Genomic DNA, 70698 nt, shown 5'->3' with positions numbered 1-70698 from the left:
CTTCTAGTAACTCTTCCTTGCCAGTGATTCGTCACAAATTTCGGATGCTACACTATGTTTCCGCTTTCCCTAACTAAGGATCGAGTGAAAGTGGATGTGATAGTCCATTTTGGCTAGTCCAAAATAACACTTTATAGCACAATCCTTTATACTGTAGCTTCTAATTACAGTTTAATAGTCTGCTCATCATACTATTTAAAAACAATCACCAAGCAATCTTCCCTTTTGGGAATCAGGTGGGAGCCAATCTTTTGGCTCTAATCACCTACTTTGTTTTTTTGCTTTTATGTTGTAATGTGTGTTGGTTTTGAGAAGACCGTAGGGAATTCTCACCCCTATTAAATTTGTATCTTGTAACTGATAGTTTATCTATAAATATCCTATTTGATGAGGAAAAAAGAAAGAATAAGAGAAGATGTGAAAATCTAAGTAAAACTTCATTTGGATATGAGCACTTTTGGACCTCTGGTCAAGTTATTCAATAAAATAATAATAATCTGCCGAACAACCTTTATAGCATACATACACAGCAAAAAACAAAAAAAAAACAAAAAAATGGAAAAAGAAAAAAGGAAAACTCTAAAATAATCGGTCGGTTATTCGGGTAACATAAATACCCTTTATGTTGGTAAACGTGATCAGGCCGGGTCGGAAGATTATTCGGGTCGATTAACAGTGCTAATGGAACCTGTACAGTTGCAATATGCGAGATGCCGAGAACGGCAAGCTGAAGTTCATATTCATTGGCAGAGAATGACTCCTTGTGGATAAGGGAGAAACAAATGTTATAGAACTGAACATTGTACGAAGACAAAGGGACATCAAATGTATGGAGAGCATATGTTGGGAACTCTTAAAAGATACTCAAGAATTACCCTGCAATTCTTTGAAAAGGGCAGACTACAGAATGACCAAGGCATCAGAGATATTTGGGTTCAAAGAGAAGTTCGAGAGGATAGGCTACCTCTGAATCTCTTATATGCCCGTTATCCTTGTTTCTTCTTCTAAGTTCCAATATAGGAAACAATAGAAGAAAGAATTGATCTGTTTCAAAGGCTAGCATCGCACACCGACTGCACAAACTTCTATTTACTCGATGGATAATATTTAAGAATAAAAATAAATTGATTTATTCCTCGTCATATCCATATGGGCTTGCAATGAACTCATAGCTTATTGCTTACAGATTAAATAGGATCGTTGCCCCCTCGGGGGATTATACAACACCAAACTGCTGCACGCGTGCTACACTTAAAATTACAAATTGGTAAAGCTCTTGCCGACAGACTTTAGGAAGACCAGGAGCAGAAGAAGAAAAATACAGGCTAGTACAGGGTAATCGCCAATCGGTATCTGGTACAAAAATTGCACACAGCTGAGACTAAAAGCAGCTTCAGATATCAAGTCACGACTTACAAAATGCACGGAGTGTTTCATCCAGGGCCTTTCTATCATAATCACCGGTGAAAACACAATTGCCTAGAGGACCTTTTAAAAGGATCAGCCTCAGTAGCCCATCGGCTACCTTCTTATCAACCTGCCATACCAAAAGGACAGAGGCATTAAGGATGAGACAAACCAATCTCAACTGCAATTTATAATGGCGGCCTCACTATCCTACCGCCATAACAGACTTGAACATTTCCACAGTCATGGTGTTGGGAGGAGTGGTAGGCAACTTAGCCTGCTGTAGAATGTCGCGGGCTCGCTTCACAATAGAATCATCAATCCAACCAAGGCGATATGACATGTCAACAGCCATGACCTGAAAATTGGAAAATAACCTCCTTTAACATAAACGTGGGACATAGGAAGAGCAATGCCTGGTAAGGAAAGAGCACAATACCGTGCCAGCAGCAACAGCTTCTCCATGGAGCCACTGTCCATAGCCAAACCCAGTTTCTATTGCCTAGAAAGATGTGGCACGTGATGAGAAAGGATTAAAAAAAGGACCTACTTCTGACGGGAAAATACAGAATATACTGATATCCCTACAATGGCCTAATTACACATACATCTCAAATAATAATAATAATAATAATAATAATAATAATAATAATTATGATTATGATTATTATATAATTTGAGTCGTACGTTCAAACTGTAAAATGTATACGGATAAACTTTACAAGCTGGAATCCACATGTTAATATTAGTTGCACATTTGCACAGAGAGATAGGAAGCCAACAAGGCAATTCCCTAAGATAACTCCAACCAAAGCATTATAGAACATAATAACAAAAAACATAAAAATAATTATATAAAATCTCACCCATGCAAGTAGACAACATAAAATGCGGTCAATGATTAGCACAAGAAGCATCCACATCACAATCATTCAATCATAAGCTAAAATAATTCCCTCTAATACTTTTCGGATTCCATTAAAATTGATAAAGAAGACCAGAGAAATTTAACGAGTATGATGCCCCAAAATACTTATAATTAAGCCAACATCAGAGAGATCACTTTAAAAAAAAAATGTCAGTGGATTGACCATTGTTGGGCATCTACAGTTTCTACAGACATTTTTTTTTTTTGACGCAGTTCTATAACATCAGGTTGGTTAAAGATTTTGTAGCCAACAATGGTTAAATTGGATCCTGGTGAGAGTGCCTGAGGCAGAGGTGAACCAGCCCAACAAATCGCCAACAACAACAGCATGTGCATGATTGGTATCCCTCAAGTTCTACCCTATCTAAGAAACATCACCAACATCAACAGAGTACAAAAGCAAGATTAGTTTGTCTCACTTGATAAAATCCCCTGAAAAAATGCATACTACTTTGAAAAAACTTTATAGCTTTTCTCAATCCACTCCAGTGAAATGCAGTGGAGCAACTCTGCCAACTCATATTTATTAGAGTTACAGATTAGTTGAGTCAAAACAAATGCTCACATAAACTAGAATTGCTAAGCACAAAGCTTGCAGTTGTGCATGCTAGAATAAATACTATTAACCAATAACTCACATGGCCAAATGTATGTCCCAAGTTCAGGGTTGCCCTCAGTCCACTTTCCTTCTCATCTAGGGATACGACCTCAGCCTTGTTTTCACATGATCGTTTTATAGCATAAGTCAGTGCACTTGGATCCCTGCAATGAACTAATCCATTATATTCATGCATGATTGTTTACTATGGTAAAAGACATAATAATTGCACGAATGAGTAAGCATGTCTAAAAAATTAAAAATACAAAAAGTAACCTGCAATATGCAGAGAAAAGACAGCATATAGTAAAAGACATAATAATTGCACGAATGAGTAAGCATGTCTAAAAAATTAAAAATACAAAAAGTAACCTGCAATATGCAGAGAAAAGACAGCATAAGCCAAAATGCACTATAAAGCTACACTAGAACAAGATTAAAATAAAATATAAACATTCCAAAGGCCTTAAAGAACCACCAATATTCAGAATGTCTTTTTGAACAAGTTTTGCCAATGTTTCATTTCTCACGAGATGTTTTCTTTTCATGAAAATACTCAAACAGGTCATTGTCATAGGTTGGAAGTTTTTTCCCTAATTGTATTTATACCTAGCCATTAATGCCTGCATATTCTTCTCCTGCCACTCAAAAAAATCAGCATCCCTAATAAGCCCATATTTTATAACCTCAGCAAGCCCCGATGCCAGTTCCCTATCTGGCAACGTGTTCAATGTGTCTGTGTCTATAAGTACACATTGAGGTTGGTAAAAGGCTCCGATCAAGTTCTTCCCAAGGCGATGGTTTATCCCAGTTTTGCCACCAACAGAGGAATCCACCTGGAAAAAAAAAATACCATTAAAAATATACAATAATGAAGGAATTAAAAACATTAATGTGAATACTTGAGGGGCCTAAAAATAAATTAAATAATTTGACAGACCTGAGCCATAACTGTTGTAGGAATCTGAATGAAATTAACACCACGGAGAAAGGATGCAGCAGCAAAGCCACACATGTCACCAATCACGCCACCTCCAAGGGCAATAAATGTACAACGTCGGTCCAATCGTGACTCAATGGCCTTGTCAAAGATTTTCATAAGAGTATCCTATTGGATAAAATATGCAATTAATTGATTAATGGAACATCCATTACACCCAAACACAAAAGTCAATTTCAAACCTCAAAATACTAACCATGTCCTTGTATTTTTCACCATCCGGTAAAATAACACTCTCAACTGACACATTTGGGTTTCCCTTAGTTAAAGCTTCAACAACCTTATTCAGGTAGAGGGGTGCTACTGTGTCGTTAGTGACCACAAGAACTCTCTTCCCATGAACATGCCTATGACATAACAGTCAACTGATTATTGACAAATCTGCAATAAAAAATAAAAAAATAAAAAAATTTGCAAGCTTTTCTAAATATTAAAGCAATTTGGGTCCGTCAGCTGATTTTGCATTCACTGCACGAAAACTTCTAAAAATGCACTACAAAATTTCTAAAGAACTTCTAAAGAGAGCATAAGCCAAAATTCACTATAACATTTTAATATATTATTCGATGCTACCTTTTCACCAGAATAGAAGGATCTTTCGGTTCTATGAAAATCCAAATAATAATTCAAACCAAAGTAACAAATTCAAGAAGCATTAACGGGTATTCGACCTAATTCATAGTGATTCCACACATGATATTAACCAATTCGCTCAGACATAACAAGACTTCGTTTTTCTTCTTCCTTTTGTTTTGGTTTGATGCAATTGTAGCTGGAAAGCAGAACGCAGGAATGTAACACGGAGATTGAAGAAAACTATTAAATCAAGTATTTTCTCAAAATAGACATTAATCAATAGAAATAAGTATAATCAAGGAGTACATTTAGATTAACTGAAATACCTCTGTAGAAGGTGAGGTTGATCAAGAAGTCCCGATCCGATGTAAATCGGGTAGCTGCGGTCGCCCAAAGCGACGTCCACAGTTGTTGGAGCTATAGGATCCGTCTTAGCCACTGATTGGTCCATAACCTGAGCCAAACTCGCGCGTATCCTCGCCGACTGCGCTCCTCGTTTCGCACTCGTCACCGAGCCCCCTCCCTGGCTCAAACTCAACTCGATCGAACCAGGAGAAACAAAGGAGGACCGGAGGGAGATCGAGTTAAGAGGGTTCTGAACGCGAAGAAAGAAGTCGGCCGAGTCGTTGGGTTTAGGGAAAGCGGAGCCCCCGGTTGGTTTAGATGAGACGGAAACAGAGAACGGATTCACGGTTGCAGCCATGGGCTCTGTTCCGGGCTCGAGTTAGAGGTTGGTGGGAGAGAGAGAGAGAGAGAGGAGTTGAGGCTGCGCTCGTTCGTCCGGGTGTGAGGTGGGATTTTTGTGAAAAAAGGAGAGGGTAGGTGAAGCGGGCGATTGGTTAAGGACGCTCGGACGCGGACCTACTTGTCCTCTTCCAGGGGACTCACCTGTCGGCCGTCGTCTTCTTCCTCCCCCCAAGTTCCAACTTCCATCCAACCTCCCATGTATAGACTTGGAAAGTTTGATAGCATCTGCAGTTCTGCCACCAAATTTCGCTAACCAAAATGTCAGTTGTGTTACAAGTGGTACAGACGTGAGATCGAGTTGGCGCTTATCGGGCATCATCTAAAATGGTATATGACGATTTTAAGAAAAATTCTAAACATAAGCACATATATCACACACAATCTATTTTTTAAAATTTTTTTATTTTTTTATTTTATCAAATGTTTGATATATAAATAATGAATAGAAAAATTAAATTAGTTTAAAAAAAATAAATCTAAACAAAAATTTAAAAAAATTTTAAAAAATAAAAAATATGAGGTGTGTGGTGTATGAGACTTATGAGTAGCAATGCTCCGATTTTAATATCATATGAAGGATAGTGATAGCACCCATTTACTACTTAAACGTATTAGGAATTTTTTATTTTTTTATTATTATTTTTAAGTATTTATTTAACATATTTAGCCATTAAGAAAAAATTTAAAAAATATATAATTTTATTAATAATCACTTCCTTAATCATTAAATAAAATAAAAAATTTAAAAAAAAAATCAAATACAAAATAAGTAGTAAACATTAGTAAAATAGTAGTAATTCTATAATTTTCCATCATCTAAAATGGGAAAAAAAAAATCCACTATAAAAAATTTCGTAGGGTTGTAACCCATCGGTCTAGTTTTTAAAATGAGAAAACCTATTCCTCCCGTTCCTCCCTCCCGCTTGACATGGAATGTCCACCTGGTCTGATTTTTAAATAATAACAAAATAAAATTTGAATGCACAATCTTCTTCTTTCCAATTTTTTTTTTCCCTCTTTTCCAAACTCATCGTCTACTAGCCAAACCCATAGATTTTTCTTTGAATCCAATCGCCTGCAAGCCATTTAAACCCATTGATTTTTCTTTGAATCCCATCGTCTGCATGCCAAACTGCATGTATTTGTCTAAAACTTGTTATTTTCCTGAGAAATTACTATAGGAACCATTTGTTTTTTAACATGAAGCTAACTTCAAAAATTTAATTATTTTTTATTCTGTCTCTTCGCCTCTAAAGAGATTTCTTTTTTCTTTATAAATTGAAGTGTTTGCGATTGGGTGGATCTTACGGTTCATACATTCTCGTCAATACGTGTTGCGTCTCCATGTTAATTTTCTTCTAAATATATAAAGTTCTTAGTTCTTGAATTTGCTTCTTTGTCTGACTGTTGTTGCTTTGTGTTGATGTCGGATCTACGTTTGCCTTTAGTGGTACGCACATTTTGACATTTCTGCTAGTAATTCTTTCACATTCTCTTATGTGCTAAAATCCATGTTTTCTGTTTGGCTGCGAGAAAATTGAGATGTTTATATTGTTTTCTTAGAAAACCCAGGATTCTTACTTAATCTTAGAATTTAAGAGTGGAAGTGTCCTTTCTTCAAAGACAATTTATTGGATCAAGTTTTTTGTGAATTTTTGTTTCTAAATTGGGAACTTCATTTCAAGGGATATTAGAGGCCGATGTCGTTGGGAAACTTACATGAGAAAAATGCAATGAAAATTGACCTTTTTGTTGAGGTGGATCAAGGGAGAACTCCCCAAAAATGATAAATGACCACCATGCTGTCACCGTGAGACGCCTATGCAGACCACTAACCATCACGGTTAACACCACCGTGAGCCAATGCCTTTCGGTTAACACCCAAAGAAAACGACCTCTATTTTCTTACACCCAAAACAGAGCATAAATCTCCCTCCGTGATCCACTGCACTCCTCAAGTCACCACAGCCATGACACGAACCACCGTACCTGCACCATACACATGATGCCAACCATGAGAAGTCATCCCCCCTGTTTTACTCACTAAAAACAAAACAACAAAACCTCCCCCTCACGTCTCAATTTCAGTCCTGTGACACATCGGTGAAACCAACAACTTCGCTAGCCCCTTCACCTCGCCTCTATCTCCACAAAAATGGCCGCCTATGCCACTCCACGTTCATCGTCCTTCTCATGGTAAGCCACCAACACCCTCTCTGTTTCTCCCTTTCTCGGCTTACTCTCTGTCTCTTTCTTCGCTTTCTATTTCATCACTCACTCTCTCGCTCTCTCTCTCTCAGTGCCAGCCGCTCACCTTGCCGACACAACCACCGCAACCACCTAGTTTCGCCTAGTATCTGCCACAATTTCTCCTCACAGTGAGTTTAGCCCTTGTCGAAGGTCTGGGATGGTTCCCTCATTTCAGAAACTTCATATTTTTTTAAAGTGCAACTTCCCATTTACATTTTGTTCTTTCATTAATTTTTTTTTTTTATAAATATATATAATGACATGTAGCATGACACGTTAAGCAAGAAAGACGAGCGGGAGGATTGAGCGGTGACTGTAGGACTCTTTGAAAATGGAAATGGTATATAACGATTTGAAAAACGCTAAAGGTAATCGGCTTGGGGAATCATGAGGTAATCGCCACCCATGTGGCAATAACAAAACAATTACGTTTCATGCTTCTCCCAAAATATTGTTTCCCCTATCCCCAATACTGCATTTTGTTCATTTTTCTCTCCTGAAATCCGTTTCTCCCCTCTTTCTATCTTCTCCCTTCCAATTGTTCATATTCATTTTCACATATCACAAGACCCATGAGTGACTGCTCTCGAGATTTGCAAACAATTTTCCTTTTATGAGCAAAACACTTTGAAACATGCACTTCTTTGCAAGTTAATATTTTTTTCTTTGTGATTTTGTCCAAAATTGGGTATCAGAACTACCTTTCTTATTTCAAAATTGAGAAAACATAAAAGATTGGTGAAATGGCATCAATATGACTGAAATATTCAGGTATTTGTAACACTAAGACGAGCAATCTTTGGCATATTATTGTTTCTGGCCCGAAACAATCTTCTTCACAGCTCCCACTGAGACTAAAAACTGATCAAGGGATGATAAAGTTTTCATGTTGTCTGGTCGGAGTCATTTGGGTTTTTGGAGCTGCAAAGATGATGGTCATGGTGATTGGGAAGGAAGTTTTCTTTGTGGAAGAAAATAAAAGAAGCTTAGGAGAGAAGGAGAAACAAGGTGCGATGAAGTACATGGGAAAGAAAGTTTGTTCAGTTTTTTTTTTTTATAAAATCATCTGATGTGGCATAAAAACAAATTGGCGATTATACTGTGGTTTCCCACCGCAGTTGTACGTAGAAGGACTATAACGATTTTAATATCTTTAAAATGATACTTTAATTTTATCAATTTCGATCCCATTTTTTGATATTATATATATATATATATATATATATATATTATGGTATATAATAATATAATGATAGTAGATTATATTATATTATAATATATTATAATATATAGTGATGAGTAATGCTACATCCCCTGAGAACCCATCGAGAAAGGCAAAACATGTTTATTTATTTATTTTCATTCATTTTTTTTATGTTTTTAAATACGTTTTTTAAAAATAAAAAAATTCACAACATCATTAAAAAACACTTTCTTAATCACTAAGTTAAAAAAAAAAATCAGGTCACTAATTTGGGTGGGTTTAGGATTTCCGTATAGTGATATGGTATTAGTATAATTACTAATATAATAGACTATAGTGATAATATATAGTTATTTATATATGATTTTAAAATTTCATATTATATTAATTAGTAATTTATCATATAATACAAAATTATTTTATATATAATTATATATATTATATATAAAAATTATAAATAATCTTAAAATCATATAAAAAAGATTTTCTACAATATAAAAAATTAAAATATATATTTATGAACCGGTTTGGTCCGGCGTTAGAAAAATAAAAACTGGAACTGGATCGATTTTGATTGGTTTTGAGAAAAATTGAACTGAATCCGATACCGGACCAAACCCACCGATTCGGTCCGGTTCGGTTCACCAGTTTTTTTTTTTCACCCCAAAAATTTGATTTTTTTATATGGATCTCATTTTTTTAAGATCTTTTACTAAGCTTGTATATCCTAAATTATAAATTAGTTTTCTTTAATAAAATATCTCTATATAGTTTATATGCACATGTATTAATGATTAGATTCATAATAATTCAAGCACATAATATTCTCTTATATTTTTAAATACTAGCTTGGAATCACGTGTGCAATGCAAGTGCTTGATCCCCACAGGAAGAAAAATGCTCTCTACCTTATTGAGCAACATGAAAGGCAAAGTACTAGTCACCTCGGCAAGCACCGTGAAGAAGCTTGATGCTCACCACCTTTGCAGAGTGGAAAAGTGGTCATCTCCCAAGCAAGCACAATAAAAAATAGAAGTGATTTCCACCTCTACAAATTGTTTATCACCCTGATGAGCAACGCAGATAGGGAAAGTGTTTGCTCCTAGACGAGCAACATGGAGAGCAAGAAGGGAAGCAAGTGCTCGCCACCCTCGTGAGAAGGAGGCAAATCTCTATACTCCAAGCGAGCACCACCGGAAGTAAAGTTTTCACCACTTAAGAGCACCCTGTGGGGGCAAAAGTTCTCGTCACCTTGACAAGCACCTTGGATGAAGTAGGGGTGTGCAACTAAATCCATATTTAAATATCCGAACATAACTGGATCCGGATCTGGATCCAGATTCTAAAAGCCTGAGATTAATCCGGAAATAATCCGGGCGGATAACTGGATTCAATCCAGATATTTGGATTTTTTTTTTTTTAAGTTATAAATTTGGATTTCTGGATTGTAACCGAATTTAATCCAATTTAGATATTCAGATTGTAACTGGATTTAAATCGGATTTATTAAGATTTGTTTTTTTTTTTAATTGTTTAACTTTTGAAAAATATTTTTATTGCATTTTTTTTAAAAAAAAATTATGATATCATGTTTAAATCACCCAGCTTAAAAAAAAAAAAAAAATTTAACACTTTTTAATAGTTCTTTTAAAATAAAATAAATAACAATGCAAAATAAATAATATTGTTATTACATCACAATGTAAAATATTTCCTAGTACCATTATTGTCTAAACATGTTTAGTTGTTGAATTCTGATACCATATGGTGAATTGATACTATCCAAACATGCATGTTTATTTTCTTCAAATGATTATTGACTTGTCTTCACTGAATCCTAATGAATACAGAGGTCTTTTTTTTTCTTATTTTTTTTCAAATTTTATGACTTGATATCTCTATGTCCGAATTTAGATAGACTTTAGAGGGGGGAAAATGCAAAATTAATAAATTGTGTCTATATTTAAATGAAAAATAGCAAACATAGTAAAATGATTACATGTATGATATAATTTAATTTGAAAGATAAATTTTAAAATTTAAATCTTACAAGTCAAATTTTATTTTTTAAGTGACGTGAATGATGCATTCTAAGTACTGGTGTGAGAATATAATTATAACTCTATTTTAATGAGAAATGCTGCAAATAAGTCTTGTACCATTCATCTCCACCTAATTAAGTAAGCCTAAAAAAAAAGGAAAAAAAAAAGGATTTGGTTACAGATACTTGGGTCACAAAACTGGATCCGAGTTTATCTTATTTGCCTAGGTGTAATTCGAGCGAATTTATCCGTCCAGATTCGGGGTTTCAAACCGGACTGGAAAAAAATCTAGCCGGGTTCTACACACCTAAGATGAAGCACAATGCTCTTCACCTTGGCGAGTGTCATAAAGGAATATGAAGCTCACCACCTCAACTTGTGGAGAGGGAAAGTGATCACCCTTGAAGCTAGCACCATGGAGAGGAAAAGTGCTCACTATCTAGGCAAGCATCATAGGACTAAAAGTGCTCGCCAACTTGGCTAGCACCATGAAGGAACATGGAGCTCGCCACCTTGGCAAGCACTGTTAGAGGTAAAATCCTTGTCACCTAAGCAAGCATGTGTGGAACAAAAGTGCTCATACCCTAAGTGAGCACCACATGAGTTAAGGTGCTTGCCACTTAGGCATGCACTATGGGAGACGAAGCATTCACCACCTTGGTGAGCAACGTGAAAGAGGATGAAGCTCACTACCTTGGCAAGTTGTTAACACATATTTATGATTGGAGAGGAATCACTCTCTGAGCAATAACACGTGTATTCATAGTTATAGTGAGGAACAACCCTGTGAATATAACACAAGTATATAAGTATGACGAGAAATCACATTCTGAGCAAATTTCAACTATGCATATTTATCATCGAGGTGTTTAACCACCCTCTTATATAAATCCAACAAGGAATCACTCCATTGTTTGACTCAAGGAATTACTCAACCAAGCCAATGTGCAAATTGATTTGTCAATTTCAAATCATTCAACATAGGAAATCACTCCACCCGGTCACACACATCGAAACATATATGATCAACCCAAAGAATCTCTTTACCCACCAATCAAGTGAGGTCAATACTAAAGCATTCCACCCCAATAATCACGGGAACTCTCTCTTCCCTTATGTAACTCATAGCAAATTTTCGTAGAAATGGCATGAGGACTCATCTACCCATCCATTATGATTAACACATAGTAAGATTCACACACCCGAAAATGACATCACCATCAATCCTAACCATTCAAACTCAGCATCGCAAATCATAGTGTAAAGATAATTCATAAATATAATGAAGAAGATGTATATTATTTTCATGAAAAAATTACGGAATTGTAAAGCTAAATCTTACAACATACCCACAATATTTACTCTCACATTCTCAGTAGTGTCTTATAGGCTAACCTGCCTCAACAGTATTTAAAAAACTATGGTGGCCCTGACCTTGCTCCTCCCTTTGCTCCCTTTGAAGCAACTTGCTTTCTTTGAAGAATTCGACTCCAAAGAAGCTCAAACACTCATGATCTCAAAAGTAGTATTTTGTCCTTTGTCCAATCCCTTTTATGGAATAGGACCATCAGGCATCATCCTGACATACTCTTGACTCCTAGCATGCTTGAATAGGAGTCTTTTAATCTCCGACAGATTGATAGGACAAGACACACACACGTTCCTACAGCTTGCCTTAGGTCCAATCTTTAGTCCCTCCCCAAATAAGAGTCTCTCACATGACGCTGAACCATACCTTTGAGTTTAGACGATATGATATGTAAAGTCATAATCTTTCTTTTTTTAGCAGACTCACTCTAGATTTGACCTTTCAGGTGGAGTATGGGTCCCTGCATACGACACTGCGAAAGCCCTTACATCTGTATGGGTCTTGTCTTTGACTTTTGCTTACCTTATGCTCGTAACTCGCCTTTCGCCCAAGCTACCAACCTCTTCAACTCTTCATTCTAGCCTTTATAGGGTTAGCACCTTTTCTTGCTTGACTGGTTTCAGATGAGAAGTCCTTTGTTTCACCTTGTGGTGAGGTGTGTCTCCTAGGCTTTCTATGTAATGTAGCTCACCCTAGCTAGACTAAAGACACTTTGCTGGCCTCGCTGTCTCATTTTCCACCTTATCAATGAAAGTCTCTCTTCATCGCCTTTCTTTTGTCTCTAGAAGTTGGTCTATTCCCTTGTGCTGGCACAATCCTCACACTAAGGCAAGCACCATGGAGAGTAAAAACGCTCATAGCCCAGGTGAGCAATATGGGTCAGTTTAGACACATGGCGCTGCCATGGTCCATCCCTAGGCTGATTTGGACCCACACTAATGTTGTGGTCCATCCCTCATTTGATCTAGAACAAGACGATGTTGTGACCCATTTCTAAGTAGATGTGGACCTCAAATAATGTCGTGGGGCTATATGTGGGTTGATATTGACACAAGGCCCTATCATTGCCATGATTTTTGTATCGCCGAATGCTCCTTACTTGCCTATTTTTAAATAGAAACCATCACCACCTCTCACCTTTGGTATTCTCAACCATTTCTTCCCGATGCAACATTACTACTCTCAGTTGCCCTTGATTCTACTAACCATGGGCCATTGGTTCTTATGCTTAGGTGATGCTTTTAGGGAGCGAAAAGGAAGAGAAAAGAAGCAATTATTATTATTATTTTTATTTTGGAGGAAACAACAAATGATTTTTAAAATTATTGTTGCCCCCAAATTTTGGAGAAATGCTACATACAATCAAGGAGTATGCAACCGTCGTGTACTTATTTTGAAAAAGAATGAGATTCACTATTAAAAAATATTTTTTTCATGTGGATCTTGTATTTACTCACTTTTAACAAAGGAATTATGTAGTACTTATGCATTTCATGACTGCAAATATTATCATAATGAAAGTTTAGTACTTCAGGCACTGAAGAAAATTTTTTAGTGAAATCTAGCAGCCTGGCTCGTAACCAAGGATCTTAATACAAAATATTTTTACTAGGATCTTAATACAAAATATTTTTACTTATCGACCATCATCCATCAACGGTGTAATTCCATTGAATTTCTAAAATCCACATACGAGGATTGGTTGAATTGAAGTGGACTTAGAGTATTGCTGAGTCCAAAGTTTAGCTAGAATCTTACCTTTTAGCCATAGTATCAACTTTTAGCTAGAGGAGTCCACATTAGATTAGTCATTTTAAAGTCCAGATAATAATATAATATTATGTATTTTAATAATATTTGATAATTTTTTTAATATTTTACAAATATACTTCATATATTAATTAATAATTTTTTTAAAAAATAAAATTATTATCTTTCAACTATTTTTTCTCTTAACCTAATTGTTCAACAAATTTATTTTGTCAACTATTAACTCAACAATCACATATACAAACATGCCAACATTTCTTCTACCCAATATTTACATTTAGAGTTTAGTTGAAGCCAACAAACACATAATGCCAACAAACACATAGAGCAAAATGACATGTATATATCATCTGGTTTACAGCTAATCTAACTTGCAAGGAGCTAGAAAAAATAATAATAATCACCAAAATCACATATATCATCTGCTTTACAACCAATCTGTAATAGGAGCATGTGATGTTTTGAGATATTAGTGGCTATTCTTTTATCAGCTTTTTTTTTTTTTTTTTTTTTTTTTTTTTTTTTTTTATCAATCTGAGCTCCACTTTCAAATCCACAATTTTCAGTAACTACTTTACTAAGATCTGCCTGCAAAAGGTAGTTTATAACAAAAAGCAAAAATATGATCAAAAGGCCAACATAATGCACTCTAACGTTAAACAAGACATACTCATTTGGTTTAGTACTCCTCTTTTCATTAGATCAGACAGACACATAATCATGGCTAAACATCCAGCATTGGTTTTCTTAAACAATTAAATGCATAACTCAATATAGCAACTCATACTAATGAAATCACATTGTCAAATTTAACTTATGAATTGTAACCTCGTTAAAATGTAACATTAAGAAACATTCAATAGAATTTTCTTGAGTGGACGACGTATAATGAGGGCAAAACAATACACTTCCTCATAATCATGTTCCACGAATGATAATCATCAATAGAAGAAACAAAACTTCCCAACAAAACATATAGGAAAACTATGATTTGAAGTTAAACAAATAAATACATAGATAGAAAGAAGCATATAAATGCATCTAAACCAAGTTTACCTTAATTGATGTTGCCAAGACAGGAAGAAGATGATTCTGTGTATTGGCCTTGAATCTATCATTGACGTCCCTGTTAACAAAACATAATAGATTGTTTGATAGAAATAAGGAGAAAAAAATCATATAGAAAACTCATAACTTTAAAATTATAACTCAAGAATTTACCAAAATCGCACAATAGTAGTGCTAGATTTGTTTCCACTAGAAAATACTGCCGTATAGGGTATTTTCAAGGTGATTCATTTAGGAAATCACACAACCTTCTGAACGATATTTCACTAGTAAGGAAATGGATTCAACAAATCAATGGTCATTGTAAGGAGTTACACATGGTGATTTAATTGCTTAATAAAGAGAAAAGGAGAATCGAAAAAAATAGAAAGAGAAGAGGGAGAGGAGAGACTTAGAGAAAATGCACAGAGAAGAGCAAGGAAGAGAAACTTACCAACACAGGCCTAGAATATGACGGTGAAGAAGATGACTGACGCAAAAAAGGGGGTGAACGAGGAAGCTTATGGGTGAAGAAGAGAGAGGCAACATAGCGTTGGGAAGCTTTCTGGTTGAAGAGAGAAAAGAACGAGGGAAAGAGAGGGGGGGAGGTTGATGAAAACAATAAAACAGTTTGATGGAGGGTGAACAATGACTCACCAATAATGGAGAGCATTCAAGAATTACTGTAGCTCATATGTTGCGCTTTGGACCATTGGCTAGTCTATTGTAGAAGCTTTTTGACAAATATAGCTAAATTATGGACTTGGCATTGACATTTGGCTAGGCCATTGACAATGCTCTTATCCATGCCAAACTCTTCAAAGAATAAGATAACATTTTTCAAGGCAAGAGAATTGACATGATAAAAAGAAGAAAGTATACAGGTGCAAAGGCTTTCAGCAGAGCTAAAAAAACACCAGAGAGAAGAAGTAAGCTACCAACAGAGTCAATTTTATATAATAGGTAGAAAAAGTAGACTGGCATTTGAGCATGCCCACGAGTTGAACAAAACCAGTGTTAGCAACAAGTGCAGTTTTCGATCCAGGTTAGTAAGCATCATATCAGATATAGAAATTGACGATAATGTCCAACGAATAAATTCTTTTTACATAATAAGAAAGCTCTATACAAATTTGTAAAAAGAGGCAATTTCTTTATTTCGTTAGCATGCCTAAGTCCAAATGGGTCGCTGAACTCCTCTGCCGCTCCTTGATATTCAAGCCCTATCCAAGAATGGTAAACCACATCCAAGCTAGCTCTGCCATGCGCAAGCGCAGATGCCTTTTTTGAGACCGTATATAAGTCCAGATGGATCTTAATTCTCTCTATATGGTCAAGTTGGTTCCTTTATGATCATCTTAAGGGAGAAGGGTGGCTTTTATTCATCAACTCCAAAAAAGCCATAAGCTTGACTTGTAAGAAAATAACTTTAATGAATAAAAAATCTATAGGATTTTTTACCTCTAGCCATTTGTGCTTCATAACTGGAAAGTTTCAAATCTACAAAAGAGAGTAGAGATTTTGTAGGGAAGGGACTTCTAGCCTTTTGCCTTAGAAATTTTTGGGATGGTTCTAATGGAAAACACAAGCCCCTTTATATAGGCAAGACTAGGGACCCTCATTTATTACTCCTACAACCTTTAGGCTACCCTCATTATTTCATCCATAAAAAAATAGCAAGGGTCACCACTTTATTTATGAAGGGCAATTACCTATGCTTAATAGATGAAGTGTATCATCTTAGATGAAGTGTATCATCTTAGATGAAGTGAACCACTTTAGGGAAGATGAAGGTTTTCTAGTAAAACCAAAAGTCTAACATTCTCCCACTTGGTTCAATTAATAGGTAAAACAGAAATGACCAAAATAATGCCCTTAATTCTGTTAAGGTATCCTATATATGAACTATGGTAGTATTGCTCTTTATAGTGAACATTTCCCTTCCATGTGTCACAATACGTAGTATCCCATTAACAACTATTAAAATTCATTCGGATCCAACTTAATCACCCAATGGATATGACGAATTCGTTACTTTTTGCACAAAAATGAAACTGAATTCAATTTTATTCTTTGTGAAATATACAGTAACATGAGAGATTACACTTTAGTTAGGCCCATACGATCCACATGACCCTGAAACTGTTTTACCGGTAAACCTTTGGTCATTGGATCAGCTAACATCAAATCTGTACTAGTGTGCTCAATATACACCACATTATATTTGATGCTCTCTCTCTCACTTAAATACCTTATGTCGATATGCTTGCTTCTGCTTCCACTCTTATTGTTCTTTGAGAAGAACACTGCAGTGGTATTATCACAAAGAATCTTTATTGGTTTTTGAATGGAATCGACAATTTTAAGACCAGAAATAAAATTCTTCAACCATATGGCTTGTGTCGTTGCTTCATAGCATGCAATAAATTCTGCCTCCATAGTAGACATAGCAACTATAGATTGCTTCGTACTCTTCCAAGATATAGCTCCTTCAGCAAGAAGAAAGATATATCCAGAAGTAGATTTTCTGGTGTCTGCACAACCGGCAAAATCTGAATCTAAATAACCAACCACTTGCAAATTTTCTGTATGCCTGTAGGTTAGCATGTAATTTTTTATTCCTTACAAATACCGCATCACCTTCTTTGCAGCTATCCAATGTTGAAGTTTTGGGTTACTTTGATAACGACCCAATAATCCAACTGCTAGACATATGTCTGGATGAGTACAAACTTGAGCATACATCAAGCTACCCACTACAGATGCATAAGGCACACTTTTCATCTGCTCTTGTTCCAATGCATTTTCAGGCGATTGTCCTTTATGAAATTTATCACTTTTGATAATGGGAGCTACAAAGGCTTTACAATCTTTCATATCAAATCTCTGTAAAAAATTTTCAATGTAGGCCTTTTGAGATAGTTCTAAGACTCTTTGTTTCCTGTCTCTGTGAATCTCTATGCCAATGACATAAGAGGCTTCACCCATCCTTCATTTTAAAGTTTTGGGAGAGAAATTGTTTAGTCTCATGTAACAAACTCAAATTACTGCTTGCAAGAAGAATATCGTCTACATATAGGACTAAAAAAATGTATTTGCTCCCACTAACTTTAAGGTATATACATTGATCAACAAGATTCTCGATAAAATCATATGAGATAATAATCTTGTGAAACTTTAAATACCATTGACGGGAAGCTTGTTTTAGTCTATAAAGAGATTTCTTCAATTTACATACTTTTTGATTGTCGTCATCGAAACCCTCAGGTTGTTTCATGTGTACCACTTCATCAAGATCCCCATTAAGAAAAACCGTTTTCACATCTATTTGATGTAACTCTAAATCAAAATGAGCTAATAAAGCCATGATTATCCTCAATGAATCATTCTTAGAGATCGGAGAGAAGGTTTCATGATAATCAATGCCTTCTTTCTGAGTGAATCCTTTAGCGACAAGTCTAGTCTTATATCGTTCAACATTACCAGAAGAATCTCGTTTGGTTTTATAAACCCATTTGCAGCCAACTGTTGCCGCCCCTTCTGGTAATTCGACAAGATTCCAGACTTGGTTCTTATAAATAAATTCTAACTCATTTTTCATGGCATCCAACCAAAATGTAGGTTCATCTCCACTCATGGCTTGTAAAAACGTAATTGGGTCTTCCGGAAGTCCAATGTCAAAATAGACTCAGTTAGGTATACAATGTAATAATCTGGAATAGCAGGCCTGCGTATTCTTGAGGATCTTCTTAGAGCCATTACTTCATCATTTGGAGATGACTCAATTGGCTCAGACTGTAAATGCGGAATAATTTCAGATTGAACCTCATTTACGGGAACATGCTGTACTTGAATTGGTGTCATTACTTGATCTTACGATCTATTTTGCTTTAAGACAACCATTCTTTCACCAAAAAAAGGCAAAGTAGTATGTTCAGGTATTTCCTCAAAAGAGGATTCACACTCCCACTAGGTTCAACATCCTCAAGAAATTTTACATTTTTAGATTCAACAATTTCAGGGCTATTATTGGGACAAGAAAATCTATATCCTTTGGAGTTATTTGAATACTCAATAAAAAAACCGCTAGTTGTTCTTGGATCTACCTTCTTTATGTTAGGATTATAAATCCTAACTTCAGTAGGACAATCCTATATGTGTATATAATTTAAACTAGGTTTCTACCTTTTCCACAACTCGAAAGGTGTCTTAGAGACAGATTTGGATGGAATCCTATTCAATATATACACTGCAATTTTAAGAGCTTCACTCCACAAGGAAAGTTGCATATTAGATTTACTAATCATGCTCCTTACCATATCTATTAGCGTACGATTCCTTCTTTCTGCAACACCATTTTGTGATGGTGTGCCAAGCATTGAATATTGGGCAACAATGCCTTCTTCCTGAAGGAAATTTGCAAATAGACCCTTAATTTTTCCATGTTCTATGTACCTACTATAATATTCCCCTCCCCTAACAGATCTTACCATCTTGATTTTCTTTTCACTTTGATTCTCTACTTCTGCTTTATAGGCTTTGAAAACATCTAGTGCTTGAGCCTTCTCATTCAGAAGATAAAGATACATATACCTAGGATAGTCGTCAATAAATGAGATAAAATATCTCTAACCATTTAGGCAAGGGGAAGAAAATGGTCCACAAATATCTGTGTGTATAATCTCAAGAACACTTGAGCTCCTTCTTAAACCTTTAGAATTATTGACAGTCTGCTTACCCTTTATGTAGTCTACACAATTCTTGAAGTCAGTAAAATCAAGATCCTGTAGGACCCATTCTTTTACTAATTGTCTCATCCTCTCTATAGAGATGTTTCCCGATCTCTTATACCATAATAGAGAAGATTTTTCATTCAAAAGGTTTCTCTTAATGCCAATTGAATGCAGGGAGAGATAATTCTCTTCAAAATCGGGATGAATATCTAATTTAAACAAGTTATCAACTAAAGTTCTAGAACCAACAAGAATTTTATTCTTAAAAATAGTCATAACATTCTCAAAAAGGAAACTGTATCCTTTGATAACAAGTTTGGAAATAGAAATTAAATTTCTACAAAATTCTAGGATATAAAAAACATTATTTAAATCCAAAACATGTCCCGATTTGAGAATCACTCTAAATACTCTAACTGCAACAACTTGTGAACGCCCTTTATTTCCTGTGAAAACCCAAAGTTCACTTGTTGTTAGTTTCCTTCTGGTAAGAAAACCCTGTAATGTATTCACAATATGAATTGAAGAACCGGAACCAATCCACCATGAATCTTTAGGAGCATCAATGAAAAAAGATTCATGGCACACAAGAGATATAGAGCTACATTTCTTTTCAAGCCACTCTTTGTACTTGATACAGCTCTTCTTTACATGTCCGTTTTTCTTGCAAAAGAAGCAGGTCACCTTTTTGCCATTAGATCCATTGGATTTTGATGGCACATTATGCTTCCTTTTTTTTTGAGGTCCACTTTGGCCATTCTCGGTCTTAACTTTATCATTCACAACCATATTTGCACTTTCAGGTCGATCATGTTTCATCATTTCCTCTTCTTGCACACACATGGTCAGAAGATCCGAAACTGACCAATTTTCCTTATGTGTGTTATAAGAGATCTTGAAAGGTCTATACTCAAATGGCAGCGAGTCAAGGATGAAATGGACCAAGAATGGCTCAGATATCTCTATCTTTAAGCCCTTAAGTTGAGAAATAATGTCTCTCATTTTTGTAATGTATGCACGCATACCCTTAGAACTGTCAAAGGCTTTAATAGTGAATTGTCTAATAAGAGTGCAAGCTAAAGCCTTGTCAGAGTGAACAAACTGTTCCTCAATTGCGTGCATTAATTCCTTAATTGTAGCACAATCACCAATAGAATCTCTAACGCTCTTACTCATATGAGACTTTATGAGCATTAGACTTAGGCGATTAGCTCGCTTCTACCATTGGCGATTTTCAATAACTTCCTGTGCATCCGTATCCATGGCAGTAGGTGGTTGCTCCACATGGAGTGCATAGTCAAGGTCCATATATCCCAAAGTAAATTGAACCGAATCTTTCCAGTCAGAAAAATTAGTGCCATCAAGCATTGGAATAAAATAAATACCATCAGCTAAGGATTGTGGTACAACAACTGCAAAACAAAAAAAACTTTAATGCTATAAATTCAAATAAATTTTAACCTTCTTGTGGGAAAAGGTTGTATACCAGCATAAATTTATTTATCTTTATTTATAAGATAAATTATTCTAAATATTAACAAATAAAACTATCCACACCTATAGGTAGAATATAAATTTAACTGTCAATACCGAAAAACATTTTCTTATACTAATTAAATCACAAAAATTAAAGATTTCCCTGTAGGGATAAATCCTTAAAACCTATGATTTAATTACAGTGAGATTCCAATTTTTTTTATATGTATTCTTTTAAATAATAAGGATGTTGTGGCATTACCTTCATTATTAAAAGAAATACAATTAGACATCTCCTTAAAAAAAAAAAAAAAACTGTAAATTAGCCCAAAGGCCCAACAATATGAATAAAACTTGAAATTGAGCCCACAAATGTTTGAAAACATGACCTGGTTTTTCTCTCACAATATAGATTATGACAAAATTCATTGATCATGCCAAGAGAATAAAACAAAGAACAAAACTGGATTTCAAAAGCCCATTAAATGAACAAAATGAAATATTAATAATTCAAACACAAGGCTGAAAGGCAATGCTCTGATACCAAATATAAGAAAATAACTTTAATGAATAAAAAATCTACAGGATCTTTTACCTCTAGCTACTTGTGCTTGATAATTAGAAAGTTTTAAATCTACAAAAGAGAGTAGAGTTTTAGTAGGGAAGAGACTTATAGCCTTTTGCCTTATAACTTTTTGGAATAGTTCTAATGGAAAACACAAGCCCCTTTATATAGGCAAGACTAGGGACCCTCATTTATTACTCTTACAACCTTTATGCTACTCTCATTATTTCATCCATAAAAAAAATAGCAAGGGTCACCACTTTATTTATAAAGGGTAATTACCTATACTTTATAGATGAAGTGTATCATCTTAGATGAAGTGAACTACTTTAGGGAAGACGAAGGTTTTCTAGGAAAACCAAAAATCTAACATGACTTGCATGAGTTTGAGCTACTCAATCTATATAGAGGTACATCCTTATCTACTTTGTGGGGGTTATTTCAATAATTTTACTTTTATGTTTCTATTTGGAGAAATATTACAAAGAAGCCTTACACCACACATTTATACTTAACTAATATGTGATATGTCATTTCTGTTATTCTATTTAAACACACATATTTAAACATTGAGATAAAAAGATAATAATGACAAATTACATATTGATTAGGTGGAAGTGTGTGATGTAAGGTTTCTACATTAAGTTTCTCTTTTATTTATCTTGAAAAATTTTATATAGAAGTCTTATACCACACACTTCTACCTAATCAATATCTGATTTATCATTTTTGTCATTCTATCTTAAACATAAGGAAAAGTGATAAATCACATGTTAATTAAGTAGAAGTGTGTGGTGTAAAGCTTCTTTACAGTATTTCTCATTTATCTTTCGATGAGAATAGTTTGATTTCAACTCCCCCTTGACTTTTTGGTGAACTCCACCCCCTAAAATAGAGAAATGATAGTTATAGTTGTGAGTATACAAACGCTGTACAATTACTTTAAAAAAAGTGAATGAATAAGAAACTCACATGAAAAAAAATTAATTTTTTAATAATATACCTCACTTTTTTTTCAAATTGACTGCACTACGCATGTACACTCCATAACTATATGTAATATTACTAAAAACTAAAAAATAAACCAAAATTATGTGATCTCGCATTGGTCGATGGATCCTAAACCTTTGGCATACATGGTCTCTTCCCAACGATTTTACAATTTTATAAATAGTAATTAAATGGTTTAAGTAAAGGTGTCTTATTGAATTGTGAAAAATAAGAGAAAAAAAGTTGAATAAAAATATTATAAAATTAAAATTTTATTTTAATAATTTTTTTTGAAGTTTGTAAAAAGAGTAACGCTATTGTGCTGCTTGCAGCTTACCACTGTAAGTGACAGCTAGTGTAAAATTAATCTTTTATTTTTATCCAATTTTTTTATTCACATTTTTTTATCGTTTTTAAATATCTTTAAAAAATAAAATTAATATATCAATACACTAAAAATCATTACTTTAATCATTAAATTAAAAAAATTAAATTAATAAACAGTACAATAAAGTGGTACAATCCAGGCCTCACACTATATTTTTATTGTAAAAATTGTATTAATTTTTATGTTTTAGTTTTAAGTTTGTAAATTATTATTTCCTAATTAATTTTTTTTCTCAACTAATTGTTTTTATAATTAAAAAATTATTATTTCCTAATTAATTATTTTGAATAAAATATTACCTTTGAAGATGAATAATAGATCTTCTTAAGTCTACCATTTGGAGTAGATTTCACCAACGTCTTTCCAAATTTTAATGATGGACTGCTCTAAAACCACCAATCCAGAACATTACCAAGATGGCCCTGAGTAACGCACTAGTCTACTGATTAGAAAACATGAGACTAGACCACTTTGGTGAGTAGTGTTTTTTTTTTTTTTTCTTCTTCTTCTTCTTGTTATGAGATAAGGAAAACAGTAAGGCTACCGCTGGTGGCTCCTGCTGGGGGCCACCATTGGTCTAAATTTATTTTTTTAATTTTTTTCTTAATGATTAAGAATTTTTTTTAATATTATTATAATTTTTTAAAATATTTAAAAGTATTAAAAATGATTTAAAAAAAATAAAAAATAAAAAATTATTTTTGCCTAACGGTGACGGGAGCCACCAACGGTGCCTGTAGCACCATCCTATGAGATAATTATAAGATCTCAATCCCACATTTTATATCTTAAAATGCTTATATAATAAAAATTATTTGTCAAGAAAATGGATCATAATTTATCATATTTGAGATTACAGTAAAAAAATATAATTTATAATTTTAAGGTTTATAATTTATAACTTAAATAATAAGATCTATACCTTAAAAACTGTTTACTGTTTGATAAATATGTATCTAAAATACTTTTATAGTTGGTTACATTAATTTAAAAATATATAATTACTTGCATAAACTTTTCGATAAAAATTTTAATTTTGTGTTTTTTAAAAAAAAGTAGACTTTCAATTTTTTTAAGTGATTAAAGTAATTTTTTTTCTAAATTTACTAAACACATTATTTTTTCTTTAAAAGAGTTTTTAAATAGTTAAAAGTACATTTTAAAGTTTCAAACTCAATTCCTAATAGGCTCTTATTTAAAAGCTAGATAATGTTACATTATTAAAAAATAAATGTAATTAATTTTAAAAACGTTTTAGGCATACATTTATCAAAATTTGAAATGTAACTAAATTTTAATAATAAAAAAATTTATTTATTATTATTTTATTTAATTTTTAACAAAAACAACCCGTCTCTTCTAAAACCCTATATTACAACGATGCTTTAAAAATCTATCATAAAAAGTGGTATTTCCTTCTGATCTCTTGTAGTTACGAAAAGGTAAGCGCAGATAAAGAGTGACGAATTTTATTAACCGGAAAACGCCTTTCGTAATATCCGAAATTTGGCTATTTCAAAAAGTAGTTTTTATTCCACAGTAAACTTATTTATCTCATTTACAAATCAATCTCCAACGCCACGGAGTAACGACTTTTCTCAAAAGGTGAATTGCTTTCCTCTCTCTGCTTTTTTAGGGTTCTGAATCTGTCAATCTGGGTGTAGAATGTAAACATCCTCTCACTTTTTCAATGCATGGCTTTTTTTTAATTATGAGTTGGTTTGCTAAAAAATCCAAATTGGGCATAATATAATCAATTTGTTCTGAACTATACATTATGTTTTGGTTTTTGCTCATTATTATTGTTTTTGGGCTTACATTAGGTTTTTTGTGTGAGCATGAAAGCAGTTTCGAGTGTTCTCTGTGTTGTTGGTGGGGTCTTATTTGTAGAGATTGTATTTGGTAACCCATATTCTAAGCACACGGATTTAATGCAATATTTTTCTTCGTTAATCTTTTGAGGAATTGCTGGTTTTATTTTATATGAGCCGTACAAATTTGAGGGATTGCATTGCATGGAATGTGATATCCAGTTTTGGGTTTCTTAAGGAGCTTTTAGAAAAGGTGTAATGCTTAATATAACAATAATATTACTGAAAATAATATAACAATAATGATAGCTGAAATTTTCATGAATGGGCTAAGTTTGTTACTTGGAAGACGGTTTTTGTTCTAATGTTTTGGGGTTATACAGATTCTGAAATAAAACAATGCATGTTTCAGCTATTTGTTTGTTTGAAAATCTATGTTGAATTCGTTAGAGAGGTGGAGTAAGACTTTCTCATGCTCCTTTGGTAGTCCTATGCATTCAATATCATGAACTAGTCTTTTTAAGTCATTAATGATTACTTCTGATTTTATTTCTTCAAAGTGTTATCTTCAGTAAGTTAATTATCAGATTTTATGAGCTTTCAAAGAAGAATAAACACTACAACAATGGATCAATGACCTTTGGTTCATATGAACCTCTTCTAGTCATATGGATGGGATAGAGTTGTGGCTTCAAGACCCACTAGGAACATGTGTAACCCACCAATTAAGGACAAAGAAAGGTTATACATACACCCATGAATTTCATCTAACCAGAATAGGGTTTCAGTGAGTTTAAAAAATACTGTACTTTATGTCCACAAACACAAAATATTTTGTAGCATAACTTTGTATGTTTCTTCTAAAGGAGGTCTTAAAGTTATTTATAGGTTGTTTCACATGCACCCTTCTTGATAGATTTCTCTGGTTGTTTCTTTTCTTGGACTCAAAGCGCCACTTCTTAGTAACACACCCAAGCAATTATGTGTACACATGGCAGCCTGTTCTGTTAGCTAGGCTCCTTATGTCTGGTGTTTTATCTTGAAAGGGAGCAACATTTTATTTGTCCATTTGAAGAAAAGCTTTCATAAGGTTTGACTAATCTAATTTGAGATAACCACTGATGTGTTTTAAAGAAAATTTCTAGGGCGACAGTGGGAACTGAACAATCAGAGAAGTCAAAGAAAGTTATGGTATCTTGAACATTCTCATGCCAAACTGTATTTTCACCTTCACAGTTTTTCTTTACCCTTTTGGGGTGGTGCCCATTTGAACTCATCCTAAATTTTGTTTTTTATATTAGTAATGATAAACTTATTATTCCTTGAGTAGTTAGCGACATTCGGCTGACATTTTACATAGGTTATTTGGGCAGCCTTTTTAACGACTGCTGTTTGCGATGAATCTAACGGGTAATGGCTTCCTCCCCTTCTTTTTTGAACTTTTTTGAACCTGGGCTATTGTCTATGGGATTACAGATGGCAGACCAAGTAACTCAGGCAAGAAGACAACAATCTCAGCAGCAGGAGCAACAGGCAAGGGCTAGATGGACATCATCTCTCACTAAGATACTGGCAGACTTAATGATTGGCCTAGTTCAAAAAGGGAACAGACACGGACATTCTTTTGGGAACAAAGCATGGAGGTATATATGTGATGAATTCTACAAGAAAACAGGTCTGAATTGGGACAAAGAGCAATTGAAGAATCGATATGCAGTCTTGAGGAGGCAATATGTTACTGTAAAGTCACTACTTGATCAACGTGACTTCAGTTGGGATGAATCCATGGGGACTATTATAGCCAAAGATGAAGCATGGACAGAATACATCAGGGTGTGTTGCTTTCATATATATTTCCTTTTACAAACAAAAATCTAAACCTGCATGAGCTGGAGGAATAGTCTTTAACTTCATGACCTCGTGACTGGCTTCTTGCCATATGGGATACTTGTTTGATTAAAACGTTTTGATTGTTTTTGCATTCAAGGGGAAAAAACATGCTTGATTCTGAAAAATATGTCCTTGAGAATGCCACAGAATGAGGATTGAGGCCAAATTTTGGTCTCACTTCTGACCAATAAGTTTGGAAGTTTTTTCAAACTAAAAATTCTCATCTCATCTCATCTCATCATTACAACTTTTTCAAATTTCCACATAAAATATAATAAACAATTCAACTTTTTCAAATCTCAATTCAATTTTTTCAAATCCCAAAATAATAATATTAAAAAATAATATTTTATTCAACTTTAAATTTTTTTCTCAAACTAAAAATTCTCATCTCAACACCCAAACCTAACCAAGAGTTATATGCATATATATTGGAGTTACTCCAGGACTAGGTTGCTGGTTTTTGTTCTTTATTAACTATTAATCATTGACTCCTTATGGAACATAACAAGCAGGGACATCCTGATGCTGAGACTTTAAAATACACTGGCTGCCCAATTTACAAAGAGCTATGCATCATATTCTCCGAACCGACAACCAATGGGAAACACAATCTGTTGGCTGAACATGAGGGAGGGATGACTCCTGTTACTTGTGCAGAACCCTTGAGCATGCACCTAGGAGAGTCGTCATCGGATTCTGACGAAGTGGATGACATTGCAGACGCTTGCAACGCTACTCGACCTACTACTCCTTGTTCAACTGGAAATCGTAAAAGAGGTCGTAAAGGAATTGATGATGTTATTGCAGGAGCTATAATGGAGATGGCAGCTGCTTCAAAGCTAAGGACAGCTGCTATACAGCAATGTAATGCCCGATACACCATAACTGACTGTATTAAAGAATTGGATGAGATGCAAGGCGTTGATGAACAGGTCTACTTTGCTGCCCTTGATCTATTCAACAAACCTAATGCAAGGGAAGTTTTCCTGTCTCTCAAAGGTGACAGGCGTTTGATTTGGTTGCGGGGTAAATGTGCCGCATATCCAGCTCCTTAAGTGTTGATAAGAGGGGTTAGTAATTAGTCATCTACTATATAGTTAATGCACAATTTCCCCTTTCTTGAAACAGCGACCAAATACTAGTTGTACATATGCTTAGTTCTGGTTCTAAAGTCAGGCATACTAAAACAATATTTTCGGATATGCAGTGAATTTTATATTGATATCAAGAGCAATATCCGCATATATTCTTGTGTAAGTTCTTAAATTTCCTTCAAAAAGTTCTCTGAAAGAATCTAAATTTATACAAAGATATGCCAGCAGACTCTTTCCGGCAGACCCTTGATAATTAGCTCATATTTCATCTGATGGGCTCCAATTTCAAGTAGAATAGAGATAAGACAAATAAAGTGAGTTATAATGATATTTACTCATATTCATAGTAGGATTCACTTCATGTGCCTCTTTTATCCTCTTAACACCCGATCAGAACATGAGATATCTCCGTCTCATCTGTCACACCTCTGGTGGGTATCTAAAGATATCAAGATTTCTAAGCACTATTGCAACGATCCATAAATCATTTGTGTCCATGCCCTCTTACAGAAGCCAATCATCTACGGCAATGAACAAGACTTGGAGACCGTTACATAGTTGTAGTGTACATTGGGTCAAAATTGACAGCAAACTACATCAACAAAACCCTTCATTAGAAATCGAAAATAAACACGAGGTAAAGCCATCCAAACGCTTTCCCATGGCAAGACAAAACGAAGGTATAAAATGTAATTGAAAACTCATAGGTATGTTGCATACCATCACCCCTCCCCCCCCCATCTTCTACCTTAATGTATATCAGAGCAACCAAACCACCAGCCTAGCTCTACCAGTTGGCCTGCCTCCTGGCAAGAAAAATTCCAGAGGCTTCAGGGTCGTGAATTCTACCATTACTTTGTACTTGGAACTACTTTTGTGCCCAAAGAATTTGTAGAGGGGAAGAATCCTGCAATGTTGGGCCTTAATTTTGCTGGAGTTCAATTTGTCTACCCAAGAGGACACTTCTATTCACAAGAACGTCACTATCATTTTGCCTAATCCATGTCTTCTTTTCAAGCTAGTATCCTCTTCACATTGAGCTCATCATCAGCACTTTTGGCTTTGTTGTATACTGATTCAAATGCTTGAGTACACACACTAGAAAATCCCACTATGGCCTGAAACACATGTGGAAAGCCCATCTGAAGATTATTCAGTGTCATTCCCCTTGTTACACTGACCGATTTTTCATGCTTAGTTTTCTCTTCCACTGCCTTTGCTCTCAAGATCTCCACCTTTGCACGCTTCTCTGCAACTGGGTACTTGCTGCCCGTAGTGCCAGAGGATCCTGGCATGGAATATGGACCATACTTGCTCTCGAGTGATCTAAGCTGAGTCACCTTCTTCTCAAGGTCTTTAAATGCAGATTCTGACTTTTTCTTCTGTTTAAGCTCGTCTGCTTGTTGAACTACAATGGCATGGATTACTGTTAAGAAGCTCTTGATTCCTTCTGATGCCACCCCGTCAGGAATATGGTCAACTGCAACGTGCCATTCTTCACAAAGTGAGTATATTCTTGATTCCTGGGCAGCTCTGGATAGTGGATTTTTGCTGATCTGGAAGAGACTGAGCCGAAGCCAACTCACAAGGGACTCGATGTAATCCCTTTGGGCCTTAACCAGGTAACAAAATGACTGGTGCCATTGCTGGACCTCAAGCTCGAGCTGGAGAGTTGATTGCCGGTGAATCTCGGACGTTGGTTCAGTTGATGGAATGGTATTGAGGTATTTCAGCTGCTGAACTATGTGAGTTTGGACTTGGTGGCACTCATACATGCTTCTCCACATGCACATCAATCTGCAAAGACGTAAAAAGTGAGGAAAGTTAGAATTATTTCATCTATACCTACAAAATTCGAAGATAAATTCAATTGGTTATAATTGATTCAACATACATGGTTCCCATCATCTTTATAATCATTTTAACTGTATAATAAAAAAATAACTGCAAATCTAAAAGAGTAATTCTATATACAACCGTGAAGTGCATAAACGCCGCGTAATCACTTTGAAAAAGTTTGAAAAAGAGTGGGATCTAGTATTAAAAAATTAATTTTTTTTTTCATGTGCGTCCCATGTTTTATTTACTTTTTTCAAATTAATTATGCGGCGGTTGAACAATTCACGATTGTAAATATCTTTTCTCTTTTTTTAGGCAGAGTCACATTATAATTCACAAGTCACATAACTTGCCTCACTGGTATTTAATACCCAATCCTAAGGACAATAATTGTTTTTCGTGATTTATTTCTTAGGCAGGTCACATTGGATTTCCTTATTCTTTATTTTAAATAAGGACAACTTATTTCAAAACATAAAGATAACTAAGAAATTAAAACTTAAAAAAAATGTCATCTGTAGGATTACAAGGATACCCACACGGCATATTGGTATAGCAAACATCACATTCTATTGACAAGCACATATGGTCCAGTTGGCGGCCATCTTCTAATCATCATACAGCACAGCCACGAGATTCTCACTTGGGAAGACATTCTAAAGAAGAAAAGGGGACAGCCAAAGATAAGGACTGATTCTAAGGAGAGATCCACTGAATAGATTTTATTTCTAGCAAAGACGGCTTTCATCACAAACAACAAACAACAAATATCAGATGAAACATAGGAGTACGATTACCTGCAATGCTGCATCCACTCAGAAAAAGGAAAAAAGACGATCTGCATCTTGGATTACGTAAAGAGTTGATATGTGGCCATATATTTTTGCTATAAAAGCGAACAAAGAGCAAAAAAAACCCATCAAAAGCAGTCCAAAAGGTTTTTTTTTTTTTTTTTCCCTCTTTTGTTTACACTGCAAGACCATGAAGCATATATTGGGACCGAGGATATCATCAGAGTTGACTTTTCACCTCCTAAAGCAGACACGCTCATCTATCTATCTTTTAGCCGTTAACTTTTATTTTTTTTGACAAGTATCTTTTAGCCCTTAACTTGAGCACCCAAACCAGATGTCAGAATGCTATTCGGCAATCCTTGACTTCTGGATATATTTTATACATTTCAAGACTAGGAACAACTCTCACAAAGAAAAGCCATAGGAATTGAGCACAAAATGTCATGCAAATGGTTCATACAATTTCGTTTGTTTGCTGTTGTCATTGTCTCTGGATTGGTGAGTGCAAAGAAGTTCACGTGAGGAAAGAGAGGCTGAGAAGTCGAGGGTGGTTGTCCTATTACCTAAGCGAGTTGGAAGAAGGATAGAAAATGACTAACCCTTGGACAAGCCCAATGAGTTGTGGGTAGAGCTCGGTTTCCCTTAATTTGACTATCTCAGCAGAGGTGGTCTCTATGGCCCGGGAAGCAACCATCATTTGCGACTCCAACTTGTCAATTTCTTTCTTGCTCTTCTCAGTCTTCATATAGTCAGCCCTCTTTATCTCTAGACTCCTCAGCTGCTCCACCCTCTTCTCATGCTCTATCTTTAGGGTCTCTGCTATCTAACAACATCATGCAAGAACATAGAAAGGAGAAAAAACAAAACACTCAAATACAAAATGAAAATTAGTAACGAATATTTGATCTCGTGATACACATGGGCCAGGGGTCATCACAAAAGAACAAAAGAAACAGATAAAAGTTATCAAGGTTTATGATATGCAAAAAACTCATGGTTTGGTTAAGCAGAAAACTTAAAATTTCCTGCTCATAACCTAGAGGTTACAGCTATAGAGTGTTACTTTCGTTTTCTGTGGTTCTAACTTTATGTAAAGGAAGTTCGAGCACATGCCCACAAGGGAAGCAAAGCATGGTGCCGCAAAGAGAATGTTCCCGAGAAAGTGCGGAACTAACATTACCTTGGCTTCCTGGTACAATTTCTTCTCCCAAGCATATAGCCGCTCCAAAGTTGAACAGTGGCTGCCAACGGCAATACCCCCACCCATAACACCACTTCCGTGCATTTCCCCTCCAAACTTCCCAAAACCGTTTGAATTTGGACTCAAGCCCCATGTCCACAACGACTGACTAAAATTAAATCCATGATTGTAAAATTTTCCTGCCCAAAACCAATTGAAAAAAGCATAACAATTAGAAACAAATCTCTCTACAAACTAAAAAAATGTCTATACTCCTATAATTTCATTGCCGTAGAACAAAACCGAGATGATCACACATAAAAAATAAACATAAAAATAAAAAGAAAAAAGAAAAAAGAAAAAGCCTACCTTCTTTACTGCTCTGACCAGAAAAGCTAGCACTTGAAACTTCCAAGAGCGATGAGGCCTGGCCACCAGCATCAGCGGCCATAAGAAAGTACTCATCAAGCTCCTTCACAATCTCGACGAGATCTTTACTGTTCCTTGCTACAACCATAGCTCGCTCGCTCGTGGTGGTGGTATCCTTGGAGAACCCACTGACCACAGAAGGTGGCGGCGTAGAGCTTGCTGCGGCGGTGGCCGTGACCACAGCCTCCGACGCCGTCATCGTGGCCTCCTCCCACTCCTCATTCACTGACCGAGAAGACGACGGTGGCACAAATGGATCCCAGAAATCCCACGTGGACGACGCCAGCGGAGGTGGAGGCGGAGGCGGAAGAGCTGGGGAGGCTGTTATAGATGTCCACGTGTCGGAGCTGGGGCTCATTGGCGGTGGAGGCGGAGGTGGCGTTGGAGAGGGGAGGAGTGGTGGTGGGGCATGGTGGTGGGGGCGGCGGGTGTGGTGGAGTTTGGTTTCGGCATTGGCGAACTGGAACAGGGCTGAGCCTGTACCGCGAAGAGAACGAAGGTACAAGCTGTGGGCGACGGAGAATGCTTGCCTTGCCTTCACTAGTTGCTTCATGTACTTCTTTCTTGCTTTACAACGTGACACGATCTCTACTCTCTCCACTCGAGAAGAACAGCAACCCATTTTTTCTTGCTCTGATGTCAGGCACTAACCAGATCAACTGCCTCTCTCTCTCTCTGAGTTCGGGAAGAACTAGTTGGAACCAAAAGTTAAACGAAGTTTCTTCAAAGCAGGGTCTTCTTCTTTCACGTTTAGTCTGGAGTCGCACTCTTTCAGTCTTTCTACTTGCTCGCCAAAGTACACTATAAATCCTCTATATTTTTAGCTCTCAAAATTGCACTATCTTCAGACCTTCGTTTTCCCTTTCTGGCTTCCCCCAAAACACACAAACTGACGTAGCAGCTTGGTTTGGGATGTACTTGATGCGGTGGTTGTGAAGGAACAGCGAGAAGAACGACAGCATTGAGAAGTGGCAGGGACAAAGGAGCATTGGGCAGAGCGCCTGTAATTTTTTTATTTTGTTAGGGGAGCAAATAACAAAAATAAAAAATTTTGTGGGAGGCCATTTTTATTTATTTATTTTTAATATAGTTGATTACGTATTAAAAAAATTAATATAATTAATTATATTAATAAAGCATATAAAAAATATATAAAAATAAATATATATAATATTACTTGACAAATAATGATGGCGTTTTGCTAAGCCTTCCTTTCCAACAGCATCTCGAATGAATTTTACTAGAAATAAATCGGTGTACTATTATCATTTAAAATAAAATTTATTATAATTTAATGTGTTAGAGGTATAAAAAATAATAATTTTAAATAACTTTTAAACCTATTCTAATATTTAAACTTATAACTTTTAAATTACTAAACATCACTCAACTAAAAAGAATTACACACAAATAAATCTACAAAAAAATTACACATAAATAAATCTACAAACTGATGTGATTTGATTTGATATGTTAAATTGTAAAATTACTTTTATTACAAAGACGATCTAACGGATTTCATAAAACTACATCGGTTTGTGGATTTATTTTATATAATTTCTTTGTGTTTGTAGCAATTTCTTTGTCTTTGTGAATTACACACAAATAAATCTACAAAAAAATTACACACAAATAAATCTACAAACTGATGTGATTTGATTTGATATGTTAAATTGTAAAGTTACTTTTATTACAAAGATGATCTAACGGATTCCATAAAACTATATCAGTTTGTGGATTTATTTAATATAATTTCTTTGTGTTTGTAGCAATTTTCCTTTTCAAATTAACACATTTTACATGTGTGACTTATAATTTTTTTCAATTTTTCATAAATACATTTAAACTCATCTTAATATTTAAATACATTTAAACTCATATTAGATGAGCTCAACAAAACCCACTCTACTAACTTAACTCTTTATTACTTAAAAAAAATTTAACTTATCTCAACTCAAAATCTTTTTATACATAGACTTGTTATTTTTTTCAAATCAATACATTTTACACGTGTGACTCATAATCCTTTTTAATTTTTTATAAATATATTTAAACTTATCTTAACGTCTAAACTCATCTAAATTCATATTGAATGAGTCCATCAAAACTAACTCTAGTGATCCAAACGGCATTCTGCTAAAGGTAAGAAAGTAAAAAATGGCATACTGTGAAAGGGGACTAGATTGCCAAGCCACAAGGAGTTGGGGGAGGTCCCCCCCGGGGGCATTGGTTAATGTTGAGGTGAGGTCCATTTCCTTCATTGTATTATTTATTTATTTTATATTTTATATATACTTTTACAGAGTTCTTTAACGCTGGCATGCTGCTTTGTTTGTATTTTAAAAATATTTTAGACTGTTATCTTTTTAACTTTTGTGTTTTCATTTTGAAGAAAATATAAATTCCACGTGAGCTCGAGTTAAGCATGTGTATGAACCTGACAATCTCAATTGATTTGAATTAGTTGGGTGTCCGGACCTACTGCAGATGATGTGAAACCTGACCGATTAATAATTTTAACTTATTATAATTAGTAATTGAAGAATAACATTTCCAAAACAATTCCATTACCAAACTCTTTTATAATTAAATAATATATAGATGGAACAGACATTGCTCCTTTATTTTCAAAAGTGCATGTCCCAACCAGGCATTCTATCCAAAGCCTCTTTGTCGCATGGAATTGACCGCTCGGATTGACCGTTGCGTAAATTTTTTTTTTTTTATATTTAATAATTAAGAAAATGATTTTAAATATATTGATGTATTTTTTTATTTAATAATTAAGAAAATTAAAAAAAATAAAAAATAAAATAAAATAACGCTAGACATTATGCCTAGCGGTACATTTGGGGTGGCATAGTAGTCGGATCCATCCAAAAATTATAAACACAAAGTTTTGTTATATTTGAATAGAAGAGGGGTTGAAGACAAGGTAATATGGGACTACACAAAAGATGGAAAATTTACAGTGAAAAGTACCTACTATGCATGGAAAAGTATTGTAGCTATTATCCAAAGTGAATGCTCGAGCAGTTAGGAAAAAACAAAAAAAAAGAAAAAGAGACATGGGAGAAGGTTTCAAAACTGCACGTATCTTAGATAGTTAAGCAGTTTCTTTGGAAGACACTTAATATGATCTTGTCCATCAATAAAAATTTATTTTAGAAGAAGGTTGTGAATGATGTTTTATGTTTTACATCGGCTGTAGGGAAGAGGAGACTATTCAACATGTGCTTTGGACATATCCAGCTGTAAGTGATGTGTAGGCTGAGAGACGAAGTGCATTGCATAATTGAGTTGTGAGGATGTGGAAATGATAAATTCTTATTTTTAAAATAAAAAATTTAAATAAGAGTAATATTATATACAGCTTTAAAGTGTGTAAATCTTGTATAATTTTTTTTAAAAAAATAATGGGATTCATAATTAAAATATTAATTTTTTTTAATGTAAATCTCATATTTATAATTTTTTAAGAGTAGTGATATATTACTTACAATTTTATATATAAAACTCATTTTATCGGTTTTTTTTTAAATTTAAATTTTATAATTTTTTAATATATTAATAACTGATAATCATTACGTACAATGTAAATAAAATTTATAAATACAAATAGCATTTATTTTATAAAAAAGAAAGAGTGTCTAAAACTTGTACAATGGTAAAGTAAAGTATCTAATGAGGCGAAAGTAAAGTGTGATAAATCAGAAAGATGCTAAAAACTCCATAGGACAATGCTAGGGATGCCGTTGGGGATCCGTTAACTTATTTGCTGAATTTTTTATTTTTTTTAAATTTTTTTAAGAAAGATTAAAAAAATTATATTTAATTCTATCGTGAATTTTATTATTTTTTTTAAAATATTTAAAAGTGTTAAAAAAATGATATGAAAAAAATAAAAAATATTTAAATATTTTTTTCAAATTATTTTTTTAACACTTTTTAACATTTTGAAAAAATAAATAAAATTTACAATATAATTAAACAATATTTTCTTAATTTTTCTGTAAAAAAAATAAAAATAAAAATGAGCGGTACAAATGAACGGGATCTCCAGCGGGATCCCTATCATTTCCCAAACTGCCTAAGCTGCGACCGTTATCTTTTAGTTGCTAGACAGCAACTCCAATACCAAAGCCTTGCACTCGCTTCTTGTTCCTTCCTTCCCTCCCTCGACAGCATTTATAAACTCGAACACGAAACCTGCTTCCTTCCTTCGGCAGCAAAAATCCAATCCTTTTCCTTGTTCTCCGTCGTTACCTTCTCCCTTCAATCATTCCCTTTATATATACAAAGCTAGGCGGGCGAGAACCAATCCCATCTTGCTTAGATTGCTTCTTCGTTTTGTTCTTTTTTCTTCGTTGAGAAGCATAGTAATTCTCTGTGAAGCAAGCTCGCTAACTCTCATGGCTGCACCCGTAGTTGACGCAGACTACCGAAAGGAAATCGAAAAGGCTCGTCGAGACCTTCGCGCTCTCATCTCCAGCAAGCAATGTGCTCCTATAATGCTCCGTTTAGCGTAAACTCTCTCTCTCTCTCTCTCTCTCTCTCTCTCTCTCTGCTTTAGCAATTCGTTCCCCAGAAAACTACAGAAATGAAAGAGAGAATGTAAATGAAAATTGAAAATCTCATGCTTCTTGTCGCCGTAATCTTGGAAAGTTGTAATTTTTCTTCTTTTATGATCTTCTCACCATTGCTGGTTGTCGCCGTGCTTTAGTGTTCATTCTTTGGTTTTATTTTTCTTTTTCCTTTTTTTCCTTTAAATGATCTTAATCACACTTATTTAATAATCTCATGTTATGTTAAAACGTTATGATTGATCTTAAGCATGCACGCAAGGGTACAGCACATTAACCATGCATAATGCTGGGACAGGTGGCATAATGCTGGGACCTACGATGCCAAAACGAAGACTGGAGGTCCTAATGGCTCAATCAGGAGTGGGGTGGAGTTGAAACATAATGCAAATGCTGGTTTGGAAATCGCTGTTGGATTCTGCGGTGAGCCTTTACAGCTTAATGTGTCTATAGTTTAGCAAATCTGATTACGGGTGGGTCAAGAAGTTTAGAGCTTAGTTTGTTCTCCAGGGAAATGAATTGATATTTTGCACTGGTTTTCTTCTCACTGTTCCTTGGTTTGTTCCTTTGTTTCGATGTCAGAAGAAGTAAAGGCTAAACATCCAAAGATTACATATGCCGATCTCTACCAGGTTACGATTCTGTTTCGGAAAGCATGCATTTGTCTTCAACTACGTGGTGTTAAAAGTTACCAGATTATATAAATATATAAGTTAATTTTTAAAGCAGCTTGGGATCATTAAGCTGTGTTACAGATTTAACTCATCTTCAACTACGTTTTTGGATTTTTAGCTTGCTGGCATTGTTGCAGTGGAAGTCACTGGAGGTCCCTCTATTGACTTTGTTCCAGGAAGGAAGGTATATTCATGGAAGAATTTCTATAGCACCTATCCAAGATCTGTACTCTTTTTTAACTTTCTTGACCTCAAATAGGATTCATTGGAATCTCCTGAAGAAGGGCGCCTTCCGGATGCCAGACAAGGTATGTCATTAACCAAGTTGCTTTAGTTTTTAAGGGCGATTTCCTATGAAACATAAGCGACCCCAATTTTCTGTTTGATTTATGATGATGGAATGAGGTGTAGGTTTTATATCTCTCCTTTGAAGCTTGTTAAAAGTGAACACGAATTTGCTAAGCTATCCATCACGGCGCTGATGTATAAGTATCTTTACATTTGAGTCTGATCAGTACATGCATATTGTGGAGCAATTGATCGACACGGGACAATCTATTTCATGGTAATAGAAAACACATAACAGATGGGATGTTGAACAATATATTCACTTCTTGTCCCATTTTGTTATAGGTGCAAAGCATTTAAGAGATGTCTTTTATCGCATGGGCTTATCTGACAAGGACATTGTGGCATTGTCTGGAGGCCACACATTGGTAAAATTCTCCAAAGATTCAACTATAAGTGTTGGAAAAGGTTTTTATTTTTATTTTTTTATTCATATCATCTATATAATTTGTCTTTCATTTTGTTTCTTTAGGGAAAGGCACATAAGGAGAGATCAGGATTTGAAAGTCTACCTTGGACAACTGACCCTTTGAAGTTTGATAATTCGTACTTTGTGTAAGAAATCAATGAAAACTTAATTCTGGTAGAGAAGAAAGACCTATAACAAACTCGATTCCATTTGACAAGTTGATATTGTACATGGTACATGTATTTTATGATGGACAAAATCAGGGAACTCCTAAAAAGTGATTCAAAGGGATTATTGAAGCTCCCCACGGACAAGGTCTTGGTTGAAGATCCCGAGTTCCGCCGCTATGTTGAACTATATGCAGAGGTAGTAAGGCCTATGTTCCTTCATAAGGAAGTATTAAATGTTGGAGATTTAAAACAATGTTCACATCACACAAAGTTCATCCACATACCATATTAATTATCATATGAATGCCTCTCTGTAAATTGTTTTAGCATTACTTAAGAACAGTTATCTGATCAGTCGCCTGATATATTTTGAACATCAAGACCTAGGGGAAAATTTATTTGTAGGTATTGCTATCTTTAATCATTCTGAAAAGAGAGGCATTCCTGTCGATGAGTTGTTATATGTGGCTCGTCTGGAAGAAATTCATTTGCTGGAAGAAATTCATTTGCTGCATCATGTCTTCTCATCTTGATTAGAGCATGGTTTGGTTTTTGTTTTCCAAATTCTGTTTCAGGACGAGGATGCTTTCTTCACAGATTATGCGGCATCACACAAGAAACTTTCAGAACTAGGCTTCATTCCACCCTCCTCGGGCATAAAGAGAACCATGTTGACAAAAAGTGCTCTGACAGTTGTCGTTGCTGTTGGGCTCTTGCTTTGGTTATGCTATAGTAATTTTTACGAAAAGTCACAGAAGCCACAATTGGACAACTGATTCATGTACAACTCCACAAAATCAGTGAAGCAAGTTAGGATCCCCTGCAAAGAAATTTTAGAGAAGAAAAACTGGAAAGTGTAATTTAGTCTGTAATCTGGACTGAAACCCTTTCACAAATAATGATTTGAGAGCTGTACACACGTGTATGACTTCTGCTTGCAATCTGACTGAAACTGTTCACAAATAATGATTTTAGAGCAGTGCAGTAAAGTTCTCTCTCTCCTCATGGTTTCTGTTATTCTTTCAAGTTTAACAGCATCTAACTTCTTCAAACTGCAAAATAATCTTTATCTCTCAGTTTAACGGCAAAAATAATCCTTGTTATTAAGAATTGGACAATGATATATAATATTATACACCACCAACCACATTACAACCTATTTACCACTTATGTGCATTTTAAATTTTTTTATTTTTATTTCATTTTCTTTTAAGTATTTTTTTAACATCCTTAATCATTAAGAAAAAATTTAAAAAAAATATAATTTTATTAATACCCACTTTCTTAATCATTAAGTAAAATTAAAAATTAAAAAAAAATCAAATACAAAAAAAGTTGTAGATAAGTTGTAATTGAGTAGTAATAATATCATTTTCCTTAAGAATTAGGAACATTTTTTTCATGCTTTTTTAAAGTATAAGAATTATATCATTCACTAAGACACACACTACGATAGAAAATTAGGTAAATACACATATTCTTCTTATTCATAATTCTGCAATGCAGAAAATGATAAATCAGGGTTTATTATGTTAAAACTCATGTTGAAGAGCACATGAATAAATAGTAAACTTCTTCTGCCTAGCAGACCGACATTGATAATCTAAGATTGCTTAAACAGGAAGAGGTTGTACTTTTGCAGGAACTGAAGTGAAAGGAGAACAAGTGCATCTCCCACCTAAAACTATAAAACTCAAGATAATTAAATTTAACTGGAAATGCCAAGACTAGTTTAAGTCAGGCTCTGGGACTCAAAGACAGTGTGATATCACGAAAAACCCTAAGCCTCTTCTCAATCTTCCTCTTAAATATCCCATTATCAGCTGCTTTCCCTGCTTCATCCGTGCCCAAAACTGCAGCTATGATAGCATCTTCAAAATCCTTGTTGTCAGGCAAAAATTCTGTCAGCTCGACACCTGTTGCTTCTTCAGATGAAACAGACAACCTTCGCGTCTTGTTTTCGGACTTTCCTGATTCCAAAAGCGGTTTCCCAGTCTCTCCTATATCGTTTACTCTGATTGAACTGGCAGCATTTCCAGATCTTGTTCTCTTAAGGGTGTCAGGAAACTGATTCTCAACTGGGTCTTTCTGAATCGGTTCCCTCATAAGTTTTGATGAAAAAAATGGTGGTGCAGCGACGTTTAGGAAATTTGCATATGGAGCAATTTGTTTGATATTTATCTGGTTTGCCATTATGTTCGAATTGATATTCTCATCAGTAAAGCCATCCTGGGGTGTGACTGAATTTGATGATATAGGCAAGCTAGCGTGATCCTTGCAAGGCTGAGGCTGCCAGATAGATGAAGAACCGAGAAAAGCATCAAAGAGCCTCCGCTGTTCCACTCGGTCCCCTCCTTTGTTCATCATTTCAGATTCAAGGTCCTTGAGCATCTGCTGTGCCCTTTCATAGGCTTTGAGATGAGAATCTGTGCCTCTTGGGCCATCAATCACCGCCGGTTTCACTAGCCTCAAGGTTTTTTTGGCTTCAATGATCCTCCCCTGCTTCATCAAGCAGATACCAAGATTGCACATTTTGTTGTTGTCGGAGGCAATCGAAAGTGCCCTCCGATAAGCATCTTCTGCTTCAATGTAGTTGTTCTGCTGCATTAGTGCCCATCCCAAGTTCCCCTATATAACAAACAATTGACCTCAGTTTCATTAACCCAATATATAAAAAAGTTTTCAAGTAAAGAAACTGGAACTAAACTAGTATAGATAATATGTCGTACCAATAGCCTAGTTGCTTCTTGTTCCACAGAGACCTGGAATTTCTTTCCTTGAGATCTGGCGGTCTTGGTTCGTTTCCCATTGAAAGCCAGCCCTTGTTGAATCAAGTACAACTTGTGCTTCAATAATGCTATTTGGTCTTCCAATCTCCCGCATCTCTGAAGAAAGAAAGGAAGAAAAGAATCAGTGCCAGAGTAACACTAAGTTATAAGCAAGTTATAAACGGCCAGAACTGTTAATTACCTTGTAAAGATCCAGAAGAATATTGTCGAGCGACTCTTGGGCTTGATCTGAACACCGATGTCGCAGCGACTTGATGGCTTCAATGGCTTCTTCGGCTCGATTCTGCTGCTTCATCACAATAGCCATATCTTTCAAGGCACTGTCCACTCTATCCCCAGCATTAATGGCTGCCCAAAACAGAGGAATTGCCTTCTCCGGATCTTTATCCACCAACTGCAAAAAGAGAAGGACCCAACAATCAGAACAGAAACAAAAGCACGAAAACACTTTCCTCAACCACTTTGAAGGAAAACTAGAAAAGAAAACAGAAAAGAAAAAGAAAGAGCCATCAATTGGAGCAGAAATTCAGATATTAGAACAAGAAGATACGACTTTTAATCAATTTCGATAAAACCCAGAAGCTTGCCTGAGCGTTCTTGGCTCGGACATAAGGACTGTCGCCAACTGGAACCTTGTGGGTCACATGGAAGCAATCGGAGCGAGTTCTTGAAATCCCGAGAGGCTTGGCTGGTGAGGACGGAGCCGACTTGGAGGGTCTAAAACCAGGAGGAGCGTTCCACATATCTTGCAACATCTTCGGAGTAAGGGGTTTTCAATGGCAGCGTTCTTCCAGTGGAGGAAGATAGTGCTTCCGTCTCTGAGAGAGAGAGAGAGAGAGAGAGAGAGAGAGAGAGAGAGAGAGAGAGAGAGAGAGTTTACGAGGGAAGATGACAGTGTAGGAGTGAAGAGAATTAGGGGGGGTATTATCAGAAAAATCTTCGAGTTTTTTGACCGTTGCTCAACGTTCTACGAACTAGCCGTTGCGTTTTATTTTTCCATAATTTAGTTAGAGATTACAATTTAGTGGCGTGTATATGCATCTGTATCCCTGAAGCTCAATTTAATTTCATATTTACCCAAATCTTCTACATTTCTCTTTTGCCCCTAATATCTTCTATATTTCTATTTTGATCCTATATAATTGATACTCTACTCACTAATTGCCCTAAGATTAGGAACCGCTAACCTTTTTCTTTTTTGAGTGATTCCATTGAAAAGAAATGTTGGTCTACGTTAATTGAAGTGATGCATTTCGGAAATAAAAAAGTATTATATAAACGCAGAATATTATATAGAATTTTTCTTTACTGAGAGTTACTGCTAGTTGATTTCGTATTTTTTTTACATACATTTTTTAACATTTTTAAATAATTTTTTTTAAAAAAAAATACAATATTAAAAAATCCTTACTCAGAGCACTCTCACTGGATTATCTCTATATAAAAAATTGTGCTTTTGAACTATTAGGGATGAAAAGGGGCTCACAATGAATAATGCAAAATCAAATAATTTGATTTTGATCTATAGTATTTGTAAACCGAAATCCAAGTTCGATGCTTACTGTTGAATGAGTAAATATATATTTTATTATTTTTTAAAACACTCTCTATTCTCTCTCTATCTACATTCACAAACATCTAGATAATTTAATTAGAATATGATTATTAATTAACATATAACAAGTAGAATAGTAAAATATGATAAAATATAATAAATTAATAATTAAAAAAATAAGTATTTTTTTAATTATTAATTACTCATTAATATATAATAAATAAATTGATAATTCAATGTGAAGATTTGATGTGAATAATTGAAATCAAATTCATCTCATATGATTTTAGTATTATATAATAAAAAATAGCTATTCCAATATAAAGAATTATGTGAATGAAATAGTCAAAATTTAAATTTATCTTATATGTATCAAAAGTGTCATTTACATAATCCATTAACAATACTCTTAATCATTAAGGAAAAAAATAATAATTAAAACAAAAATTCAGAGGTAGCCCTAGTGGGCTCCCCAACATTTTCCTTTACATATTGAGTGACAATCTTGTTTCATCAAAAATATATATATTTTTTAATTCGAATTTCAAATTTTAAAATTTTCACCATTTCAATAGTTGACAAGCCAATGCATATATTATGTGACTAAAATTGTATGTATAGATATCATTTTCCCTAGATATTTTAAGATGTAGTTAGTTTTTTTATCTTAGGGTCCATTTATTTCCATGTAGAACATTTTTTTTATAAAAAAATATTTCAGCAAATTAGATTTCAAGAAAACTTATGCTTTTCTGGTGTTTGATTGTCATGTGAGAATATTTTTCAGAAAACGCTTTTCGTTGTTATGTAAATCTAAATTTTTTATACGATAATTGTAATATTATTGCCTTAACTTTTATTCTGTAATAATTCTTTTATGTATTGAATGGGGTTAAATACAAAATTACTCTATGTGGTTTATCTAAAAGTCAAATTGCTCTTTGTGCATTTTAATTGAACTTCTTCCTTTGTACTTTTAAAATTTTCGAGTTAGTCAAAAATTAAACTATTAACTATGTTAATATGCAGTCAAGAGATTGGTGGCCTGATGACATATAACCCGATTTTTCAAATGAAAAATTTGTATTCAAAATTCTCACCCTTTGTATTATATATATATATATATATATATATATATATATATAACTAGGTTAATATGGCAACCCATATGACATGTCACGGGTCATAAAATTAAGAAAACCTTAAAAACATAAAATAAAGATTTAAACTAAAAAAAAAAGAACATAAAATACTAAAAACGTCAAACAATATTATAACTTAAATCTTAAAAGTTAAAAAAAACCACACAAGATTCTAGTCACATGGATCTTCATAGCTCTCGTCTGGAAGAAAAGATCTCAACGTGATATTTCAATTTTTGATAAAAAAAAATAATTCGTTCTTTATGGGTTTCCGAAAAAATATATCTCATGAAAAAATTACGTCCTCGGACCTCTTGGCCCCTGACGTGGATTTTTTCTTGTTGACTTTCCAATAGTGACTCTAATTGTGATTTTCTTTCTATTAATACTACATATAGTTAGGAAGTGCGTGCTATTCAGTCCTTTTGAAAAAGAGTAGAGTTTATTATTAAAAAATTATTTTTTTATATGAGTCTTGTATTTATTTACTTTTTAAAACTATTTTTTTATGTGAGTCTTGTATTTGTTTACTTTTTAAAACTATTTTTTTATGTGAGTCTTGTATTTATTTACTTTTTTCAAAATAATTGCACGAGATTTACCCACTCACGACTGCAACTACTATTTCTTTTTTCTTTTCTTCACATCGACCGTATACACTGTTTTTTTTTTTTTTTTTTTTTTTGGGAATCAAGAACCACCAATAATTTTATTGCAATACCAAAGTTCAGTTATTACAATATTTGTCCTTAAGATCAGTATTCAGAATCTGTTAAGGCCCTTCTTCTAGCCATATCTTTTCCTCAGTTTGCAGGAATGCCATTTGGCAAATGTTGTTAGTCAGTAGCCTTTACAATCTACTAGCAAATGTTGTTTATGCACCTGTGAATCTCCTTCAAAAACTACTCTAGCAAATCCCAAATCAGAACATAGCTCCATTGCTTTCCTTGAGGCCATGCATGACTTCAGCTATAACACGCTTCATATAATAACTAACATTTGTGCATAAACAGGCCATAATATCACCTACCTCATCTCTAATAATGATTGGAAGACCTGTCTTCTTAAATTTTTCATCTATAGATGCATCTCAATTAGCTTTCACATAATTCTCAATTGGTTTTTGCCATTTAATCATACTTCTGTTAGTAATGCCTGCATGTTGTAGATCACCCTGTTGAATATGGGCTCGAATAAAGCCTTACATGTCTGTACTTGCAGCTTTGACTCTCAAACTTTATTTCAAAAACAAAATAATTTCTTCTAATCCATATTCTTCTCATTATAAAAGCTATAAGCTCTATCTCTTCAATTTTCAGTCTTGAAATTAATTCAAGCCATAGATCCTTGAAATCAGCTACTGAGGTGGACTATTTTCTTACTGGACTTATAGATTTTGCCACACATCACTGGCAGCAGGGCAATTCCATATAGCATGTACCATACATTCAGCTTCCCTTTTACATATTTAGATCACTTTCAACTATCTTCTTCTTAACAAGATTCTGCATAGTTGGTAACAGATCATGGCTTGATTTCCATAGGAAATGTTTAATCCTCCCTAGTACTTTGAGTATCCATATTTGTTGCCAATCTAGATCACCTTTTGATGAGCAAGAAGTTTCCCCATGCTTCTGTCTTTTCATTGTGTATTGCAGGTGGTATGCACTCCTAACAAAATAGTTCTCATTTACAGAGTGCCCCCAAAATCAATTTATCATCAGCTCCCATACAACTCACATGTATACTGCATATAATTTCAGCTTCTTCTGGTTTGAATATTTGATAAATCAAGCCTTCCTTCCAGCAGCCTCTATTGTCATCTATAATTTATGCCACTTTTACCTCACTATTTAGCACCAGTATTAGAGATTGTACTTTAAAAGAGGTAGGTACAGGAATCTATTTATCTTTTGCAAATCCTAATATTTCTTCCATTTCTCACTCCCCACAACATTTCTACTTTTGACTAAGTCCAAAGATGATCATATACTTCTCCATATCAGTGTAGGACTAGAACCCAACTTTGCCTCCAACAGGTTTCCATTTTTAAAATATTTTTCCCTCCTAATTTTTGCAACTACTGAGTCAGAATTGTTATGCATCCTCTGTATCTATTTTGCAAGCATGGCTTTATTAAAGGATTCAAGATCTCTGAAACCTAAACCGCCTCTTTTCTTTGATTCACCTATTTTTGTCCAGCTTCTCCACTGAATATTTTTATCATTCTCCTTGTGACTCCACCAAAACCTCTCCATCATTGTGGTGATTTCCATAGAAAGCTTCTTTCGTAGCATAAACACACTCATTGTGTAATTTAGAATGGCTTGAATCATAGCCTTTAACAAGATTTCATTCCTTACCTGAGAAAGGAATGTGTTCTTCTAGCCATTGATATTAGTCCAAACTCTCTTTGAATAATATAAAAGAATAATACTTCGACCTGCCCACCATTAAAGGTAATCCCAGATATCTCTCATAATTGATATTGATAGATACCCCAGCAGCTCACTGAATCCGTTGTCTCTCTATGTTTCTTGTGTCAGAGCTGAAAATACTGAAAGTAGATCTATATGCATTACATTAACTCTCATAATGTATAAATTTTTTTGTGTATAATTTGTAAGTGGATCTAACACTTATCGTTTGTAGAAGGTCACCTTAGTTTTTTCAACTCGCAACCTTATCTGAGATCACTTTACTACCCAAACGCAACCTTATACTTGAGAATTTTAACAATTTTAACTTGCAGCATTCATCAGTTCTCTAATGGCACAATAGGCCATATGGCAAAATTGACACATATCAACCAATAATAAATCGACACATGTCCTCTTCCGTCCACATCAGCAAAATTTATTAAAAACTATATAAAAAAAATTGTTTTTGTAAAATTAAAATTGGTTTCTGGAAAATAATAATAATAATAATTAAAAAAAATCATGAGCTGGGCCTCTCCCCCTCCCACATTCTGCCCCTAGCAGGATGATGGGAGGGGCAGCTCTGGTTCGCGGGATGGTCCACTAGGAAAGCTCTCATGGCTTATCAACTATTAATTTATTCAACTGAAATTTAAAGTTGTAATTCCTGCCCTTTCTCTAAATATCAACCACCATCATTGTAATGGTATTTTCGTATAAACATGAGACTACAAATAGTTCGATTTTAATGTTTCTTTCTTTGTTCTTTTTGTACTTCAAGATTTTGTTTAATGGAAGCTGAATATTGGTGGTGCTAATGATGTGAACCCCAATCGACCAAGACTTGGTCCACCTTGGGGCCCATCAGCTTCGGTCTCATTTACATATACCTTTTGCATTAATGGAAAAACTGGTCTAGTAACGTTTTTACAACAAATAATTCAAGTACACATCAACTTCTGCATGTTATATGGGTAACACAATTCCATGACAACACAAGAACACCATGCACCTACAAGTATGATTATGAAATGGGACATGATAATGTTACAGCCAAGGCTGCCAAAGACCCCAAATAGCAAATGCACATAACTTTGCCCCAAACTATAGTGCCCGGAAACTGTCCGGTTTATCAAGTCTAGCTGTACCTGAGCTTGATGATTCACCCATTGCATCAGGAGAAGCTGCTATCTGCGATGATTCTCTCTTTAGTGAAGTTGGCATTCCAGAAATCTCCTGAAGGAGAAACAAGAAATTAACAAGGCGAAATTGGGAGAAAATCAGAAAAGGCTTAAGTCCACTGGTCTATGCTATCTGTCATTTCAACTACAAATAGATTCTTCACATCATCCCTCCACAAGGGAAACCCACATGATTTTCCCTACCTTCTTTTAAGAAACTAATAAAGCCAAAATAAATATTACTGCTGATATTCCTGATGACCAATTTAAACAACAATCTCCAAATTACCTTCATTAAATGCAACCTCAAGTCGCAAGGTCGGACTTGATTTCCAATACATGCCATCACAAACTTCGAATATTGAGACAAAACATCAGCAGCAGCTTGCTTTTTCTCTTCAATCTGCAGTTAAATTCTATTTTTAATTATTTTAATAACAGAAAACAAAACATTTTTTGATAAGCAGAAAACAAAACATAATAGAAGAGGAACTTATGTGACGAATCTAGTAATATCCGAGTAGCTAATACACCCTTCCATCGTTAATAGACGGTTAAATATATACTTGTAAAAAAAATATATGGTTAAATATATGAGATAGCTCAAGAGATGCAGAAATATCGTATCTGATGGTTAAACTCCAATCTTTAGCCTGCTAACATCTTAATTTCAAGCTTTATAAGATGGAATACCGTTCAAAATTACATAAGTCACAACTGCAAATGTGTCCTCTCACATAATTTGCCACAAGTGAAGTGACTATAATCACTGTGTATATATTTTTTTTAATAGGTATAATCACTGGTTATAGTTACTCTTTGAGTGTGTGTGTGTGTCCCCGTGTTTGCGTGGAATTTCCTCATATCTCACCCAGTTTTCTTCCTCTATTTGATCTCAACATTGCAGATGGTCGATTATACCTCTCTGTTTCGAAGAATGACCCAGGGTGCACCATGTCTCATTGAGGAACCCCTTTGCCACTCGACAGAAACGAGGAAGGAAACACAAAACCAAGCTAATAGGTCTATCAAGCACGATGTATTAATTTAAAAATTAATTTTTTATTTTCTTTGGAGGAATGACAAAACCAAAGTACAGAGGCCAAGCAACACAAGATTACCTTCAATAACTTCAAGAAAAACACATATAACCATCGACTTTCCCTAGTGCAGTGGGGTGGAGTACCAGAGGTTCCCTGGATTTCATCATACGCGATTTGGGTGGGTGGGATCGTGTTTTTGGGGATTACTGCCGAGCTTCACCTCTGTGAGGTTCCACATCACAGATAAACGATGTATGGTGGAATCAAAGCGAAGAACGAGGTATGGGTACATTCCATCGTGGTTGTGGCATACAAATTTGTGAGTAAAAATGCCCAGAAATTCTAACAACAAGAATTGCCTTCCGATCCCTCATTCAACCCGAGAACCAACCAGCGGATTTTGCAGCAATTGGGACGGACCCATTGAATTACCCAACTTTACCCAAAGCTTCAATTTCCCCTCTTGCCAAACATAGCATAATTTACTTTTAAGCCAAGCAATGTAAATCATGAGGTATGCATATTACACAGTTACTTTTTTTCGCTTCATCATGTCTAAAAAAAAAAAAAAAAACTGAGCGAGAAAGTAGGACAGACTTTCTTCCAAGGAAAAAGTCCAATTCTAAGAAACTGTTTGGTATTTTGTTTTTAGGTTTTGAAGTTTGAAACAGAACAAGAATTCTAGTACAAGGAAATTAAATAGTAAGAAAAGTACCTCGTAATCTTCTTTCATAGCTGAAAACTGTCTTACTCTATGGTTCCAACCACCGTCGATGAATTCTGGAGGCGTAACCAAATCTGGTCGACCTCAAATGAGAGAAGAGGAGGGAGGAGAAGAGGAGCCCACTTATTTTTACGTTAAATAGGTCTTAGTCGACAACAATAGCAGATGGCCTATTAGCTCAGCTGGTTAGAGCGTCGTGCTAATAACGCGAAGGTCGCAGGTTCGAGACCTGCATGGGCCAATCAAAAAGCTTTTTATTTTTCATTTATGTGATGTTTGGATTAATCATGAAGTGTATAAATATCGCATAATCGTTTTGAAAAAAAGTAAAATTTATTATTAAAAAATTAAATTTTATTTTCATATAGATCTCATATTTTATTTATTTTATTTTTCAAAACAATTACGTGGTAGTTGTACAATTCATAATTATAAATATCTTTTTTTTTTTTATGAATCTACTTTTTTTCATTAATATACTTTTTTTTATTATTAGGAAAATAAATTACTGCTCAAATGAGAAGTCCCAACTTGTTAGGAGATGAGAGTTGTGAAATAGATCCAAATGGGAAATGGATTCAAGACGAGAAAGTCCCATAATTTATTGATGAAAAGAACAAAGAAACCGATTATGGTTTTAGAAGTAGTCCTAAAATTGGACTGTTGAGAATCATTTACTATGGATAACATAAAGAAACATGTGTTTTGAGAGAAAAATTCTATTCATAAGCCTCATAAACCATACACACTTTTTTTGTTATTTTTTTCTCTTACTAAATATATGATATATAGATAATTAGTAGAGAAATTTAATTATTTTAAGAAGAATAAAACTAAATAAAATTTAAAAATATAAAATATAAAATATAAAATATAAAAAATTACGTGACGTGTGATGTAGGGGCTTATGAATAGAAAATTTTGTTTTGAGATAACTTGGACAAAAGAGAGACTCCCACACTTGTTTGAGGGAAGGATTAAGGTGAGATCCAACTCTCAGAAGAAAGAGTAGAATCAAGATACTACAAGATAGGATAATGTTGAATCAGTGATAGACCGGCTACCGGGCACGTGGGTATTCTATATGGTTACCAATTGTATAGTTGTATATAATATCTAGCTTCCACAATCCCTTAAAAAGGAGCAAAATAAGAAGAAAAAGAGGACAAGCTATGGGAAAGAAGTAAGAAGGGGAAGGAAGAAAGTGAAATTAAGCTTCTCCATCCTCTCGATTGAAAAGTGGTGTGTCAAGACTTCTACTAAAAGGGTCTTTGGATACGTGGTATCGAAAATTAAGGTTTAAAAGCATACAGTCCCTTTTGTATGAATCACTTGTGCTTGCTCTCAAGGAAGCCTCCTGGCTAACACCCTTTAGTAATGTCAACTTGACATCTCCATTTAAACCATAGAATAGATCATGTACTTGTTGTAAATACATAAGATTATTGAGCAAACCATTAGGATGGACTTCGTTAAACTTGACCCAAGGTCGATTTGTTCATTAAATGAGGATCTTTTTTGAGTAAGATTTCATTAAAACTAAAAATAATGATATAGAAGGAGGGGGTGGGGACTAGAGCTCTAACAAAACATCTCAATATATTCAACACTAAACATAAAATCAAAAGTAAAAAAGTGGCAAATGATGCATTGTAGTTGACTATTTCAATGCGTGCGACATAACTTTTCAAGTATTCGTCCTTCAAATTCTTTGAATTGAAAGTAAGAACCAATATCTACTTCAGGCAAAAGAGAGAATAGATGACTGTCTCTTAAAGGAGAAACCGTCGCTAGAATTGGTGGCGCGTGTGCTACAAAGGTGGTGTGTGGGTCCCATTCTCTTATTGAAATGCTGATCTGATAGCATAGGCTGATATTTCAGAAAATTTCCAGTCAACTGAAGGGGCACGTGGTGGTGGCAGAGCAACAAAATGTAGTGAGTGGATCTTGAAAAACAAGTAAAACAATTGGAAAATATACCTGAGGCCATCATCAAATCAAGAAAACTACAGGAAGGCAGTGGATGCATTGTGAGTGGACGACGCACAAAGCTTACACGTCGGGGATATTGAGTCCAAGGAAGCTAGCCGTGGAATATCTTTGGTGGAGATTCCATGAGTGCATGGAAAAACAAGAACAATGAGGGGAAAAAAAGAAATGAGAGAGGAGAAAAAGATGGAAGATCTTTAAGGTTGATGGAGATGAAATAATTTAAGGAAAGGAGGAGGGGAGGAAGGGGAGATTCGGCTGCTCCCTTTCCTCCTTGCAGCGCTAGTTTTTATCAATTTCTCTTGACACAAGTTTTTGTCATTTACTAAATATAATTGGTGATATATGTGTGTATATACCTGCAATTCCGCTACAGAAAGTCATTTTCGCTCACCAAATTGCGTACACCATTGACATGGAGCGCTTGTTTTATTAAAAAAGAATTATGAAAAACACAAAGAAGAAGAAGATAAAGATGGACTCGACGACAGCCAACCCCCACATCTCCCCCATTTTCGCACTCGACGAACTAGTTCCTCTGCCTGCAATTCGACTAATCTCTACCGCCACTGACGTCTCTCTCTTCTGGGCTGGCTGTCGATTGCTTTCCTCTGCCAAGCATGTCACTCTCAGATCCTGACTACTGTCCTCCGCCACGCACGTCTCTCTCTCAGATCCTGGCTTTCAGCTGCTCTCCTTTGCCACTGACGTGAAGCTATTTGGGCAAGTGGGGGATGTGGGCTTTGTGCTACATTGGTTGGAACAGGGTATCAAATGGAGCGGTGGAGGGGCGATTGTGCCATTTCTAGGAGTCATTCGTCAAGCTTGGAGTCCATAATTGAGAGCTTCCTGCCCATGGATATTTTCTCTTTGGGACTAAGGGCCAACACATCAATGTTTTTTAGCTAAAAAAATCTCATCTTTCCCATGGACCTAGAGTGATAAGATACTAAGCTCTCAAGTTGATTTGACAAAGGAGAGAGTTTTGGATATGGGCTGATTGAGTAGGTTGAGTTGGTACTCTGCAGAAGCTCTAGCAGAGGTTAGATAACTTTCTCAATTAAATCGTCTCTGTACAAAGCAGAGTATGGGTGTAGCAAACAATTGAAAGAGAAAGCAGCAGAAACCTTGATTTCTTTTTCAAACCCCACATTGTCACAGACTGACAAAGGTTCTTAAAAGATGGCAGGACCAAATCCAACTTGTATTCCTTGCCTCTGTTGCAAAGCACAGTGTCACCCACAACAATGGTGGTATTTTGGTTGCCCAGCAAGCTAAACTTTGACCCTAAGCCACGTTTCAACCGTTAAAACACTATTTGAGACCTTATAGAGGCTTTCGTCACACACAAAAATAGCAATTGGAAGAGCAGAGTGAGAGGATGCTTGGAAGACCTCTGGGATTGTGTTATAAAGGTTTAAAAACACAACGGGTTCTTTACCTGCACCCGCAAAGAGAGAAGACACAGATTAAGTAGGAGTGTAACACTGTAACTAGTTTTGGAAAAAATTTAAGACTAAATGAGTATGCATTGGTTTTGTATTTTTTAAAATCAATTACGCACCGGTTATCCTCTTAAATCGGAACTCTAGTTTTACTGATTTCCGATCCGGTTCGATATGGTTTTCCTGTTTTAATGTACTGTATTATATATTATATAATATAGTATATTATAGTATATAATAATATAGTGATAATATATTATAATTATATTATAGACTATAATGATATAGTATTAGTATAACTATTAATATGCACTATATAATATTAATATAACTATTAATGTAATAAACAAAATGATATAAGAATTTAATATTATATTAATTAGTAATTTATCATATAATATAAAACTATTTTATATATAATTATATATAAAAATTATATACAATAGAAAAAATTAAAATATATATAAACCGGTCCGGTTCAGTCTGGTTTTAGAAAAAGAAAAATTGAAATCGAATCAATTTTGACTAATTTTAAGAAAAATAAAATTAGTATCGGACAGAACCAAATTCGGGATTGCACCGATTCCACCAGTTTAGTCCGATCTAGTCTGCTTTACCGGTTCACCGATTCTTTTTTACACCCATAAGATTAAGGTCTTCGTTTAAAGAAGGTAGAGGACCCCACTTGCCCAAATAGCTTCTCCTCCGCACCGTTTCATCACTTTGATTTTATTCCTGCAACACATCATTTTTCACCGTGGCACGCCAACTCATTTTTGTGCGCAAGAAGTGCACGAAAACGAGTCCTGCTACATATAGGCAACTTGTGCACTCAAAATATGCACGAATCAGACGTCAGCATTATTTATTTTTATTTTTCAAAAGAAAAACAATAAAGATGAAAAACAAAGCTCCGGCCTCCGGCATAAATCTAAATCCCTTTTCTACCTTTCCAGAAAGAATTACTCATCTACTACTCATGACTTCATTTTTTATTTTATTTCTTCTTAATCTACCTTGTCACTTTATTTCAACCTTTTAGAAAGAATTACCATCTTTCCTTCCCTTACAGAACTCATCCCTGAGAAAAAATATGCCCAAAGATTAAACTTGAGTCATCTCCTCCAACGAAAAGCTATTGTAAAAGTCGCCGACGGTATATTCTTGCACACAAACTCTCTCTCTCTCTCTCTCTCTCTCTCTCTCTCTCTCATGAAGATAGTTAAGGAGAGATGCACATTGCCTCCTACCGATTGGGAATTTTATTTTGGAGGAAAAGGAACCAAGGAAAGATGAAAGAGATATTTCTAGAGGCTTTTTACATTTCTTTTTTAATCAAAGCAGTGAAAGAGAAGGAGAAATAGAAAAAAAAAAACCCACTTGAGTGCTGTTGGGAAGTTTGGTTTTTCTTGAATCTTAGAGCAAGCTTCTGCGATCTTGTGCTTAAGCTTCTGGACAGTGGATGAGTCATCTATTTTATTTAAGGGCATGAAAAATAGAATGGAAAGAGATAAATTAAAGAAAAGATGAGAAAAATGAGATTTGGGAGAAGGGAGATGAAGGGGTGATCGAAAATAGATTTGGGAAGCCGATGCTTTCTTCTTCTCTGTATTTTTTTTTTAATATAAAAAAACTGACTGCAGCAGGCAACGTCTGCTTCGTACGCGGATTGGTCCCCAAAAGGCCTGAGTGTAGCTTTTTTCTTATCTAAAAGCATCTCATAAATGGAAAAATCTAATTGCAAGCACAACTGTACACTATTATGTACACTAATATAATATAATTAGTCAAAAAGTAAATTTTATTAAAAATAATGCTAATTTAAATTTTGAATATGAATAAATCAGTATTAGTATACAAATTAGTACGTAATTCTGCTTATACATAGCAAAACTCCTCGTGGTTCAAATCACTTGAACGACTCAATCACCTACCTTTTGTTCGAACTGATCGTTTAGTCCATTATACTGGATCTAGTAAGCATACAAGAGACCGCTCACAAATCAAAAGTAAATGCTGCCACATAAGATAAGGAAACTGTTGTCTCTTGGTCACATAAGATCAGGAAACTGTTGTCTCTTGGTCAAGCCTCTAACTTGAGAGGAATTTGGGCTCGCCCTAAAGATGGAAGAATGCTCAAGCTATTTTAATTATAGCAACCAAAAAACTGAGAGGCCACCATTGGCATGATCTCCATGAACAGTGTGATGAGTAGGATAACCAAACGAGATTCTTCTTCATGCACAAAATCAAGATCAGAAAACCTTCTCACACCGATACTTATATCATTACAAAGGTCTTCTTGTTTAGTTTAATTTCTTTCATGTAAAACCAAAGTTTGAGATTCAATTCATCATTGGCGCGAGATCTCTTGTTAGAAACAAACAGTTGTAACAATAAATTATGGCAAATTACTTTCGAACTCGGGATTATCACCGTTTGTAAATCTCTATAAAATTGATTTCATGGCCTTTCCATAATCAAAGTAGTTATGTTTTGGATGTTTTAGAGATAGCGACTCAATACTCTAATAAAAACCAAATGGATGACAATAGCAATCAGTTGGACCCAAGCAAAGTACCAAACGCGACTCCTAGAAACATTGGGAGTAGTACATGAAAAGAAAAAGAAAAGGAAAACAGGGAGACCAATAACAAAACAAGACAAAGAAAAAGATAGAAAAAGTGATCATGTTTCCTTTGAAGGAGCCTTCTTTGCAGCCTCAGCAGCTGCTTTCTCGGCATCAATTTCGGCAACAATGGCGTCAATCTCAGCTTCCTCAAGTTGCCGCAAACCCTGCTCTTTAGTCATCACAGCAACTTCTATGTTCTTTCCCCCACTCTCAACAACCTAAACGTATAGCATAAAATGTTTCAAAATGTATTATGGTTCCAAATCTAAATATATTGCCAGTATTTAACATTGGTCTTATCTCAAGAAACTCGAGCATAGACAGTAGGTGAAAGACTACAGTTGCTCGGGACATAAAAAAAATAAATTCCAAGGAACTGCACCAGATTAAGTGATGCAGACATGCAGTTCAACTCAAGCATGGAATCATGGGATGGGTAAGTGAAACAATATCTCGATCAAACTATCTTTTTTAGAGCGTTCAGTAGGCTGAGAATCATCTACACCAAATTACATTGTACAAGTTACTGGAAAGTATTATAAACTGACAATTAAGATTAGGTAAGCTAAACTCTTTTTTCCCCCTCACAAGTAAAGCAAGGCAAGATAACAACCATGAATAAGATGGTGCCTAAAAAGGAAATGTGCATCCCATCAAGAACCACACATTATTGTTGTGAGAAGCCTCTTATAGGTATATGAGGTAGAGATTAAAAAAAAAAAAAAAAAAAAAAAAAAAAAAAAAAAAAAAAAAATGTTACTTAAATTGATTAAAAAAAGTATTTTTGCAGCCTAGCGAAGCCTCATCAAATATGTAGGTAATGAATATTAGAAATGAATGCCTAAAGTAAGAATAGTGCAATGAACATCTTAGTTTGCTAAATATATATTGAATTGCGAGGCTAAGAAAACAATGCAAGTACCATGATCATGGCCTTGATGTTCAAGTTAAAATGTTACAGTCTTCTCAAATGAATTATAGCCGTTCATGTAAGCCCCTTTCATGCATCTTTTATGACATATTGGAAAGACAAGTCTGCAAATACTTGGATCTGATAATTGTGCTATACATACGTAATGAATAGTCTTATTTTATGGAAGTCATGTAAACCCTTTTACCTCAAGCAATGCACGGATGGCAAGCTTCACAGTTTCTTGCCCAGAAGTTTCCTTATAGTTTTTCTCCAGAAACTCCCTTATTGAATTAGAGTTTCTCCCAGTTGCATTAGCCTTCCAAGCAGAAAATGTCCCAGAAGGATCTGTCTGATACAATGATGGCGCACCAGAATAGGGATCAAAGCCAATAATCAAAGTTGAAAGCCCAAATGGTCTCACCCCACCACTTTGTGTGTACTTTTGCTGAAGACCAGCAATGTAACGAGTAATGTACTCAACAGTCACTGGATCCTCAACGGTAAGCCTATGGCTTTGACATTCAATTCGTGCCCTGTTTACTAGAACACGAGCATCTGCCTTGAGTCCTGCACATGCTAGAGCAATATGATCGTCCAAGTTTACAATCTTCCTAACCGATCTGCAAAATGGAAGCAGCAGAGTCAGACTGCCTACCCTAGAAAAGGTCATGCATATGTAACAAAGAAAATGGAAGAAAAAGAAAAAAAGAAAAAAGAACGCAGTAGGCTTCATGATTGGCAAGAATGCATACTTGAAGTAGTCAAGAAAATCTGGTCAAGGTTTCTATTCAAATCAGCACCGATATTATAAACAACACCTAGATGTCTAATCCAAAAAAAAACAAAAAAAGTTGTTTGGTAATTCTATCTATCAGTATCTTCTTTAGCTGATATCTAAGATTAGATACATATGAGAAACTAAGAGGGTTTAATTAGTTTCATCTATTGAAAAGAAGTAAAAAAAGCCAACATCTTGCATTGGTGAATCTGATCTAAAGGCGATCCCCAGTTGTGATTACCAACATTTTACTTAAAAAAGGAGATTTCGAAAGGAACTTTGTTTTTGATAGGTAGATTTTGAAAGGAACTAAATATGTATCTTAGGTTTGGTGACCGCCAGTTGAGTTATATCTCCAATATGACAAATATAACTTGTTTGTTTGGAGCATTTCGTAAATCATCAAATGCCTATGCGTGGACTTTTAGTTATATTGGTAATCTAAATGAGCAGAACATCGCATCCGAGGATTTTATTTTTCTTTTTATTTTTTAAAAAGTTATAGAGCTTGTAAGACACTGTAGAGTGTAGAGGATATATGAAATTCCAGAGGAACTATTTCAGGAAAATTAATCGGATAAAGCAACGTCCACAAAATTCTAATGGGACCTGTTATCCATTCCTAATGTGAAGAAAGTAAATCACATGGATATAGATCACCCTAAACCCTAACCCTGGCCGCATCTACAAGCTCGGGAAGAGAGATCAGCTGATAACCTCAACCGTTGTGATTCTTATAGAAACGGTGACAGAGAGAGAGAGAGACCTGGAATCTTGGAGTTTGGCGGTGGACTTCTTTTCGACACCGAGGACGATGGTGTCGGTGCCGCGGACACCGACGGCAGCGTTGCCCTTGCGCACGGCTTCGAGCGCGTATTCGACCTGGAACAAATGCCCATCTGGTGAGAAAACCGTTATTGCTCTGTCGTACCTCGCCATTTTCTTCTTTCTTTTCCTCTCTCTTTGGCTCTTATTTTTCTTTCCTTTTCTTCTTCAGCAGCTTCTTCGGCAACAAGGCACTGAGAGTCTCCTTTTCTTCTTCCGCAAGAAGTCATTTTGAGAAGAGATGTTTTAATTTTTATTGAAGTAAAAAAAAATATTCTTATAATATAATCATTTAATATTATTTTTATTTTTAAATTTTAAAAAATTAAATTATTTATTATATTTTATATAAAAATTTAAAAAAATTATAATAATTATATGAGATGAGACGAGATAATTTGATTTGAGACCAAATCAATCCTAGAAGTTAAAATTGCTTTAGATGTGAGTACTTATAATTCTAGTGCTACTATGCGCCCAAGGTTTGACCACTAGGTAGGCTTAGTGCAAATTATATATATTTTTTATTTTTTAAAAGTATTTTAAAAAATAAAAAATAAATCTATATATTAATATATATTATACATAATTATTAAATAAATAAAAAATAAAATATATAAATCACCAAATTAAAATAACAAACTATACAATATCATTTTCCATACTTAAAAAATACTTTTCACTGATATGAAGTCAATAAATAAAAAAAATTTGACCTGCATCGGGCATAGACCCGAATATCTGCATCTGCAGTATCCCAATCGCCAGGAGGTCGTAAGGTGTCAGCCTATTAGGTGCACACATGAATTTTACATTAAAATAAACAAAAATGCTGAATCCAAGCACGAGGGGTAATCGCTGCATAGTCAGGGGTCCTACGTGTGCTTAATGAAACGGTGCATATTTGATTTGGATGTCAATACTGCTATGCAACCCACGATTAACACAACTCCATTCCATTTCGCCCAAACACTTGGCCCTTTCATCTCCCTTCATCTTCTCCATCTACCCTGCGAATCCTTTAATCTTCTCAATCAACCCTAACCCTAACACTGCTTCCTTCATCTTCTAGCTCCTTTCTTTTTATTTTATTTTATTTTATTAAGATCTCATTTCGAAGGCATCTATTCTATGGTGGTTCTCCTCCCTTTGTGTGAAATATGTTTCCTCTCAGATTCTCTTTCGTAGATGGATTTCGCAAGTTTCCTCCTCGGTTTCTCTTTCGCAAGTTTGGGTTCTCCTTCCTCTTTTTTGATTTTGCAAGTTTCTTCATCAAGATCTGTTTCCTCCTCAGTTTCTCTTTGCGAAAGTCTATTCTCCTTCCTCAAGATATGGTTCCTTCTCAAGATTTTCGAAACTCTAACCATAACCCTAACTCTAATCCTAACCATTCATCCTGAAACCCTAACCCTAACCCTTCATCTCGAAACCCTTACCCTAACCCTAACCCTAACCCTTCATCCCGAAACCCTAACCCTAACTTTTGGACTTCAGGTTCAAGCTTGGTAAGCTCGTCCTTTGATATTGGAAATATATATTTTTTTGTGGGTTAGAGAACTGATTCTTTCATTGTTTCATTTGTAGGTTTTTAACTGTGTAGAATTGAGAATGAATAAAGTTCCCCAACCGAAGTTGAGTTCTCTCTCTCTCTCTCTCTCTCTCTCTCTCTCTCTCTCTCTCTCTGATTTTTTAATTCGTAGGTTAATTTAGGATTATGGTTGGATTGTTCTGTTTAAACTATATGGATATATGGATTTGTTTATATGTGGGGGAAGTGATTGCACTAAGTTGGATTGTTCTATTTAAACATATGGATCTGTTTATATTTATATATGAGGGAAGTGATTGCATTAAGTTGGATTGTTCTGTTTAAACTATATGGATATATGGATAAAGTGGTATATGGATCTGTTTATATGTGGGAGAAGTGATTGCACTAAGTTGGATGGTTCTGTTTAAACTATATGGATATATGGATTTGTTTATATGTTTCTCCATTAAAAGCATTTGCTTGAATTGTCTTTCTCTTCTCTCAATAAATTAAATTGTTCTATTTAAAATAACTGACTTGGATGGTTGGATTTATTTATATGTTTCTCCATCGAAAGCATTTCCATGAATTGTCTTTCTCTTAATAAATTAAATTGTTCTGTTTAAAATAACTGACTTGGATGGTTGGATTTATTTATATGTTTCTCCATCGAAAGCATTTGCATGAATTGTCTTTCTCTTAATAAATTAAATCGTTTTGTTTAAAATAACTGACTTGGATGGTTCGATCTGTTTATATGTTTCTCCATTAATTGCATTTGCATGAATTGTCTTTTTATTCATAAATTAAATTGTTCTGTTTAAAATAACTGACTTGGATGGTTGGATCTGTTTATATGTTTCTCCATCGAAAGCATTTGCATGAATTGTCTTTCTCTTAATAAATTAAATTGTTCAGTTTAAAATAATTGACTTGGATGGTTGGATTTGTTTATATGTTTCTCCATTGTTTGCATTTTCTATGTTGAATCTGTTATAATCAGAACTGGATGTTTTTTCTGTTGTTTGATTTTTAACTCCATTGTGAATTTGGTTCATTTTAGAAATGTCATCATCAACAATGTCTTCTTCTTCCTTTGGTAAACGTATAAAGAGTCAACCATTCTGCTTCTGTGAGGTTGAAACCACACTGAGATACTCAAATACAGCAAGAAATCCAAGACGACCCTTCTTAGACTGTCCAAAGTACAACATTGAGGTAAAAAGTTTCAATACATATAATCATAGTCCCACTTAGGGGGAGTTCGGTTTGGTTCTGGGAGGTTTTGTGGACCGGATTGGACCTATTTGGTCTAGGGCTTTTCCACCCTGAAATGGATTGAACTCCCTAAGGACCGGGTCGGTCTGGTTCCATTCGAGACAGTTTGGTCTAGTCGGTCCGTTTGGTCCACCCTAGACTTTTTTATTTTATTTTTTTATTTTTTTTTATCATTGAATGGTATTTTGTTTAATACTTATATAATTATATTGTGATATATTTAATATATATACATATAGTATACTATTATATATATTAGTAATACGCTAATACTATTAGTATATAGTAAATTAGTAATAGTTATTAACTTATTTACTATAATTAATAATACACTAGTACTAATACTATAACTAATAACTATTTGTAATATTAGTAATACTATATGTAATATACTAGTTTTACTATATCTATTCAAATTCCACATATTTATTAATACTCTATGTCATACTATATTAAATAATAGTAATACTCTTATTACTAATACTCTATATAGTTATAGTGATTTGATACTAACATATTACATATTAAGTTAACTATACTAATACTATTATAAATTTATACATATATGATATATTATAATTTATACTATAACTTTTATAATATGTTAATATATTAATATATATATATACTAGTACTATATATTATGGTTAATAGTTATATATTAAAGAATATAATAATACATTGATACTAAATATATATAGTTATAGAGTTATAATGATTTAGTTATTATGAATTTATGATTAGTATAGCTATATAATTGTATTAGTATTAGACTATTAGTAATTTAGTGTTGCTATATTATATTAATAATATTTAGTTATGTTGAATCAGTTAGTTAGTATAACTATATTCTACATGGTTAGTATTAATATAAATATTAGTATTAGTTATAGCTATATAACCTATGTTAAAATTGAGAGTCTTAAACTATATAATAAACTAATAGTATTAGTATAACTTTATAAGTATACTGTATAGCTATATATTAGTATTAATTATAGTGATTAGTATAACTATATAATAGAATTAATAGTAGACTATTAGTATAGCTATATATTAGTATTAGTTATACTATTATAGTGATTTAGTATATTATAATTTATACTATAACTCTTATAATATATTAATATATAATAGTACTATATATTATAGTTATACATTAAAAAATATAATAATACATTCATACTAAATATATATAGTTATATTTCTAGTGATTTAGTTATTTAGTTATTATGATTTGTATAACTATATAAATTATAATAGTATTAGACCATTAATATAACTGTATATTAGTAATATTAGTTATGGTGAATCAGTGATTTTATATAGTTATAAGTATTAACTATAGTAATTAGTATAACTATATAAATTATAGTATAGTGATAATTATATTAATTAAATATAAGTATAGTGATAATTAAATTATATTAATTATAGTGATAAGCATATTGTATAGCTATACATAGTATTAATTTTAGTGATTAGTATAACTATATGAATTATATAATAGTATATTAGTATTAGTAGTAGACTATTAGTATAGCTATTGTTGAAGTATATGGCTTATATAGTGAAAGTAGGTAGAACAACAACTGTAATTTTCTTTAAATACGTCCTTACGTTTCACAACAACTATATATTAGTATTAATTATAGTGATTTAGACTATTTGTAAGTGTAACTACAGTCTATATTAGACTATTAGTATTTTTTCATACCACATATAATTATATAATTACTTATATACAACTATTATATAAATAATATATAAATAATAATTTTTTTTTAAATTTTCATTCGGTCCGGTCTAGGGTGAAAAACTCTGGGACCAGGACTGGACCGAACTAATTCGGTCCCTTGAAAATTGGGGTCCAGTCCAAAAATGACCAGTTCAGACTGACCAATTATCAGCCCTAGTCCCACTTTTAAATAAAATTACATCTAACATTTTTTTATATCTGTATCTTGAGTAGGGATTGTGACGCCCCCAAATTCCGTTTGGGATTGGACGGACATTTGAAGTGTCGAGACATGTAACACAAGGTTACTTGCCCCCGTTCATGACATATAAGATGCAATGTTCCTAACATGCATCTAACATTATGCAATATTCGCAGCGGATAAATTATTTCTTTAGCAATACTATGCACCAAATTGAAAATATCCCAAATGCTTAAAACATACTTGATATATAAAGACTCATTGAACAACTAAGATCATAACACTAGTTCAAAATGATTATTATTCAAAAAGTACTGAAGATGCAACTCCATCGTACAAGTAGTAATTTACGTTAATTACTATATTAACATTGACGTCGCATCGTCGTTGACCGGTGCAAAACTGCAAGTGCACAGTATCGTATTTTTATAGTAAAGTAATAAGAAGAGTATCGTCCTCAGGGATTGGTACCTTACGTTTGCCAAATACCAAAATTATACTAAACTTGATTTTATCTAGAGGAATCACTAAGATTTTTGTAGTTGTAATCTAAACTAGATCAACTCAAAGAAAAATGTGCAAAGGAAATAACACTGACGTTCGAAGATTAAATTAATGGGAAGAAAACTTCTAGGAAATCGATTTCACCTAATTCTTCACTATGCTTTTCTCATCCAGCTAACTTAATTTAATTCTCTTTTATCTATTAGCAAATCTCTAATTCTTCCAAAAGCCTCTTTCGATAGTCAATTGGAAGTGATTCTAGTTTATCAATTCACATAAGAGTATGCAAATTCAATAATCAAGAACGCAATAAGACCAATGATTTAATTACTACATAGGTTCATACAAGTCTTTCGATCTCTATACTTACCTATGCTGAAATATCAAAGATCTACCCTATGATTCCCTCTTTCGATAGCAAATCACAAGATTACTTATCATCTAATCAATGGCCAGTTAATTAGAAGCAATAAATTCAGAATAAATCAGATAAACAAAGAGAGAATTGCATTAAATTAGCATAGACAATCAAGCATAGTTCGGAAATAGGTTACATCGTTTTCCTAGAATGAAGAAAATTTAGCTCATGCTAGAAATGGAATTCAACATAAACGAATTCACCATAATTGTTCTGAGAAGATGGGAAAAAAATAAACACTGAAAAATCCTCCTTGTAGCCTCAACTCGTCGTCAAAAGCTCAAGGGAACGATTCAACGCTTTTCTCTCCTCCGTGCTCGTGTATGATTCCAACGTACGTGCAATAATTGGAATTCCATCTCCAAAAATAGATGAATTGAATCCCTCTAACTGTGTTTTTCTCTCCCAAGAAGTGTTCTCCAGTCAAAACTCACGGCTCTAGAGTGAAAAATTGCTTTTATATGGTCTCACGGCGGAAAACCTAAAATCTGTCAAAATACGATGTTCGCTCGAGCGGGGTGTCGAGCGCGCGTCGAGCGTTCGACTCTGCCTGATTTCGCTCGAGCGTCCTATCGAGCGCACATCGAGCGTTCGACTCTGCCTGATTCGCTCGAGCGGCCAATGTCTCCGCTCGAGCGATCTTTGTTTTTCAGCAACCCGCTCGAACTCCCTGTCTAGCGGCAGTCGAGCGTTTGAATCTACCTGAATTCGCTCGAGCGGTCAAAAGCCTCCGCTTGAGCGAACTTGTAAAATCTGCAATATGAAATTTTGCAAGTCATCAAATACCCCCAAACTTACAACTTTGTTTGTCCTCAAACAAAAAAGAAAAGCAAATGATAGTTTAGGCAATATCGATTCAACCCGAAAGAGAAGTATCATCACTCACCAAGCTTTTATGAATTTAGATTTCATCTATAATATCTTACTCTTTTAACATCAAAGATGGCAAGAAAATCAATCAAAAATTTTGCAATTTGTCAAGCAAGAGTTAGGCGTTTACTTCAACCTAAAGTTAAGACCTTGAGTGTGTGTGTGATATAGTCAATTTAACCTCAAACCACCTGCAAACTCAGATAAAAGTAGAACAACCAAAATCAGAAGAATTCTCTTAAAACTTAACCCCATAAGTCCAATTTTCAGAAATCCTCTCCACTAATGTAGTCAACACCAAAATCAGAGATCAAAAAGTCTTTAATAAGGTTGTAATGATAGGCCACATGGTGAGGGTTAAGAAAGAACTGGATATGGGAAATTAAATCAAACTGGAAAAATACTTAATGAAAAGAACATTAAAAGAGAAACTCACATGATTCAAATCATAGCTCTTTCTTGGCAATATGCTCATACTTGTGGCATTATTATTGCTGTAATCATTGATGTAATACCAACACTTCCCTTAACAAAATCTGAGGTAATTCACATTTCGCTTGGCGACTTCTTTTTTTTTTTTTTTTTTTTTTTTTTTTTTTTTTTTTTTTTCAGTCACTTCCTTTCTTCTTCTTCTTTTTCTTTGATCAAACAAAGCAAACATAATATGGTTCATCATGAAACCAATTTTCTCTTTTAAATGTAACTCTCCACCAAAGTATTTTCTCAAATTATCAACGGTAGATTCATTGTTTTTCAGGCTTAGAGCGGGCATGGTTTATGTAGTTCAAAGAATCAATAAAGGCTCATGAAGGCTCAAGGGGGTTGACTATGGAAACACACCATGTAATGATGGCATGACATTTAGGACGGCTGAGAAAGCTTTTTGGTTATGCCAAATAAATGCCTAGATCATTTCTCTGATATTTGATCTCAACTAGGATTTCGCCTCAAGGACCCATCAACGGATTCTAAAGCAAAGCAAAATCGAACCTCCCTCTTTCAATTAATTCAACTTCTTCTCTTCATAAGCAAAATGGAATAAGTGAAAAACGACTATGTGCTCAATTGTGTTCAAGGTCAAAGATTTAAACCAAAGTACTCACAAAACTTCACTTGACATAAAAGAAATTTTTGAAAATTTTTCTCAAAACCATCTTCAATCACAAATTTCGGAGTCATAGAGAATTCAATTTTACTCCAATGCATGCTTGGTAAGAAAATCAAACAACCCATCAACAACCCAAGACTTAGAAAACAAGAGGATCAAATGATTATAGGAGTTTACACCCCCAAACTTAAAGTAAACAATGTCCTCATTGTGATGCAAAAGTAAAAAGGATTGAACAAATAAAGGAACTTCCCTGGTTTCATGGTGAACCTTCCGAGGTTTTAAAATTTTCCAGCTCTTTATTCATGCTAAATAACCCTGCATCAAAAACCAATTTATTAAAACTAAATAAATAAAGATAGAAAATAAATGAAAGAAAGAAAGAAAGATCTATGGGTTGCCTCCCATAAGCGCTTGTTTTAAAGTCTACAACCAGACTTTTCAATGATCATCAATTAGGATCTCCAAGAGGAATAAATGCAAAGTTCCTCTCCATTTGCTCTCCATAGTAGTGCTTCAATCTTTGACCATTAACTCTGAAAATATTCCTAGTCTTGTGCTTCAAATCTACTGCTCCAAAAGAGAAAACTTCATGAATTGTATAAGGACTCGTCCATCTTGATTTCAACTTTCCTGGAAAGAGTTTGAGTCGTGAATTGAAGAGTAAAATTTGTTGTCCTGGAGCAAACTCTCGCCTGAGAATTTGTTTGTCATGCCACTTCTTCGTCTTTTCTTTATAGATCTTTGCATTTTCATATGCATCATTCCGGAACTCTTCCATCTCATTCAATTGAAGAAGTCGCTTTTCACCTGCTGCCTTCAAATCAAAATTAAACTTTTTTACAGCCCAATAAGCTCTATGTTCCAACTCTACAGGAAGATGACATGCCTTTCCAAACACTAATCGGTATGGAGACATCCCGATAGGTGTTTTAAAGGCTGTACGGTATGCCCACAAAGCATCATCAAGCTTCTTCGCCCAATCATTTCTATTGATTTTGACCGTCTTCTCAAGGATGTTCTTGATCTCTCTATTTGAAATTTCAGCTTGACCATTAGTTTGAGGATGGTAAGCAAGTGCTATCTTGTGCTTCACACCATATTTAGAAAGAAGATTCTCAGACAACTTGTTGCAAAAGTGAGTCCCTTCATCACTAATAATAGCTCGTGGAGTGCCAAATCTTGTAAATATGTTCTTGTGCAGAAATCTGAGCACTACCTTTGCATCATTTGTTGTTGTAGCAATTGCTTCCACCCATTTTGACACATAGTCAACTGCTAGCAAGATATAAGCAAAACCGAAAGAAGGAGGAAAAGGCCCCATAAAATCTATTCCCCAAACATCAAACAACTCAACTTCTAAGATACCTTTCAGTGGTAACTCATGACGCCTTGAAATATTTCCCATACGTTGGCACTGGTCACAAGTTTTCACCAAAGTGTAACTATCACGAAAAATAGAAGGCCAATAGAACCCACTTTGAAGTACCTTAGCTGCTGTACGGGTGGCTCCAAAGTGTCCTCCATATGATGAGGAATGGCAATGATGGAGGATGTCTTGCATCTCTTCTTCCGGCACACATCTTCTAATGATTTGATCAGGGCATCTTTTGAACAACAAAGGCTCATCCCAAAGATAATGATTCACATCATGCAAAAATTTCTTACGTTGATGGTAAGTAAGATCAGGTAGTAGAACTTTACAAGCTAGATAATTAACAATATCAGCATACCACGGAACCTTGATCTCACATGCAAACAACTGCTCATCAGGGAATGCCTCTTGGATCACTGAATCTGGTCTTTCTTCCTCTTGCTCTAACCGAGAGAGATGATCAGCCACTAAATTTTCACTTCCCTTCTTATCTCGAATCTCCAAATCAAATTCTTGAAGAAGGAGGATCCAACGAATTAGCCTTGGCTTAGCATCCTTCTTGCCAAACAAATAGCAAAGTGCTGCATGATCAGTGAACACTATCACCTTTGTCCCAATGAGGTAAGACCGAAATTTGTCACAAGCAAATACCACAGCAAGCATCTCCTTCTCAGTTGTCATATAATTCAACTGAGCTTCATTCAATGTCCGGCTAGCATAATAGATGGCTCTAAACAGCTTGTCTCGCCTTTGCCCCAACACTGCTCCAATTGCAAAGTTACTTGCATCGCACATAACTTCAAAAGGTTGACTCCAATCAGGTACAATCACAATTGGTGCTGAAATTAGCTTCTCCTTGAGTGCATTAAAGGCCTGCAAACAAATAACATCAAAGTTGAATGTAGAATTTTTCTCAAGAAGATTACATAAAGGTTTAGAGAGTTTAGAAAAATCCTTGATAAATCTTCTATAAAATCCCGCATGTCCCAGAAAACTTCTGATTCCCTTCACATTCTTTGGAGGTGGTAGTTTCTCTATGGTTGCAATTTTGGCTCGATCCACCTCAATTCCTTTGGATGACACTCTATGGCCCAGCACGATCCCTTCTTGAACCATGAAATGACACTTCTCCCAGTTTAGGACTAGATTTTTATCTTCACATCTCTGCAAAACAAGAGCTAAGTTATGCAAACAATGATAAAAAGATGTACCAAAAACTGAAAAGTCATCCATGAATACTTCCATTATATCTTCCACCATGTCAGAAAAGATACCCATCATGCAACGTTGAAATGTCGCAGGGGCGTTGCACAATCCAAAGGGCATCCTCCTAAAAGCAAACGTCCCATAGGGGCATGTGAATGTAGTCTTCTCTTGATCTTCAGGAGCTATAGCAATTTGATTATACCCCGAATAACCATCTAAAAAACAATAGTAGGAGTACTCAGCCAATCGATCCAACATTTGATCAATGAATGGAAGTGGAAAATGATCCTTCCTTGTTGCTTTATTCAACTTGCGGTAATCCATGCATACACGCCATCTCGTGACCGTTCTTGTAAGAATGAACTCATTATTATCATTTTTCACCACAGTCATTCCACCCTTCTTTGGTACAACTTGCACTGGACTTACCCATGAACTATCTGAAATATCATATATAATTCTAGCATTAAGGAGTTTCAAAATTTCAGCTCTCACTACTTCCTTCATTGCTGGATTTAATCTTCTTTGGTGCTCGATTGTTGGCTTGTAAAGCTCCTCCATTAAAATCTTGTGCATGCAAATGGAGGGACTTATTCCTTTTATGTCAGAAATAGTCCATCCCAAGGCTGTTCTATGCTCCCTCAATACATGCAGTAACTTTTTCTCTTCTTCGGGTGTGAGTGATGTAGCAACAATCACTGGAAATGTATCACTATCACCCAAGAATGCATAGCGAAGATGCTCAGGTAATTGCTTCAATTCCGGAGTATTTTTCTGCATCTTTTCTTTATCATTTTCAGATTCACTCTTTGGTACCACCGGCTCTAGCTTCCCCACTTCATTACTAAGTGATGTAACCTGCTGCAATGCTCCCAAAGCAAAAACATAGTGGAGAAATTCTTCACTAACAAAAGGCAAGTCAGATTCACAAACAGCAGAATTATTAAAATCAAAAGCATGAGATGAAGTGGTGATACAGCATTCTAGGTGATCGGATGGCATATCTTCTTGAAAGGCCTCTTCTACACATTGCTTAATGACATCTACCCGAAAGCAAGTACTTGGATCTTCTGGAAATTTCATGGCTTGGTAGATGTTGAACATAACCTCTTCCTTGTTTACTCTCAATGTCAATTCACCCTTTTGAACATCAATCAAAGCTCTACCCGTGGCCAAGAATGGTCGGCCAAGAATTAGTGGGACATCTTCATCTTCCTCCATATCTAACACCACAAAATCAGTAGGGAAAATGAATTTATCCACCTTTACCAATACATCTTCTATGATCCCACGTGGATACTTGATGGATCGATCTGCTAGTTGCAAGGAAATTGTTGTATGCTTCATCTCTCCAAGTCCTAATTTCCTGCAAACAGAAAGTGGCATAAGATTAATGCTAGCACCGAGATCACATAAGACTCTATCAAAAAATGAATCTCCAATAGTGCAAGGCAAAGTGAAACTCCCCGGATCTTTTAATTTTTGAGGCAATTTCTTTTGAAGAATGGCACTGCATTCTTCAGAGAGCTTCACTGTTTCAAACTCTTCCAATCTTCTCTTCTTGGAAATGATGTCCTTCAGGAATTTGACATAATTTGGCATTTGTTCCAGGCATCTGCAAAAGGAATATTAATGTGAATTTTTTTAAAAATATCCAAAAACTTAGAAAATTGCTTATCTAGTTTTTGCTTTTGAAAACGCTGAGGGTAAGGAAGTGGAGGAGCAAGAATAGGAGGATTGTCAGGAAATGAAATTGTAGGAGGCAAGTCGGTCTCCTCTAGTGTATTATTGACAATCTCCTCTTCTTCTACTTGATTTTTGCTTTGGCCATTGTCCGCAGCGGTAGGAGTGGACTTGCTCTCCTTTAATGGTGCCCTCTCAATTTCTTTTCCACTCCTAAGTGTGATGGCCTTGCATTGTTCCTTTGGATTCATTTCAGTATTGCTAGGAAAAGCTCCTCTTTGTTGGGCATTGATGGTAGTGGCTAGTTGCCCAATTTGCACTTCAAGATTCTTCATAGTGGCTCCCATATTGCTACAACGAGTCTCAATGTTGTCCAATCTTGAATCAGTCTTTTTAAACCTTGCATTGGTCTCCTGAACAAAGGAAACCATGGCATCCTCAAGTGACATCTTCTTCTCGCTTGGTTGGCTATCAAATCCTGGAGGAGGTTGAGGTTGCAACACATTCTTTGTATTTCCATATGACAAATTCTCATGATTTCTAAGCCCTGGATGATAGTAATTTGGTATAGGATTACCACGATAGTTGTAGTTCCAATTGTTGACATATTGAACTTGTTCTTGACTCGCCTCATTGCTTGTAACTATCATACTTGTAGATGGAACATATTCTGTACTTTGTGGTATCCTTTGTGTTGTCAAGGCTGAAATCTGATGAGATAGAGTAGCTACTTGAGCGGAAAGGGCTGCTATAGGCTCCAAGTCATGAATTCCAGCAACCTTCTTAGCCAAAGTCCTCTCAGTTGGCCATTGATAGTTGTTTGAGGCCATTTCTTCCAAAAGTGCAGTAGCACCTTCAGCTGTCTTCGACATCAAAGTTCCACCAGAAGCAGCATCAACTATAGTTCGAGTTTGCCCATTTAACCCATTATAGAACATCTGAACTTGCAACCAATCTGGCAATCCATGTTGCGGGCAACGTCGAACCAAGTCTTTATACCTCTCCCAAGCTTCATAGAGTGACTCAAAATCATTT

At 34.8% G+C, this 70698-nt stretch overlaps 7 protein-coding genes and 2 non-coding genes across 10 annotated transcripts in view; 4 read left to right on the top strand and 5 right to left on the bottom strand.

The window, feature by feature from the left end:
* Nucleotides 1-1101: 1101 nt before the first annotated feature.
* Nucleotides 1102-5550, bottom strand: LOC122318912 (3-dehydroquinate synthase, chloroplastic-like). Its single transcript, XM_043136662.1, has 8 exons — nt 4836-5550; nt 4130-4280; nt 3874-4041; nt 3543-3769; nt 2974-3097; nt 1847-1909; nt 1622-1765; nt 1102-1537 (listed from the first exon to the last, which is right to left on the bottom strand). The coding sequence occupies exons 1-8, from the start codon at nt 5210-5212 to the stop codon at nt 1406-1408; spliced, it is 1386 nt and encodes a 461-aa protein (XP_042992596.1). The 5' UTR covers nt 5213-5550; the 3' UTR covers nt 1102-1405.
* An 18936-nt stretch (nt 5551-24486) lies between these two features.
* On the top strand, nt 24487-28016 carry LOC122318914 (L10-interacting MYB domain-containing protein-like). 2 transcript variants are annotated; one of them, XM_043136663.1, is made up of 3 exons: nt 24487-24695; nt 26378-26734; nt 27307-28016. In XM_043136663.1, the coding sequence occupies exons 2-3, from the start codon at nt 26378-26380 to the stop codon at nt 27847-27849; spliced, it is 900 nt and encodes a 299-aa protein (XP_042992597.1). In that variant the 5' UTR covers nt 24487-24695; the 3' UTR covers nt 27850-28016. The 2 variants fall into 2 exon arrangements, with proteins under 2 accessions (XP_042992597.1, XP_042992598.1); XM_043136664.1 differs by lacking the exon at nt 24487-24695 and adding an exon at nt 24704-24757.
* A 304-nt stretch (nt 28017-28320) lies between these two features.
* On the bottom strand, nt 28321-33132 carry LOC122318910 (protein ALTERED PHOSPHATE STARVATION RESPONSE 1-like). Its single transcript, XM_043136660.1, has 4 exons — nt 32071-33132; nt 31702-31901; nt 31121-31344; nt 28321-29685 (listed from the first exon to the last, which is right to left on the bottom strand). The coding sequence occupies exons 1-4, from the start codon at nt 32750-32752 to the stop codon at nt 28902-28904; spliced, it is 1890 nt and encodes a 629-aa protein (XP_042992594.1). The 5' UTR covers nt 32753-33132; the 3' UTR covers nt 28321-28901.
* A 3301-nt stretch (nt 33133-36433) lies between these two features.
* Nucleotides 36434-39280, top strand: LOC122318915 (L-ascorbate peroxidase 3-like). Its single transcript, XM_043136665.1, has 9 exons — nt 36434-36655; nt 37012-37136; nt 37296-37345; nt 37506-37571; nt 37647-37695; nt 38021-38103; nt 38208-38290; nt 38408-38510; nt 38890-39280. Exons 1-9 carry the CDS (start codon nt 36543-36545, stop codon nt 39088-39090), a joined length of 873 nt encoding a protein of 290 aa, XP_042992599.1. The 5' UTR covers nt 36434-36542; the 3' UTR covers nt 39091-39280.
* Nucleotides 39281-39774: 494 nt separating this feature from the next.
* LOC122318911 (protein POLLENLESS 3-LIKE 2-like) lies at nt 39775-41999 on the bottom strand. The gene is made up of 4 exons (XM_043136661.1): nt 41691-41999; nt 41285-41497; nt 41044-41199; nt 39775-40942 (listed from the first exon to the last, which is right to left on the bottom strand). The coding sequence occupies exons 1-4, from the start codon at nt 41856-41858 to the stop codon at nt 40052-40054; spliced, it is 1428 nt and encodes a 475-aa protein (XP_042992595.1). The 5' UTR covers nt 41859-41999; the 3' UTR covers nt 39775-40051.
* Nucleotides 42000-47099: 5100 nt separating this feature from the next.
* Nucleotides 47100-49316, bottom strand: LOC122318917. The gene is made up of 3 exons (XM_043136670.1): nt 49160-49316; nt 47691-47804; nt 47100-47456 (listed from the first exon to the last, which is right to left on the bottom strand). The coding sequence occupies exons 1-3, from the start codon at nt 49175-49177 to the stop codon at nt 47325-47327; spliced, it is 264 nt and encodes an 87-aa protein (XP_042992604.1). The 5' UTR covers nt 49178-49316; the 3' UTR covers nt 47100-47324.
* A 19-nt stretch (nt 49317-49335) lies between these two features.
* On the top strand, nt 49336-49409 carry TRNAI-AAU. The gene has a single exon. It is a non-coding gene; the product is annotated as a tRNA-Ile (tRNA).
* A 5721-nt stretch (nt 49410-55130) lies between these two features.
* Nucleotides 55131-57977, bottom strand: LOC122274214 (proteasome subunit alpha type-7-like). Its single transcript, XM_043083220.1, has 3 exons — nt 57692-57977; nt 56353-56767; nt 55131-55452 (listed from the first exon to the last, which is right to left on the bottom strand). The coding sequence occupies exons 1-3, from the start codon at nt 57862-57864 to the stop codon at nt 55291-55293; spliced, it is 750 nt and encodes a 249-aa protein (XP_042939154.1). The 5' UTR covers nt 57865-57977; the 3' UTR covers nt 55131-55290.
* A 12646-nt stretch (nt 57978-70623) lies between these two features.
* LOC122274792 overlaps nt 70624-70698 on the top strand; it is a 107-nt gene continuing 32 nt past the window's right edge. Inside the window, exon 1 of the small nucleolar RNA XR_006228336.1 lies at nt 70624-70698. This exon is cut by the window's right edge and continues 32 nt beyond it. This is a non-coding gene — a small nucleolar RNA (small nucleolar RNA R71).

Source organism: Carya illinoinensis, chromosome 8 (assembly GCF_018687715.1).
Source record: "Carya illinoinensis cultivar Pawnee chromosome 8, C.illinoinensisPawnee_v1, whole genome shotgun sequence".
Lineage (NCBI taxonomy): Eukaryota > Viridiplantae > Streptophyta > Magnoliopsida > Fagales > Juglandaceae > Carya > Carya illinoinensis.
This window is presented reverse-complemented; position numbering and strand designations above follow the sequence as displayed.

Bases quoted from the DNA above. Each gene is read 5' to 3' on its own strand.
- LOC122318911 (XM_043136661.1), bottom strand. From the start codon at position 41,858: ATGTTGCAAGATATGTGGAACGCTCCTCCTGGTTTTAGACCCTCCAAG. The intron at 41,498-41,690 runs GCAAGCTTCTGG...CTCTTTTTGCAG, and splicing joins TCCGAGCCAAGAACGCTCAG to TTGGTGGATAAAGATCCGGA. The intron at 41,200-41,284 runs GTAATTAACAGT...TTCTTTCTTCAG, and splicing joins TTCTTCTGGATCTTTACAAG to AGATGCGGGAGATTGGAAGA.
- LOC122318912 (XM_043136662.1), bottom strand. From the start codon at position 5,212: ATGGCTGCAACCGTGAATCCGTTCTCTGTTTCCGTCTCATCTAAACCA. The intron at 4,042-4,129 runs GTTAGTATTTTG...TTTATCCAATAG, and splicing joins GTGAAAAATACAAGGACATG to GATACTCTTATGAAAATCTT. The intron at 1,766-1,846 runs GTATTGTGCTCT...TCCAATTTTCAG, and splicing joins AAGCTGTTGCTGCTGGCACG to GTCATGGCTGTTGACATGTC.
- LOC122318910 (XM_043136660.1), bottom strand. From the start codon at position 32,752: ATGGGTTGCTGTTCTTCTCGAGTGGAGAGAGTAGAGATCGTGTCACGT. The intron at 31,345-31,701 runs GTAATGTTAGTT...TGATGTTGTTAG, and splicing joins AATTGTACCAGGAAGCCAAG to ATAGCAGAGACCCTAAAGAT. The intron at 29,686-31,120 runs GTTAGTCATTTT...ACGTCTTTGCAG, and splicing joins CTCATTGGGCTTGTCCAAGG to ATTGATGTGCATGTGGAGAA.
- LOC122318914 (XM_043136663.1), top strand. From the start codon at position 26,378: ATGGCAGACCAAGTAACTCAGGCAAGAAGACAACAATCTCAGCAGCAG. The intron at 26,735-27,306 runs GTGTGTTGCTTT...CATAACAAGCAG, and splicing joins CATGGACAGAATACATCAGG to GGACATCCTGATGCTGAGAC.
- LOC122318915 (XM_043136665.1), top strand. From the start codon at position 36,543: ATGGCTGCACCCGTAGTTGACGCAGACTACCGAAAGGAAATCGAAAAG. The intron at 37,346-37,505 runs GTTACGATTCTG...TTGGATTTTTAG, and splicing joins CATATGCCGATCTCTACCAG to CTTGCTGGCATTGTTGCAGT. The intron at 37,572-37,646 runs GTATATTCATGG...GACCTCAAATAG, and splicing joins ACTTTGTTCCAGGAAGGAAG to GATTCATTGGAATCTCCTGA.
- LOC122318917 (XM_043136670.1), bottom strand. The intron at 47,457-47,690 runs GTAATTTGGAGA...TTTCTCCTTCAG, and splicing joins TGAGGTTGCATTTAATGAAG to GAGATTTCTGGAATGCCAAC.
- LOC122274214 (XM_043083220.1), bottom strand. From the start codon at position 57,864: ATGGCGAGGTACGACAGAGCAATAACGGTTTTCTCACCAGATGGGCAT. The intron at 56,768-57,691 runs GTCTCTCTCTCT...TCCATTTTGCAG, and splicing joins GCCAAACTCCAAGATTCCAG to ATCGGTTAGGAAGATTGTAA. The intron at 55,453-56,352 runs GTAAAAGGGTTT...CTATACGTTTAG, and splicing joins CCATCCGTGCATTGCTTGAG to GTTGTTGAGAGTGGGGGAAA.